Genomic DNA, 71804 nt, shown 5'->3' with positions numbered 1-71804 from the left:
ACAGATAATTAATCGATAACAGCTTAATAAGATTGAATTGCATAATTCAAAAAATAATACATAAAATAAAATAGCTAGGCCTACATAACTTCATAAAGAAATTTTCATTAAACTCCTCACGTTAGCCACACAAGGCATGTTTTTGTATAAAAATAATTTATAGGCCTACAAACAAATCGATGGCGTAGCAATGGGGTCTCCATTAGGCCCTACCATTGCTAATTTTTGCTTGCACATATTGAAACGAAAATTCTTGAAGAGTCTAAAGATTTCCATCCGAAACTTTATCTTAGGTATGTAGATGATATTTTTGCTATTTTTGATGATAAAGATTCGTGCTCAACTTTTCTAAATGTGCTAAATTCCCAACATAAAACCATAAAAGTCACAGTGGAAAAAGCTAGAGAAACTATACCATTCTTGGATGTGGAACTAAAGATTAACGAAAGTACTTTTGACACATAGGTTTGGCGAAAACCTAATAACACTGGATTACTATTAAATTTCAACGCAGTGTGTCCTTTGAAATGGAAATTTGGGTTGGTTATAGGTTTGCTTAATCGTGCTCGTTCTATCTGCTCAGACCAATACCACTACTTGAATAAAATCGCCAAAATTAAATCTATGTTATGTGCTAATGGATATTCCAGGCAATTTTTTGATAAGGTTTTACAACGTTTCAATTCAGTATGTTCACCAAATACTGACGTCATAAATTTCCAAAACTCTATAACCATACCTTTCCTAGGAAAGGAATCACTCGTATACGCTAAAAAACTATCTAAACTCTTTCAGTTTAAATTTGACATCGACAGTTTTCTCTGTACAAAACTTTTAAAATAAGTACATATTTTTCTTTGAAATCTCCCGTTCCGCAGTCTCTTCGTTCCAACATTGTCTACAAATTCGCTTGTTCGTGTGACACGAACGTGACATACCTACAGTACTATAGGTATGTGATGTCCACAAGGCACTTGGTTACTAGAGCAACAGAACACCTAAATTTAAAAGACATCAACAAACACAGTGCAATTAAAGATCACATTTAGGACTGCAGTATTTGTTCCGACATCCAATTTACATTGGATTCATTCAAAATAATTCGCAACTGTCAATCAGAGTTTGAAACTAAAATTCATGAGACACTCCAAATAAAGCAGCACAACCCCAGGCTCAACAAACAATTATTCGCTGGAGGGGCATCTTTTCTGTTGAATTTGTATTAGATTACGTTTGTTTTATGTTGCTCAGTGGTTTTTTTCTTGATTGCCTTTATGTTGTTCCGCTCACTATCTTGTCTCATGACCACACTCCCGCATAGTTTATGACAGATTGTTACCACCTTTTGTGTTTGTTCGTCAGTTGTTGCTTGTACGCAGATCAATGCAGTTTTATTTATTTTCAGTCATTTATTATTAACATTTCACGAATATTTGTTTTTGTTTAGATGAAATAAGGTATTTTCCTGACGAGGGCAGAAAGTTTTGCCGAAAACGTTTGAAGTTATGTAGCTATTTTATTTTATGTGTTATTTTTTGAATTATGCAATTCAATCTTATTAAGCTGTTATCGATTATCTGTCTATTGTATAAAAACTTTCAATCATTTGGTTTAACAGTAGAAAATTTCCGCTTGTACATAGAGTGTAGTTGGCTGTGAATTCTACCATCCGCTAAATGACGCTGACAAAAGTTATTTTGAATCTCTTGAACAGTTGCAAAAAGCAAAGCTTGAAAAATCGTTCCTTTATGTTCGATTAAGGTTTAGCATTATATTTTTATTCCGACTATCGAATCGACAAATAATAGTTGCTATAAATAACATCGCAAGGTTCCGGTAAAACGAAGAAGCGGCATAATGAGAACAAGCGTACTCGAGACTAACTATTTAGATTTAGAAAATACAAGAACTTCGGTCACAATACCAGAAGTCCAAACTCTAAAGTGCAGGAATTTCGGTTACAATGGGTTACCTTGTTATTTCTTGTTGATCATAAATCAGGTGTATGTTAATTGCTGTAAGAAATACATTTGTTAGAGTGAATAATGTGCAAGTCGTCGTGTCTACCTAGGTAGGCTATTTTGATATAGCATGAGTGGAAAAACTAATGTGGTCCCAGCAAACTTTCTGACATTTTCGACGCTCGTTTGGTAAGCTTTTACCTCGTCAAAGAACCAACTAGACAATCTTTTATTGCATCAGGTTACGGTGGCCTGATCAAGTTGCGCAGCGATTCTATTAGCACATTTTGTAAAGTGTCTTTCACTAACCTTAGTGTCATTGTGTTTTTTGACGCAAGAAGTTACTTGATTTTTTCTTGTCGTTTGTGACGTCATCTTTTCCGTTGTTCAACCGTAAATTGACCAGTCGTTTTATAGCCTATTTCCGTAGATAACGTTTGGTAAGTTGGTTTTATGAATTTTCAGCTTAACGTTGCTATAGTCTTGAAGACATCGAACATTATTTAGCCAAACGAAACAAATCTGTTCTATAAAAAACAGTTTTAACATCAAATTAAATTTTTAAATAGATTAGTTTCGAACAATGCTCTGTTTAAGTTTTTGAACAAACTGAGACTAGGAACTATTCCAGTAGACCACGGTAGACATTATCAAATGGAATAAAAATATAAAAATTAGAGAAAGCAGGTTGGCTTAATGTGGTGTAAAAGAGTGACTCTTTTTTGTTTGTCACGTCAGCTTTATGTTTTCCATTTCTGATTACAAGATTGAAATAATTCAACTAGACGTCACATACGAAGACTAATATTACTGATTCAGGAATTTGGTAGAGGCCTACTATTGTCTTCGTTACGAACGAAAGTTATGAATATTATTTTCCATCAAGATTTTTTTGTTCCAACAAAAAATGTTTTAAGTAATCTAATTTAGCACAATTTTTACTACAAAATTACTCTTCAAAGTTTACAGATAAGCTACGTAGGCTTCCCAATTTGTTGCAAAGGACATTTTGTCAATCGCAGAAAGCAGGGTAGCTTTTGCTAAAGCATTAAAAAGATCTCAAGGAAGCAAATGCAGGCTATGAGAGGAAAAATGACTATCTCCTACTTGTAGTTGTCTTTTCAAGATTTATATCCGCCACTCAGCAAGCAGTGACTTTCATAGATCTCAAAACTTTATAACTTTAGCTTACGTTTGGAACGTTGGATGTTCTTATTTGGTGATCAAGAAAACAAAATCCAGAAGTTGTCTTTTCACAGTGTTACTTGCTGGTCACAGCGGTAAACCATAATTTCTTCGTGGGAAAATTGTAACTTAAAGTTCCCGGATCCTTTCGTCTGCATATAATGACCGAAGAAACACACACTTGAACTTCTTTTCAAAAAGTGTATTTCTGTAAAAATTAGCCCACGGCTACCGAAAACGAGGGGGTGCAACGCGTACACCACTGAAAACTGTCACTACAGAACAGATTACTTGGATAAAAGACGGAACCTTTGTCCAGCTAGCAAGCACTAAGCCAACAGTTAAATGTGCGGCCAACTTTCAAACAATCATTTTACGAATGACCAGAATAGATAGCAATATCTCAAATTCACGTATGCAGTACTGTGACGCAATAAATGAAAGACAATTATGAAGTCATTCCAACAGGTGTTTAAAGCTGATGTAATATTTCCTGTTTAAACAGGCCCAAACAAGTCCAAACAAGTTTGACACAAGTCTATGAACGATGGTGCAATTTTGGCACATTTTCTAGCAACTTCCATGACGTAATATTCAGTAGACTTGAACGGTTTTATATGACGTTTGATTTGTACAGAGATTGGCCGTAACATAGCGGCCCCTAGTTATGACAGTCTAACATGGCATAACTAAAAAAGAATTGAAGGACAATCGTGAGCCAATGAATAAAACACACGATACACAAATTTTTTGAATCACTCACGTTTAAGTTAATACGCAAATACAAAGGGCATGCAAAGAATGAACAGCAATAAGAATAAACACGACGATACATGAAATTGGTACCATAGGTACACGCTAAATGACGCTATATACAATAGTTGCGATAATAACCGACTGTTCCGGGCTCAGACAAGTATCGGCCACCGCAGACAAAACCAGGCTCAAACCCTAACACTTAGGTGTTCTTTACGGGGGCGAGGCACGAAATATCCCTCAACACGTAGTCTACTTTCACTTTCCCCGTACTCTCATCATAGTTGCAGACGGCAACTTTGGCTCTACGAACCACAGGCTTCCCTTTCCTAATTTGTGGAACTACCTCATGCACCCTCCCAAGTTGATACTTCCCACGTTTACCAATGTCTTGGAGAGAACCTACCACTACAAGTTGACCAGGCTCCAAATTCTCGGCCATTTTTAGCCATTTTTTCCGGCCCTGAAAACCTGGCAAGTAAAAATCGATCCATTTATTCCAAAACTGCTGAGAAAGTGACAAATTGAATCGATAATCCCTTCTTAATTGGTCACGATCATGTGGTTGCCCAACAGCACAGTATGGGTCTAATTATGGGGTCAAAAGTGAGGCAGGGGTGATGACAGTAAAATCCCTAGGGTCGTCACTCAAAGGTACCAAAGGGCGTTCGTTCACGATCCGAACGGCACTGCCTGTGTACGTAAGCAGTTCAATAAAATTGGGCTTACGAATTGAAGAGTCCAAAATGTGAAAGAAGTATTTGGTCATATCGGCCACGAAACCAAATCTTTCAAGCCGAAATCTAGCTAAGACATCTGCCAGAGGGTTTAACAAGTCAGACAAGTCAAGACAAGAAGACATTAAATCATTAACACAAGTTCCTCGAAATTCAGACTTGCCATAGTAAACAATGCGCTTTTTTAATTGTGACGTCACAAAGTATGGTAAATACCATTCAAATCCCTTGACATTTCCTGCTTCACCCGCACGCTCAATATAGCCATTAGATTTAAGATCTTTCATGGTGTCAGTAAGGAAATCACGAAGTTCAGGTTGTTTTAAAGCTTTTTTTCTTAAAGCAGCAGCTCTATCTGACGCCAACACAAAATTGTTAGGTAGATCAATATCTTCCTTCAACGGAACAGGTATCTCAAATCGACCATCTTTCAACTCAATATTCGGTTCGACAAGTTCTCTAGCCAAAATATCATTGCGAGACAATTCACAGGTTTCATTTTGCAAAGTCAAATCCTGAATGACTTTATTCAAGTCTGCTATTTCCATATCGCGAGACTCAATTTTACGCTGAAAGCCAGAGATGACATCCGACTCTGAAGACGTCTGCACTCTGCACACTTTAGCAACGCTTTCAACTAAGGGTGACTTACCACCACAAGCCAACCAACCGAGAGGAGTGAGCAAAGCATGCGGTTCACTACGATTGTCACCAACACGCTCTTCTTTTGCACACATCAAATAAGCGTTGTCGTTGCCAATCAGTACATCTACAGTACTACAATCATTCAAATGAAACATATTCACGTCATGAAAATGACGGAAACCACTTAAATCTTGTTTATGGGGTAAAGTTTTAACATCGTCAGCCCAAGCTGGGTTAACCACCGAGGTTATATCACAAAACAGTTCATCAGTCTCTAACGACTGGATGTTGAGTTTAACAAGGTCAGCACAAGTAGGTTTCTGACCAGCCAGAGTATCCATTTTAAACGACGCTTTATCATACGGTTTAAGACCAAGTTCGCACACCAAGTCACTCGAAACAAAGGTCAACTGCGAACCAGGATCATGCTGACAATACACCAACTTCGATTTGCCAGTCATTGGATTCAAAACACGAGCAGCAGTAACGCGGTTAAAGGCTGCTTTAACATTTCCAATCTTAACATTACGCACAGGAACTCTGGCACCAGCCTCATCTTTACCGACCAAATCCAGAGAATCACGTGACGTCACATAAAAATCATGCAGAAGAAAATAGTGTTTCCTATCGTTGGTAGGTCCACACTTACGACAGTTATTTGCATGATTACAGTCTCTAACCATATGCTGGCGCAAACAATTCAAGCATTTGCCAGCTTTCACAATGACATCTCTCCGATCTTTAGGTGTCAAGCGCAAAAATTCTTTACAATTAGACAAAAAATGATATTCAACTTGACCACGTGACGAACAACAAAAACACGCCGGTATGTCACTATGTCTGGCCACACCGCCGCGCGGTGCGCCAACAGCAGTCGAGTACTGCGAACTCCCTGAAATCACATTATCATGGGGTTTTACCGACGTCTGCCTAACCGGACATGAAGGCAATTTTCCTTTGCCAAACTTTTTAAAATGCTGCGACTCACCAGAATCGCCCATTAGCATAATGCTAAAATCAGTCGACTTGCGCGTTTCCTCCCGTACTACAAAATCAAACAAACTCTGAAAAGTAGGTTCCTCAGTGCTACCATACTGATCACCTAAAAAGTCAAGATAACGCTGCTTAGCGTCAAACGGGAGTCGTTTAGCCAAATCCAAAACAAAACGTCCTTCTAATTTATCACGCTGACCATAAGCTTGCGCGTAAAGCAAACACTGCGACAATTCATCTTTAAACTCTTTCAAATCACTGGAAGAGATAGAAGTCAATTTGCTACCATAGCGATACTTTCTAATTTCTGGTTCTGCGAAAAGACCTCCACGAACTCCAAAACGTTGGGACAAGCGAGCTAACGACATTTCTATCCTGTCTTCCTCTGACAAGCCAGGAGTGTCAGAAACCAAATTAGCAATCGTTTGTGCAGCTGTTCTAACACAAGCTGCTTGCAACAAAGTCAAACGAGTTCCCTTAAAGGGCGAAGCTGCCATCAAGGCCATAACACGATTTTTAAAGAAGACAAATGGCATATTATTACCATCGTAACCAATCAAGGCCGCCTTATCGAAGAACGTCCTACTATTTTGGTATTCAAAAAAGCAATCCTGCTGTTGAGAACTCGATTTAGCGGGAGAAGACAAGCTATATCCCTTAAGGGGCTGAGTGGGCTCAGTCACATGCACAGCCCGATCACGATCCTCAAACACGTTAAAATCAGGAGACGCAATACGCCTCTCACAACCACCCAAATTACGTGTAGCTGGGCGATCAAAAACTAGCGGCGCTGAAAACTGTGAAGGGGGCAAAGCATTACTGCTAATGGCGGCCCCGTGACCTGTACGCTCTGGGGGAGGAGTTCGGTTGTAATTTGCAGACCTTGGCTCTACAGCCTTCGGAAGACCCTTAGCCGCGGCCCCGAGACCTCCTGAAACAGCTGGAAAACATGTGGATTGTACAGGTCCACTTACGGATTGAACAGGCGTCTGGAAAAGGTTAGGTAAATTAAACTGTGATTGATGTTCACTTCTGGAATGCCTAGAAGAGCCCTTCCTAGAGCTACGCCGGGAGCCCAACTCAGAACGATATTCAGCTAAAACTACCTCTTTACGTTGTTCGGCCCTCAACTGAGCGTCTTTGAGTGCGAACTCAGCAGCTCTAGCTTCGGCTCTCGCGGCGGCCTCAGCAGCTCTCGCTTCGCCCTCAGCTCTCGCGGCAGCCTCTGCTCGTGCGGCCTCAGCAGCTCTCGCGTCGGCCTCAGCTCTCGCGGCAGCCTCAGCTCGTATGGCTTCAGCTCTTGCGATGGCCTCAGCAGCTCTTGCTTCGGCCTCAGCTTGGATCTGGAGCTCCTCTCGTCTTAACTGTAGGTTAATTTGTGCAACTATCCGTGACGAGCTCTCAGACATCCTAGTGCTTACATTTGAGGCGCTATCCTCAGGATGTATGTCAGCATCCAACCTATCTGAGAACTCACTTTCTTTTTGTTCGAAGTTATTTTTTAACGAGTTAAATTCGGGATCTACCCTATCACGAAGTTCTGCCAAGATTGCAGAGTTAACAATTTTACTCAAAAGAGCATGGAAATGCCGTAATTCCTCTTCTAAAGTAGATAACTTAGATCTAAAAATTAACAGTTCCTGCTTATCACTCAAAGAACCTAGGGCTACAGAAAGTTTCCCAATTTGAGTCAAAATATCCCGTCTAAGATGCCGGGCCTCTCGAACTGACTTAGCCTCATCGTTAATGGGTCCCTCCCCAGAATGGCCTGCCCGACCGCAAAGAACATCATCAGGCTTAAACTCAGTCGAGTCGACGGCGGTCGAGTCCCTGTCACCACCGAGTGTAGACATATTAAATGTTAGGGCTAAATTTAACAATTAAAAAATTAAGTTACACAAACACACAAATTACAGTAGTTATAAAAAACTTAACTGCAAAGACCGTAAAAAATACAAAAAAGAATTTAAATGCACGATACCGTAGCTGTACGAGTATGTGAAGTCCAAACGTCCACAAAACTTGCTTGGATTTTTCCACTTGAATCTTCAAGCACAGATGGATTGCCTTTAATCTTCTTTCTTGCCAATGAATGTCAAAGTTATTTTTCTTCTGTACCAAACTGAGAAGAAATGTCTTTACTTTTTAGCTTAAAGTTCTTCAGTTGCCTACCGAGAAGAAATGTCTTTAATTTTCTTTGCTTCTTAAGACTACCAACCAATAAGATCTTCTTTTATTATTTCTTTGCTTCTAAGTGCTTCTTGGCCTACCAACTAACTAACTTCGTCTTTTATTTTTGCTTCTAAGTGCTTCTTGGCCTACCAACTAACTAACTCCGTCTTTTATTTTTTATGGTCACAGCGGTAAACCATAATTTCTTCGTGGGAAAATTGTAACTTAAAGTTCCCGGATCCTTTCGTCTGCATATAATGACCGAAGAAACACACACTTGAACTTCTTTTCAAAAAGTGTATTTCTGTAAAAATTAGCCCACGGCTACCGAAAACGAGGGGGTGCAACGCGTACACCACTGAAAACTGTCACTACAGAACAGATTACTTGGATAAAAGACGGAACCTTTGTCCAGCTAGCAAGCACTAAGCCAACAGTTAAATGTGCGGCCAACTTTCAAACAATCATTTTACGAATGACCAGAATAGATAGCAATATCTCAAATTCACGTATGCAGTACTGTGACGCAATAAATGAAAGACAATTATGAAGTCATTCCAACAGGTGTTTAAAGCTGATGAAATATTTCCTGTTTAAACAGGCCCAAACAAGTCCAAACAAGTTTGACACAAGTCTATGAACGATGGTGCAATTTTGGCACATTTTCTAGCAACTTCCATGACGTAATATTCAGTAGACTTGAACGGTTTTATATGACGTTTGATTTGTACAGAGATTGGCCGTAACACTTGCCATGTTGACTCTAAAAGAAAACTCCGCATAGAAAGGAGTCCTCAAACGAGTTCAAGAGCAATCTTTACACGGATCAAGAAAAAAAATCCACATTAGTGTGAAATGTTTAATAAGTAGGCTATTAGCAGGCCTGCTGATTTTGCTTACAAAGGAAAAGTAGCTTACACTACTGGTAAGCCACACAATATTCAATGAAAAATTTCAATGGCAATAAATTAGGATATAGATCGCAGGAGAATGATGACTTTTCCAATGTTTTGCTTTTAGAATTTCGAAAAATGTATTTACATTGATCTGTTTTAAAGTTTACAATAGTTTTTATTTCTGCACACTTTATGCAGCACCGGATCAATTGGACAGTTTTTGACAACAAATGAAACTATCGGGTCAAAGATAAATCCACAATTATTACAAAAAGTTGAATTTTCTAGCTTGTTGGAAAAGGTCTACAGCTTAACTTAGCAATAGATTTATAAAAGCAAAATTTTGACGCTGCAAAGCGCTGCATGACTTAACAAAGGAACTGAAACGATAATATCACGATAATGGAAGCACTGCTGCACATGTTCAAACTACCACATCGTGACGTGAGAGAATATTTATGGCAGTGTGAATGTGGTGTTTTTTTTTGCCTTGCGCGTCAGCGATAAGCTGCGACTTAAGCTGTCGCTTAAAAACCTTAATTAAGCCGTTACTGCTTTGATATTGCAGGTGCACTAGATGAACTATAGGAAGTATAAATAGCTTTTGCCTTGGAAATGTTGTTTAGCCTACTGAAAGCAACATTCTTGATATACTTGCAATTAATAATTTTCTCAGCAGTAAGGGTAACTGGAGATATAATAAATAGCAGGAAACAATCATATCCTATGACAAAAGACGCAATGTTGGTTATATCTTACATCGCGATAGCGCAACATTTCATTGCTGTTTCAAACGGACTGTTAATTAAATGACTGCCTGGCCTCGATTGCAACCAAGGATACCAAAATGTTGCAATAGAGCTCAACGAGTGTGTACAGTATAATGCTGGCAAACCTACATGTAATATTTTGCGTGTCTTTCAGTAGTAGCATGTCAGTTAGCACAAATACGAGGAGTAAATGTATATTACGCACTGCAAGTGGACATGTGAACCACTTTGTTGTGTCATTTTCGGAAACTTTAGGTTGATCTTTTGTTAAAATCGCTCAATAAGCATTAGAAAATAATGTAGTAATCCTATAAAAAAATGGCTTGCTCGTATATACAGCATACAATTTGAAGGTGACACAGGCTATTAGGTTCTGACGAGAGTAGCAAAGAGACCTATAAAAGTTGCTTTAATTCGCTTTGCTTGTTTTTTGGCTTGGCATTGGGCACTTTTTAAAGCGTTGATCGCATTTATTGTATGTACAGTTGTACACTGTACAGCATCTATAGAATGCTTGTAAACAACCAGTTACGACAGACAGTGACAGCGTTTTGCATCATATGGGAAAAAACTTTTTTTTTTTGCCAAAGTTGTCTCCTCAGGCACTTTGAGGAACGTAGGCTATAAACTAATCGGAAGGGAAAGTATAACAAGCTATTGCCTTAGCACATAGACTTAGTTTGTTGCCATCTGTTTGCTGGCCGTGGAAATGTGGCTTAATATTGTTGCGACATAGGTGCGAAATTACGGTGCTATGTGGTAAATAACGAAGTGTCGTGCAACCACAAAGCAGTGTTCTTTTCATTTGGATACCGCAGAGCACGCGACCTTTGCCGTGAAACATCCAAAAGTTAAGCTAGATTTAAGACACACAAAGGAATACAAACTTAGCTTTAGTGTATGTATTATTTCAAGTAAGGCTGTAATGACTTAGTTTTGGAGCGGTGAGGAACAATGAGTATTTCATACTTTTTTATGTATTTATTACTAACAGCTTTTGTAAAATGGAAAGATGTAGGCTATTATGTACATACTTTTTTTTTTATAAAATTTAAAAAACTTCAAAAAACATTTCTGTACAGTTTTAATTTAGGTCACAATTTTATTTGTAGCAACGAAGATCAGTAATGTGACTGGAGTAAAGACTAAAAGTGTATTAAAATTTGTATTTTTAAACTAAGTGAAATTGGACCGATGTGAGAAAATGCCTAAAGACAGTATTGAACGAGCGCCAGAAGAAGGAGATTACACATTTTTCTGTTTCACACCCAAGTTTTTGCAATGCTTCAACAATGCGAAAGGTTTTTTGGCTATGTATTGCATCTTCGCCATCATCGCAGGTAAGACGATTTAGTTTTGCCCTAAAAAAACTAGGCAGCAGTCAGCCTTTTCTACATCTATATTGAGGAAACATCTGCAAAGGTTGAACGAATGTACAAAAGACTAATGTGTTCTTATAATTTCAACTGGAAAGATAAACCTATTTGTACTTGAAAACGTCATTCTGCGTCAATTGTCAAACGATGACCGCGACTAGCGATCGAAAAGCTTTTATCAAAAACATCACAACACGACATATAACAACAGTATGCGAGAGTTTAAACTTGGGTGGTAAACAAAACATCGGGTTTAATGGCTTATTGAACTTACTGAATGCAGGAACTAAATCCACACATCCTTCATGGAAATTTTTTCTGCAAAGCAGGGAAGCCTAACTTTGACCTTGAAACTAAATCAGAATAAGAAACTGTGCGCACTAATGATGTTAAAATAGGTTGAGTTTCGCTTCTGGCAGCAGGATCGTTGTTTACTTCACAAATGTAGCGTAGACACAAACGGCCTGTTTTGCCCTGATGCTGCCATGGAAGCAGCTGAATGCTGAATTTGTGAAGTAATAAAAAATATCTGCACCATGGTGCTCATTTTTAGCTAGGTATTTTATTATAACATTTGCATTATGGCTATTCGAAGCGATTTATTATTTGGTCGATATGTTACAATATGAAACTATAATGCGGTTGAAACTATGATACTGAAATGAAATTGTTTGCAAGAAAAGTAAGTTTAAAACGCAACCAATGCAAAGAAATCCCAAGTAAAAAATTGTCGAAAATGTTTGCTTTGAATACTTCTAAATCTAAATAGGCTAATGGGTCAATTCTTAAACGAATATCGCTCAAGGACACTCACTTCCAATTTCGTTGAGTTCGCTGCTTTCGAAAACTTTGTTTCCTTTCGTTTCAAATTGAGGTTAATTTCGTTTTTATTTTTAAAAGAAATAAAACAAAATTCTTTACATAGACTTGAAACCAACCAACCAAGCTTAAAATTAACGCAATTAAAACTTAATTCGAAACGAAACTAACAAAATATCTTACGATCACTTGAAACAATATATTCCTGATTGAAAATGCCTTAATTTCCTAACACATTTGTTACGGCACGTCTTTCATTTTCAAAAATACTTAAAGACGTCAAATGCTTTGTTACACATTTCAGGTCAGGCTTTACGTGATTTGACATAGCTTGGGCCGATGTCTATGTCAAATATTAAAACGGAAGCTTGCTTGAAAACCACTAAAGCGGCTTTATGATGCAACTATGCAAATCTTTTTGATTGAGTAATCAACTTTTTCAAAAGCGCACCGTCAAAGACTGTTGCATATATTTTAAACCAAGTTATAGTTCATCATTAAATCATTTTAACATAACATCTGTAACCAAGTCATACCATAATACGTTTGATAAATGAAACAATCAGCATGTGCTGCAAATTATGAATTATGAGCAAAGCACAGAATTATGATATGGATAGGTTAGAGCCTAGGATTTTTGGTGACCTAAGTACAGACCTACATGTATACAGTCAGTGATGGGCATCATCGGCGATAATTTATCGGCGATAATTATCGGCGATAAATTTTTATCGCTTATCGTTATCGCTCAATTATTTTTTCAGTTATCGTTTATCGTTATCGCCAAAGGCAATATTTGATTATCGCCGATAATTAATCGCCGATAAATTTTATTTTGGATCAATACACAAGTGGAAAGACCATGAAAAGTAATGTTTTTACTAGCCACCTAGTTAATGAAACTAAAATTAAAACCAGTTCTTTTTCAGTGCCTGAAGTGTGTGTGCACAGGTCGTTGTCAGGGGAGGGGGCACGCCCCCCTGCAGCAACGGCCCTGACAACACAATAATTTTTAGAGTTGCAAATTGCAATGCAATGAAATGCATGCAACAAGTCTCTTATTGTTGTTTTGCTGCAATCAGCAATCGCGAGGAAATTTTACAATTAAAATGTAAGCGCACAGGCGGTACAGATTCCTTTGAAGCGAAGCGAAAGAAATTGGCAAGTGGTCACAAACTTACGTCACAAACTCAGTTTAAAAGACAAAATTCATACACAATAACAACACAAGATCGGTTATAGACTGTAAGATTGATCTTTTCTAGCTTGGCGATATAGGCTAACTTTAATCCAAAAATAATAACCAAATGCGTAAGTGCCATTTAACTTAAAAAGTTAACCCATTTGTGCCGAAAGTGAAAGTAGGGCCTACTCAAAAAAAAATTCGGAAAACTTAAATATTGCATAATTACGACCTAAAAAATATATCACAATTATTTTTTTCCTAATTGTGTTTGTACTTTTTGAGAAAAAAGCCGTCCTATAAGACGCTAGGAAAATCCGTTATCAAATTTCACAAGTTTCTTGTGCGTAATGCTTAAGCGTTATTACATTTTACTTATCGCTCAAAGTGATAAATGGGAAATGTCTTGTTCATGTCTTGTCATGTCATTATTGTCATCAAGCATTTTATTGAAATGAAAGTTCAAAAAATATGAAGATGAAAAGTAGCAAAGTAACACAACATCACTGAAACAAGTCATTGCGGAATATGATATTGCTTGAAGCATTTGACATGCAGACCGACATCACAGTTTTTGCATCTTGTAGTAGTTTTTGCATGATAATAGGCGCATCGAGTTGCGTGGTAAAGTTATGCTAAATACAGTTGGTCACAGCGGTAAACCATAATTTCTTCGTGGGAAAATTGTAACTTAAAGTTCCCGGATCCTTTCGTCTGCATATAATGACCGAAGAAACACACACTGGAACTTCTTTTCAAACAGTGTATTTCTGTAAAAATTAGCCCACGGCTACCAAAAACGAGGGGGTGCAACGCGTACACCACTTAAACTGTCACTACACAACAGATTACTTGGATAAAAGACGGAACTTTTGTCCAGCTAGCAAGCACTAAGCCAACAGTTAAATGTGCGGCCAACTTTCAAACAATCATTTTACAAATGACCAGAATAGATATCAATATCTCAAATTCACGTAGAAAGTAACTGTGACGCAATAAATGAAAGACAATTATGAAGTCATTCCAACAGGTGTTTAAGCTGATGTAATATTTCCTGTTTAAACAGGCCCAAACAGGTCCAAACAGGTCTTATGAACGATGGTGCAATTTTGGCACATGCTTTAGGAATTTCCATGACGTAATATTCAGTAGACGAACGGTTTTTATATGACGTTTGATTTGGTGAAAATTGTCGGGAACAACAGTATAACCTTTTTCATTTACCTATGCAACATAGCCTACCTCAATCATATATTTTTATTCCCACTAATACATTGCCTATATATTGTAATTCTTATCTTAACAACTCAGCGTTCTGCCATTGCTTTAATGGTGGTGTTCACAAAGAAAACAAAAAAAAATTATCTGAAATTATCAGTAATTTACGATAATTATGTTATTGTTCTTAAACAAACACGACTAATTTAACAAGCTTGATGGATTTCACAGTATGCACATTTTTACTACCAATAACACTTAAGATTACTGATAAATTTTCAAGCATTTTGCGTTTTTTGGATTTTTTTCAATTATTGCTGACTTTGCTGTACGGTAGCCTAAACAGCCCTTTAAGCAGAAAGCAAAATACAAATAAGTTTGGAATTATTTATGGTATTTTGATAAAAGCATCCAACTGGTATCTGAAGGTATAATTATAAGCACGGCGGTTACCTCAGTGGTTTGATTCTGGATCAAGAGGTTGAAGATTCGATACCTACTGCCGCTGTTGCGATTCTATTCATGCATAACTACAAAACTTTTGTCCCTTTACAGTATATTATGTTCGAATTTTCGTCATGTTGATGAAAACAGTTCGTGCTGCAAGGGATGGGACAGCGCTAATCAAGAAAAAAAAATTATCGTTATCGGACATTATCGGCGATAATTTATCGTTTATCGTTATCGCTTAACTTTTTTTTGATTTATCGTTTATCGTTATCGCTTTAGGCATTTTTCGTTTATCGATTATCGTTATCGCTTAACTGAAAAATGAGTTATCGCGCCCAACACTGTATACAGTACATTAGCCTACAACTAAACCAACGTACAAAAAAAATGAATGTAAAAACCTTCTGGATGCGGGTACCTGCTACGATGCAAAGGCCAACTTCTCTATTGTAAGTTTAATACAAAAAAACATGACTTCATTTTGACTTAACCTGCACGGTACCTCAATAATATGGTCAGTGAATTTATTAAGACAAGGCTTTTCTATAACAAGACCAAGACAGTTTATTGAAGGACATTTTAACGAAACGATAGTATGACGAAAATTATTTTCCTTCAAAATTTACCTAAACGAAGTACTGTATTATCAAAGACGAGCTTACTGTTGTGAAGAAAGAGTATAGTTTCGTGTCATTTTGTTCTTATAGAATGTTAATGAAATGGCGTTTGTATCAATGCTCTTTTCCTTTCAGTAGATTGTCGTGTGAACTGTCTTTGCCCCATGTTTTTCTCTCTAGAATATCCTGTTATCTTTACTTGCTCTTCTGCTCCAGGGACGTAGCCACGGGGTCTTGGGAGAGCAATCGCCCCCAAAATTGTTATCTTAGCCCGTGAGAAATGAGTTTTTGATGCTATTACAACGTTTCAATTACATTGCACTGCATGTCAAATGACGCATCACAAATGCTTGACTGCATTCAGTGGCTATATTTTTAAACAAATTTTTTATTTCAAATATAATGTTTCCCCCTCAACAGTTGATTTTTCTCCTCTAAAATTTTATCTTTAACTACGTTACTGTTTTTCTCTAATACTACAAAAGACAATATGTATTTAAAAGGTGATTATTTTGCAGGGTCGATGATCGGCGGAATCACTAACACTAACATTTCAGCCCTTGAGAGACGGTTTGGACTGGATAGCTCCGAATCAGCCTTTGTGGTTGTATCCTATGACATCGCTTTTTGCCTCATCACTGTATTTGTGACTTATTTTGGTGCCAAATCCCACGTACCTCGTCTTGTTGCCTTAGGAGCTGCCTCGTTTGGATTAGGAGCTTTGGTGTACGCTTTACCCCATTTTACATCACCACTCTATGACTTCGGTGTTTCAGTTTCAGGTCCTATATAGTATGCATAGTAGCGTAATAGGCTGTAGATGTAGCTTAGGCTAATTAGCTCATTGCTTGAAAACATTTAAACAGCTTACCAAAATACCGTGTGTTTTTGCTGCTTTTGCTTAGATGCTTATTTCACAAACATAAACGATGCATCATTGCTCTATAGTAGGTTGGGTTAGCAATCTCACTAAATGTATTTGTTGATGCACTTTCTGTGATAGCCTAAGTCTAGTTACAAGCTTTGAAGAGCAAATCACTCGTTCCAATTCCAGCAGACTTGGCTAGCTACAATATGAAGAAATTTGTTTGTATTATATTTTGCACAGAAATTAAATTTAGTAAAAAAGTAGTGACGAGTTTATTCAAAAGATTTCGTGATAAAGTTCAATAGAACTTTTATTGTCAAAACTGACATAGATGTTGATTTTGGAATTCTTCAGACGTCTGTACAAGTGACAGGAAAGACTGTACTTTGGCGGAGGAAAATTTGCACTACAATTTATATATTTTGTTGCTTGGCCAACTGCTGATGGGGTTTGGGGCAACACCTCTTTATACTCTCGGGATAACGTTTATCGAAGGCAGTGTTTCGAAGAACCAGGCACCTATTTACATTGGTATGTTGAAAATTTTTTGTAGATTCGGGCATGCTTCTAACCAGTTGCGTCAAATATTCGAGAACAAACTTCAATAAATAGCGTATTGAGCAATTTGTTTCTAATCTGTTTATTGATGATGCCAAAATCAACTTGATAGCCTACACATGGATGTTCTGATTAAACGACTTGCAGATATTTAAATTAGGCTTGTCATGTTTTTTAACTTATGCATCTTAAAGTGTTTTTGATTCACCCGTTTGTATTAACGATGCTAATACCATTATTATACTGTTGCAGCTTTCCAAACTGAGATAACTGACAGGGCACAATTTGTTCCTTGGTCCGCTGCTATTATGTTGTATTTTTTTTCAGGTTTAGCAAATGCCTGTGCTCTTTTTGGTCCAGTGATTGGATTTACTTGCGGAGGGGCTCTTTTATCTAATTTCTATGTAGACTTCGACAAGGTCGATGTTAGCAGGTGCATTATAGCTTTATACAGTATAATAGCCTGTAATCTTGCTATGAAAACAATCAACATATTTGTAATGTTGAGGTTGCTGAATCTCTTAAAACTTTTCAAAGATAGGTTGTCGTTTGGTACAGAAAGTTAAATGTTCACTTCATGGCAAAACCAACATGTCTTCAGGTAAAAAAAATTTCTAAAATTGTACAAGAAACACTTGATACAATTTATGACTAACTGTGTGATCTCTTCTTGCTAGAAGGTACCACGACTACCTTGAAAGCAAAAGTATACATTTTACAGCTGGCTGAAGGTAGAAAAGCAATCTACTTCTCTAGACCAACACTTATTCTACATCACTCTCTCATAAAAACTATGCGTCCGCCCGTTAGCTCAGTGGTTATGCGTCTAACGCAAGATCACCCGGGGCTGGCTCGTTTCTCGGGGTGTGCGTTTGCGCAACGCATGCTATATGCATTTGATGTTTATTACGCAGACCTCTACAGTATAATGTTTTAGTATATGTCATATTTAGCATTGGACTTGACTCAACCGATTCGGGATGGGTTGGTGCGTGGTGGGTTGGACCTTTAGTCATGATGGCGTTTTGTTGGAGCACAATTCTACCCTTTTTCGGGTTTCCTAAGCAATTGCCAGGTACCATAATTTTTACAAGAACAATTATGATACATTAGAATCAAATGCAACTACTGTACTGTATACGAAGTGGGTTATATTATAGTCCTAAACCAATTATATGTAACATGCAGTTGTATTTTTCATCCACCGATAGTGTATTTCGACGTTTTTGAAAATTAATAGTAAAATTGTACATTCTGCAGTAGGCTATATTTCCTATGCCTTTTTGATGTTTACAAAGTGACAAATATGATTCGTTTTCAAGGAACGGCCCAAAACAGGGCAGAGCGGATTTCCGAGGCTCATGTGTCAGGTGACATGGAAACAGTGAAGACTCTTGGGGAACATAATACACTTCAAAATTTTCCAGCCGCTGTCGTAACTTTGATGAAGAATCCAGTCTTTGTTCTGATGCTATTTGCCGGTTGCTTGTCAGGTGGCACTGTAGCCGGAGCAACCTCATTTTTAGCGAAGTATGTTGAAAACGAGTTTAACGAGACAGCTGGGCAAGCAGCAATAATTGCAGGTAGGCTTGGTTTGCAAATTGTGAACTTTGATATTTCAACTATTGCCTGCTGACGTAGGCTACAGCGTCTGGTGGATGCACCGTAAATGGATTTTTTAGCTTAGCTCCATACAACGTAGACGGTGACCTGAAGTTTTATTCATTGACAAGTATTTGACTAAACATGATTTCCTTACCAACGATATTGTTTGTAATTTCAGTATAGGCCAAGTGATGAATGTGCATTGAATATGTGGCTCTTGCATGACGTCAAATTTTTCCTATTGTTGTCTGTGTGTATCAACACATTTTTTTAACTCTTTCTATTATAAAATAGAGCATTTTCATGTAAGCCTAATGATGAAATATTTATGGATAAAAGCTTATGATACACTGGAATGTTTTTCTCCAACTTTAGTATGTTAATGGTCTTGCTCATGTTCTCAATCACAAAAACAAAACTTTAATTTCGTTTACTAAGCATAAGCTGCAATTATAACTTATTTAAACAAGCTACGTGCTTTATATACATTGACCGCCAAAGTTGTAGTGCTGATTAAAATCTTTGGTTTTTAGGTGCTGTGCTTGTTCCTGCTGCTGCTGGTGGTCATTTGGTTGGAGGAATTGTTATATCAAAGTACAAATGGAAAACTTTTCAAATAATGATATACAGCATGGTGTGCTGCTTTATCGTTGCAGCTTTGACGCCTGGTTTGTTACTGAACTGCGACAACGCCAAAGTAGCCGGAATAATATCGCATTATAGGTAGCTCATGAGTTTGTAGGACTCAAATCTATAACACAAACTTTTTAGGTCAAAGCTTAAATCGTTTGAGATGTAATAGCCAGTGTAGCAATAAGATCATTTAGTTTATATACGTAACGAAAAAAGTAGATTTGTTTTACTTTCCAGATTAAAAGTACAAAAATCAAGAAAACATGGTGATGAATCTTGATACAATTCTTTTCTATTTCAGAACCGGAGAGAGCTTAGGAAACGAGAGAAGTTTGATATCTCCATGCAACGTTAATTGTAGCTGTCAAGAGGAATTCTATGTCCCTTCTTGCGGAGCTGACCAGTTAACATATTTTTCGCCGTGTCACGCAGGTTGCTTAACTGCCCGTGAGGACAAAAGCAATCCTGGCGAGAAGGTATGTTGGCCTGCCATATCAATAGCTAAAAGTCGGTTTATTTAACGTTAAATAACGTTATTTCACATAAAAATGATCAAGTTACACACTTTTTCACAAAAAGGAACTTTGAAGCTCATTCTCGTGACTGTTGAATCATGGCTTGTACGGTCATGGTTGAATTTGTTATTTTAAAAACAGTCTTACTAAACCTTGTTGTATCATCACGTGTATTTAGCGATGCGCTCGATATAGGTTACTAGTTCGTGAGGCTGTTCAAGGAAAGTGTCCCTGTTTTTCCAAAATAACTTTTTGATGAAGGGTTTTGTTTAATTTTGTTTCGAACGTCGCTTCATTGCGCTTGCAACGAAAATAAAACAAGCGAAATTAAGCAGAAATTGCCCCAAAGCTGGTCGTCTTATGTGCCACGTTCTGCAAAAAATTACTAAATGGTTAGACTTACGAATGTTCAAGACAAAACATTTTAAAACTTTTCTGAAAAAATAAAGTTAACGTACTTTTCCTTTTGTCTTCATTTCGTTCTGTTGCACTTGGAATTTACTTTTTGGTTGAAGTGTGGTTTTCGTTTTATTTCAAAACCTCTTTTGTAGAACAAAATGCCATTACATTCTGTTTTATCAAAGCCAATTGTTTCTAAAGAATTCTACCAGTGAGTGCTAAACGTTTTGATGGCTGGACTACTGAGGTTAAACACCTGTAATATCATCTCTCAAATCAAGCCAATGAGTATGTTTTAACTTGCAACACGTTAAGAAATATTAGGCTACCATAGCTTTTGCGGGTGTATCGGATAAGCCAAAGTCAACATTTTTCAAACGTTTATTGACAAAGGTTTGATTAAAAGTTTATCCTACGTTTTAAGCTACTCATATTATCTCATTACTTGGCGATTGTTTAAAAGTTTTACTTTAGAAGGCCATGTGCATAACGAATCGACAGTGACTGAAGTCACTCCTGACAGAAACAAGAGCACCATACTCCACCAAATAATTTGCCTAATTTGCTAGTTTGAGTCTCACTTGCAGCTTGAATGTTGGCCTATTAGCTTGGCGCTGGTGTTATTTCATGCAGCCTAACTCTGTCAAATCAGCCGTTTGTGTACATTACAATTCTTACGGCAATACCATCTACATTGCCATGTATCCCCACTAAAAGTGTTTGGAAGACAAAAGTGTTATATTTTACAATGGAAGTAAATCATATTTTAATTTGCGAAGTTTCAAAAACTTTTCCATTTTCTTTTGTAATTTTTAACTAACATGTAGCAAAATTAGCTAAAGTTATTAGTTTTGTTGTTGGTTGTTTCCAGTGGTGTCATGATTTATGACATCACACGGCGATTTACATCCAAACTTAGCCGTTTGCAACACATACGTTTTCCGCTCGTGATAAATCTGTTTTTTTGACTTGGTGGAAATTTCGAATGATTAATAAAACAGCTCAACAGGAGAATAACACAGCCATAGTTCCTCATTTTCAACGAACGAGTTTGGCTTCAAATTCTTTTTTAAGCATGTGAAAATCAGGTTATGACAATCATACTGTAATTGCAAGTATACTGTATATTAACAGTGTATATAGCGTAGTCACGTTATTTAATACAAAATCGGATAGTTTAGTGATTGAATTTACAACAATATGAAGAGTTGCTATTTCCGATCACGTCACGTGGTTTCAAGGCTTTATTTTACAGTGTGTCATTATGACTAAGCAAAATAACCCAAATATTAAAATAAACTTTTGTAGCAATTCTCAACATCGTTTATCATTGATCGTAGTAGTATAGCATCGAATTTATTACATTGTTATAAAATGCCTAAGGGCAGACTTATTAGGAAGCCATACCAGCAAGCACTTTTGATCGTTTGCACTTTGATTTAACGTTGACAGTCATTGAACCAACAGCTGGGCACTGATTTGTTGCAGCGGGCATTCCTCGTGGCTGCCTTCAAGCTTTTTCACAATTTTTTTTAAGCCTAATGCGGTAGAAGAATTTCATCAATTCTGATATCCGTCAAGCTTGCAGGAATTTTTTAAGCAAACCTCAATGACGTCACTCTTTTCTCTGTAAAGTTAGACAACATCCTTATTATACAGTTGGACCAAAATAATTCTACTTTGAAAACAGATTGCCAACTAATCAATATATAACGATTGACGATCACTGCAACAACTGTTGTACAACTAATTCAACAAATCATTAGTGACTTACGTACCAAAAGCAAAGATTTTGTGCTCTAAAAGTGATGCTAAATTTATGGAATCTAGAAAGCAGCTATTTATGGCTCCAATCTTAAATGACAACTGAGTAGCTACGCTGTGACATTAACCTTTGTTCTACTTTCATAGATATATGATGATTGTGAATGTATCAAAGAAAATTTGGGTCCAAATGCCAACATTAGTTCCTATATCCAACCGGGGTTTTGTTCCCAGCCATGTTCCAATTTAAAGATTTTTCTTCCAATCATATTCCTGGTAGCTTTCTTCGTATTTCAGTCGCACACCGCTGCGACAGTAATTACTTTCAGGTTAGTTTATGGCTTGGTGCACGGCGTAGGCTATACTTATTTTTCGTTACGTACTGTACCATTGGCCTATTTTTAATACTGTTTCGGCTTTCAGTTATAAACGTAACTCATTGTGCTTAAAGCTGCACGGCTTCGGTTGAGAACCCTGCTTTGACGTAACCGCGGTCCATTACACGTGAAATAGTGGGCAGAGAATTCAGTAGTTTTGTTTGCAGTGTGTTTTTCTTTGTGCGTAGCCTACTTGTTCCAAGACAACCCAACCATTGTATCACTGCTATATTGCTAGCCCACAAGGATTACCTCAGAAAGATCGTCTCATGACTTCTGAATACATTGAATACATGACTTCTGAATTTGAAATAGAAACATTGTAAATACCGAAGTCACATTCTATTTTTCCAGAGTCGTTCCAGAACCACTTCGGGCCTTTGCGGTGGGGCTGGCGTGGTTGTTCTTTCGTGCCTTAGGAACCATTCCCGGTCCAATTCTATTCGGGAAGTTCATTGATGACACTTGTATTTTGTGGCAAACTCGTCGCTGTGACGGCAGCAATGGTTCCTGTTGGATTTACGATAGCGACAGCATGGCTATCACTTTTTTAATTCTTGGTAAGTATGTGCTTCGTATTACATTATGTAGGAATAAATGTAAATCGTGATTATTTAGTCTAAATGCTTTTTTCATAAAAAAAAAAGCTCTTATTGCTGGTATTGTTGTAGCAATGTCGACTGGCATAGTACGTTTGCAATCAAATTACTTGAAGAATATTTTGTGGCAAATTAAAATTCGAATTTTAGTTTATTCGTTTCCTGCATCAAATGAGGATTCTTATTCGTCTGTAGATCAACTTGTTCTTGGCTTGATAGAATGCAATAAAGAGAAGGTTTTGACTTGAAGTATTTCTGTCAAAAAAATTATTATTTCAGTTTTATTCACTTTTTTTCAGCATTAGTTGGAAACTTGCTTGCGGGCATCGCATATGGATTGATGCTATTTGTATACAACCCGCCAGATGACAGTAAAGATTTCAAAAAATCAAAAACGAAGGAACTGCAACAGTGCGACAACGAAGCCTTTACTGACATTGAAGCAGCAGAACACTAACCTTGCACCTCAAAGCATAGCAGTTTTTATTTTTTACCCGAGTCTAACGTTGTAATCCATATTGCGTTGATACAAAAGCAGCCTCCCAGACATCTAAACTCATCATATTTATATTGATCTAACGTCTGCATACGTTAGAATCAGTGTAAAATGACCGGTTTTGCTGTCTGGGTTATGTGTTGTACTTCTGTCAGGTATCAATTGCAGACTGCATAAGCAACACTGTGGACAAGTGAATACATTTTTGTACTAACCGACATTTGGTGATGTTTAACCGACATAAAGTCAATGGTAACCGATGGAATAGACACCTGTGCAGGATAGAACAGTTTTCAGCTTGAATTATGTCCAAGAAGAAGATGTTCTCTATTAAATAGCTTGGTGCTAGCTGGAGCTAATCCATATTAGATGAGAGTCAAAAAGAAACGAAGTTCTTTGCAAAAAAAAATAATTCAAAACAAAACGAAATTAAAAAAAAGAATTTTGAGAGAAAAAGAAGAAAAGTATTTGAAATAGCTTTAAAATATTGCAAGAATGGATAGGCTACTAAACACTTGTAGAACTAAGATGGAGTAGCCTAATTAAAAAATGCACAATCTACATCCGACTTCCTCATACTCCAAGGTGCTGAACGCAGAAAATGAAAACCTAAAGCAATTAAAAATCAACTTTTTTCACTGCATTGAAAATGTTCCTTAGATAGAAACAGTTGGCCTTTGTCTGCAGTTAGTATTTATTAATGTCTTATTAAGCATTTTTTCCAGATCATGAAACCAGTATTAAAGTGATGTAATTTTTACTTTGTGTGCAGCTGCATGTTCTTGAGACGTTGCTGATCTATTTGTTTTAACTTGTTGAACCTATTTAAATCAGTTTGTATTCTTTGAGGATTCTGCTCTTGTTTCATTGGACAATCTGACAGATGCTTGTAGATGCAACCCCCTTTTTTTCAAGAATCAAAGGCGCCTGGAGATGATCTTCAGTGAGGTTAGCTTACGCCAGGTAGTTTAAACATTTTGGAACAAATCGAAGGGAAGGTGAAGAAGCCAAATCTTTGTCCTCACCTTTGTGCTGTTGTATTAAGGCAGGGCCGTTGAGAGAATAATTTTGTCCCGGTACCAACAAGATGGTCGGGGTCCATATCAAAACACTTCTAAAAAAGCATTCTATATCAAAAGAATACGCGGTGATTTCTTCATGTTCCCAGCCCCATTGAAAGATTACGGTTCCCTAATATTATCCTGGCCCCGGATCCAAAAGTACTTTCTGGACCTCTGTCAACGGTACTTATCGGAGGCGCCAGAATGCGTTCCAAATGAGCTGGATTACGTCTGATGGTGGTTTGAAGATATACCGTAGATTAAAAGCAAGAAAGCCAATCTTTGCGTCCACTTTACTGAATGCTACAAAGGTGTCTTGCCAAAGACAGGGCAGCATACTTTTGAGTGACGTCGAACCTTTCGCGCTATACTCGTGCCCTAATCTCTTGCTATGCAACCCACCCATCCTGCTGTTGCACATGATATAAGAATTTTAAGTAGCCTATGCTAGGAATGCTCAAAAACAATAAGTGATTCCAATTGGATTTAATGGACATTAAAGACGTTTCCAGTTTTGATTGCAAATTCAAGGACAATCCTTGGCGCTTGAAGACGTCTGGCAGTTCTACTGTTTATCCAGGATTTCTCAACTTTTTTGAGTCAATAGACCACAAGGCCAAACCATCGACTTGTAGGCTACTAAAAAAGTACTAAAACAAGCATCAGCATCATCAAACAGTCACGCTCACTGGATGCAGTCAAGTAAAACTAAATAATTCAACCGAAAATACGATCACACAGTCTCCGTCACTTTCAACATGATAAAGCTTGCAAAGATTTTTGCAAATCTTTTCAAACAGATTGAAAAGTTTTTGCCAACTTATAGTTTATAGGTCGATTCCAATAATCCAGTTGAGTAAATCAGCAAACATTTCGCAAATACTTTGGAGGCTACAGTGCACACAATAACACTGCAACTATGGTATACGTCATACGATGCAAATTAAAATTTCAGTAAGCAAACTTAAACATTTTTAAAATTGTATGAAAACCGAGCAGATTTCTCAACTGTGACATTCAAGTATAGCCATGGGAAAATAAGATCGTTGCCGGTTAAGCAAATTTGCAAATGTAGTCAAACCACCAAGCTGAGACAACAAAAAGTGGTTGCGCGACTCAAAAATGTATTTTGCAGAAAACTACTTATAATAAATCTGTTAAATCGACACAAGTTTCAAACGGTTCCAGATAAAGATACAACGCCGTACACTAAGAGGTTGTTCTTTTTCAGTTTACCATGACGTTTTGCATTTTGTTTTCAATACTATGGATATAGCTACCGTACCGTAATGTCCGTAAATAAAACGTAGCCTACTTTTTTATCTGAATTGAGGAAATGTGAAAATTTGTAAAATCATTTAGGCCAGGGCTTCCCAAACTTTTTTGCTCGCGACCCCTTTTAATCTCCTAAAATTTTTCGCGACCCCTTGCTATTAAAATGACGAACAATGCGAAATATACATTTGTGATATTTATTGAAAAGCTTAGATTAAACGAACCCAAAACAATTTACCGGAACTCAGTTCAGTTTGTTTTTATTCATTTCTGACCATCACAACGAAGCCTATGGGTAGCCTACTGGAAACAAAACAAAAAAGCAAACACATTTATTCAGTGTGATGGGTGTGACAGTTTTCTGCCACAAAGCAAGTCCAGTCGTGGGTCAGTGCTTGTTAATGCAGGTTTCAAGGCGGTTTCGATGTGGCTTACAATGCTTAGGCTGGAACGGTACGCGAAGTGAGAACATTTCAGACAAATCATTTTGAAATTTTGGTTTCCAGATGTTCACTTTCTCACTTCACGATGCAGTAAAAGAGTTTTTAAATCCGATTCCATTTCATCTCATTAATTTTCAAAAATACGGGCAGCTTATTGAGTGCGCGACTCTTAAGAAAGTTAATAACTGTCACAGCATCTCGAACAGAAGTGTTAATATGCAGTACCTTGTGCGAATTGGTATACTTTCTGCGACCCCTGAAGTTCGTTACGCGACCCCTAGGGGGGTCGCGACCCCCAGTTTGGGAAGCCCTGATTTAGGCTGCAAGACTCAGATCGAATAAAAATGGAAGACGTCATATTCGAGTTTCACCCATCAGTGGTGCATATCCATGTGTCTTGAGCGGGAATCAAACTTCCAATTTGATCGGAATTGTGGAGGTCTACTTGAGTGAGAATCGAACCTCCGTCGAGATTGTACCACGGTGTCCAGTATGTTGTTCTTAACCACTCGACCACATCTCAAGACTATGAAGCTGATGTCTTATTCCGCAGTCTTATTCCGGATCCGAAAAAAAACAGGTAGGCTACCCCCTCTAGCATTGAACGCAATGAGACTGCAGTTAACAACAGCTTACAACAACAGTAATTGTCTTGAGATGTGACCGAGTGGAGAACAACATACTGGGCACCGTAGTATACAATCTCGACGGAGGTTTGATTCAAGACCCTTCAAGTGGCAAACCTCTGCAATTCCCATCAAAATTGGGAGTTCGATTTCCTCTCAAGGCACATGAATATGCACCACTGATGATCCCAAACAAGGGTGAAACTCGAGTATGGCGTCTTCCAATTTGTTCGATCTGGGTCTTAATGACTTTTTTATCATTACCGGAATTATTAATATTGATTATTATCAGATTGAATCGAAATGTGCGCTTTTAACTTTAGGCGTACCGGTAGTTCGATTACAAAATGCAGATTTTGTAGTTGGCACTTCTTATCTTAAAATGCAGTGGGGTGGTGACTGACTGCCTACCTTTTTGTTGTTTTTCGCTGTCATACCGATTGTGCTTTGACATAGTGAAGATGTCTACTATCTACTAACAAGCATTTAGTTTTAAAATCTCAATTGTTATTGTCATGACGATATACATAGGGACAAATAAATTGACTCGCTTTATTAGATCTGGTAGTTCTATTGAAAGTGTTGTGATTGTTTCGAATGTTTTAATCCTATGATGGACATTACAATTTGCTAATCGTAACTTATGTAGCCTACACTAGTCTTGTTAAACAGCATTTTTAACAAGCAGAAATTTCACACTGTCGATCTTGATGACCGGGCAGCAACTTTCCAAAAGATACCATAAAATATGCCCTACTATAAAATTTGATTAATCAGAGTCGCGCTGATCAGTAAGGTAGGCATTGTATCAGTCATTACTTTAAACTTTGTTTGGTAATTACAGAAGAAAAAACAGCAGTAGCAGTGGTGTGACTACCATCGTCTTACCCCTCTGGGCCCAGTCAGCCGATGCCAAACCGATGACTTAATTTAGCTAGGATTTGCGTTTTTCCTTTGTTCTTGCGACATAGGGGATTTTTTTTATGGTACCCTTTGGAAAGTTGCAACCGGGCCTGCGTCAATGGTTCATAGCCTCTAATGTACAAGTTCACAACTATGCAACACTGTCATGATTACGTTTCCAAAAAGGCTTTCTCACAATGAGAATAATGATGTCCATACTCAATTAATCAATCTAAAAGCTATCATCAAGTTTCTGCAAATCTTTCGTCCTTTCTTTCTAATCCTACATCCAGTAGAAGTAGATAAAAGAAAACATGCATAGGTGATACTCGGCAAGCGCTTTCGATGCCTTTTTTAAACGAGGAAATGATTGATCGGCTGCATATCAAGACATCAAGACGATTTGTTTTATTTTATGCAGAGTGTATTGAGTCAAAATCGCATATTTTTGTCTGTTATCACGGATTTGTTCATGTGTACCTGGTCGCCATGCTACCAAATTAATCATGTGCCTGGGCTGCGAATTAGAATTTCAAATCGAAAAATACTTCGCTGTTTGAAATTGCTATGAGTTTCCACGTTTGATTCGGAAAACTCCAAAATTAGCTCAGTATAAAATTTAAATTTATGGAAACTCATGAAACTATAAAATACAAAAATTGAAATCTCAAAATAAATTTCGAATATGTTGTAAACATAAACTTGAATGAAACCCAATCCAGCTCCTGGTTCTTGTGGGCAACATCCCTTTTGCTGGATTAACATCGTTGATTCAAAGTTGCATCACACGGTTAAATACCGTTCTCTCATACAGGCTTGTTGTAGACTACAGTAGATTTAGAACTACAAATTTATTTAAAAAAGCCAAATATCATTATTTATTTGTCGATGGCAAAATGATCGACTTGTTTCTAGCTTGAGTTTTGTGTTTTTAGGTTTTAAACTTCTGTTATTAATTAATTGTTTCAATTTGTTGTTTGACTTCTCCAGGTGACTGTTTTGGTTGGCTTGGAAAATTTAATTTCTTTTCCCTGTATCGTGCCAAAAACCAGACAATCGAAAAACGTTGTGAGATTTTTTCGGTATTTTTTGAAGCTGCTGCTGGAAGTATCAGCTCCCAGAAACAAATCTTTTAAAAAACACACATTCCTCAGCAGTTGTGCGCGTTATGCTTGGTATCACACCGAAGTGCAACATTTACAGCATTTCCTATTCTTCTTGTTTCTTTGTCACAAAGTAAATCTGAAGAAGGATCAAGTTTGTGACTTAATCATAGATGCTTGGCTGGAGATGTCGACAATTTTTAGACCAAGACAAAGAAATTAGAATTGTCACCTTTCATTAATTCACACTATTTTATTATGCGATTTATAGTGATCAGCCTCGTTTTCACGATACTTCGTGACATCTTCTGTTTGACTCAAAGGACATAGCAAATTTATGAATACAAATAAAAATGGAACTAATTTAACAACACAGTTATTACATACTGTTAATTTAACTTTATTTGGCAAGCATGACAAAAATACAACTTCGTAACCAATATATTGCATACACTGCTACGCCTGTTGACAGCATAAACCTATCCATAAAAAAACATCTTGGCCTTTGAGTCATAGCATTGGCTTTCACAATAAGATGTCATATGACCGTGAAAGCCATTGTGCGAATACTGAACTTAGCCTACTTTGCAAGTTGCTAAGCATTGATTGAATGGCTGATCGTGCGAACGACTGTTAGCACAGTTACGCACAACTTCGCCAAAAAAACTAGTTGCGCTGTGTTTTTGTCACCAAAGGTGATTGATACGTTTCGCCTGCAAACTGCAAGTGTTAGCTGCAAGAAGAAAGATGGAAATTTAACAACAATTACAAATGCCCGATTGAACAATTGAACATTGTATGCTTCCTAATCCAAACTGACATCATCTCAAATCAACTTTTCCACTTGCAACTTGCTCTTTATACAGCCAGGCACGAAGAGTGTATGTTTCACATTAATTTTTCTGTGTTCTATCCACTTTTAATAAAAACAAGTATTCAACGTATCTATAGGCGTTTAGTAATGCAGCATTGTTTGCATCAGATGGGTTATGCAGGCAGTTTTGTGCATGAAACAAATAAACAACAACTTAAGAAGTTATCTATAAAAAGAGTCGTTTCCACAAGCATCATAAAATAATATTTGATCTCAAAAGACACTTCGAAGAGAACCGTTATGTACAAAACACTTTTAAAATACTGACAACATTGACAACTATCTACAGCAGGGGTCACCAAACTACGGTCGTAGACCAAATGCGGCTCTGAGGTTGGTCCAACCGGCCCTTCTTACTGTGTAAAAAATAAAGGCGATTATAGCACTGAATAAAAATCCCTTTCAAAGTTATGTGAAGTTTTTAGCCTAAGTGTTTAATTTGTCATGCCCCGATAGCGCATTTGGTTAGCGCGTGCCTTCTGGAACGAAGAAGCTTCAAGATCAAGCGGCGCAGGTTCGACTCTCGTGGTGTGCGCTTGAGCAACGCACGTTAAAGGACTGCTCTCCATTCAGCGGCATCTAATGGATGGAATAATTTCCCGGCAACAAGACTTCAATAATCGGAAGCTTCACTTTGTCAATCTCGGTGACCTAGCCTGCGTCAGTGATGCAAAGCCTCCACAAGTATGCGAAACTGCCAGGATTAAGTTCTCAAAGAAACTTTTCCAGACTGTGGATAAAGATTCAATCAATCATTTCTTGTCCTTCTATGACAAGCTTTGGCGTGATGTCGGGGTTCTGTAAAAATAAAACTTTGAACATAGCCATTTTTAAAAGAATGAGTAGCCAACATGTGATTTTGAAAATTTGTGATCAATTAATAAGTCTTTTCTCCACAACCCATTCGCTTGCAATAACCTTGTCAATTGTTGCTTACAGCTGGTTAAATCACACCCACTCTTGTGACACACCACCACAAGTTGTAGACTGTATCAAACAAAGTGGTTATCCGGCACACGAGCTCGTTTTTCACAGCCATCTTGCCCTTTCTCAAGCACGTTTGGTAACCTCTGATCTACAATATGAACCTCGAAAATATAAAATAGCAAAGCACATCAGTTGAAGATACAGCGTCAACATAATATACCAGGTGTTAATTTTGTCATTTAAACATTATACAGCTAGGAGGTAGCTCTCGGTAAAATCCGACCTAGCTCGTTTCGTCAAACAATGTCGGTTTAGCGATGTTATCCGATTTCCGGAATAGAGTAAAACGTTGAAGAATGCATTTGATTTGCAAACACGTTGACAGTTGAAACAAAGTTACTAACTTGCATGTCAATCTGCAATCAAAGTTTTTCCTCGTTGCAATACCATATTGATGTAGGCTTAGTTCAGCTGATATCATCGGTATAGGCTTGGTTTTCAGATGCTGATTTTGGAAGATCTTTTTCACCACTACCTTCCTTAACACTATTCCTTTGTTCCGAATGGATTAAAGTTGAAGATGCAGGCTTATATGCAATAGCCGATAGCATGTAAACCACCCCGGAAAGAGTGTTGCCAACACCAGCTGGAAGGAAGTAGTTATTGGATCAAATTTATTACAATGCTGTTTAAATTCATTGGTTGCAGATGTTAGATTAATCTAAACATTTGAGAAACGTTTAAAGGTGCAAAAAAAGATTGCCAAGTCCAGACAAAGTTTTGTTGTATGATTTAGGTTAAATTGCTGAAGCCGTCGTATTTGAAAAAGAGAACTGGTAACGGTTTTACAGAAAACAGATCAAAAGATAACAATTTTGACTCAGTAAACTCTTAAAAGATCAGTCATGACGTTTGAACTTCATACCAAGTATGCAGAAGCAGAAGCAACGCTATTTACGGTCTACCTGGCAAGATAGCTCAGTTGGTTAGAGCGTGACAAGCGGCGCTTGTTCGACTCTCGGGATGTGCGCTTGAGCAAAGCATTTTAAGGATTGCTTTCCATTTAGCGGCACTTAATAGATGGAATAATTTCTCGGCAATAACACTTCAACAATGGGAAATTTTTCACTCTGTCAAACTCGATAACGACCCTTCGTAAGAAGCCTCTACAAATATACGAAGCTACCAAGAATAACCTATCAAGGCTTGGTCAGTCCGAGGATAAAGATTTAAAACCAACCTACCGTACCATTTACCGCTTTATCTTTTCCATAGTCTATTAGCCTACTACCAGTGCAGGCTATAATTATGCATTTGTTCGTTTTAGAAGGAAAGGTTCTTAACTAAGGAGAATGAGTAAACAATTGCTTACTTATAACAAGAAATGCTATAGCCATGTCTTTGCTTTGATAAATCCAACATGAACCTCTGCTATTGCCGCATTGTCTAGTTTGCCACAAAATGCAAGTTCTGTCTATAAAAGCTCCGTACAAAATTGGTCCTGGAATCGTACCCAAGAGACGAAAAAATATGAACTGCACTCCAACTGCAAACGACCTCATGGACTCTGGAACCACTCTAAAATATATAAAGAAGTTCTTTTGTTTACCTTGCAAGTGGCTAGTCTATGGCTGGTGTATATGCGTTATTGTTAGATAATTGTTTCAGAATGGTTATATTCTTGCAATTATATCAAACGTGATCTTACTTTACGTTAGAAAAACAAAAATACCATGAAAAAGAAAATGTTCACCCGACCTAAAGCTCGCAAGTAGAGCAGGTGTGAATGAAGAAAACGTTAAAAAAACACTGAAAAACGCCAAAGCCAACGCCGGGTTTTTGCCTGAACACACAGAAGGACATCTTCCAATTGTCAAGGTGGTGTTGGTGTTGGTGCAATGACACGGTTCGAATATCTGAAATAAATATATTTCATAACTGCGGTAAAGTTTTTTTTTAGACACATTGACAGGAAAGCAATCAATTGCTGACTGCTGTACTGTGTGTCACATCATGTCATCGTGTCAGCCAGAAAATTAGACCTTTTTCTATTTCAAGGTCTAGAAACATTAAATCAGTGTAAACCAGAGGTGACGAACCTGCGGCCCCTCAAAGAATTTTGTGTGGCCCGCTTAGTCAAGCAAAAAACTTTCCAATAATCCCACTAAACAAAAAAATTCAATGCTTCAATGTTACTTTTTTAATATTTTATGCTTCAATGTCCGCTCAATGTTTATGCTTTCACGTCCGCCCCAATAGCTCAGTTGGTTAGAGCGTCACTTCTGGAACGAAGAAGCTTCAAGATCAAGCGTCGCTGGTTCGACTCTCGGGGTGTGCGCTTGAGCAACGCACGTTGAGGACTGCTCTCCAATCCATTCAGCGGCATCTAATAGATGGAATAATTCCCCGGCAACAAGACTTCAACAATCGGAAACTTCACTCTGTCAATCTCGGTGACCGGGCTTGCGTCAGTAATTCAAAGCCTCTACACAAGTATGCGAAACTGCTAGGATTAAGCTCTGCAAGAAGCTTTCCCAGTCCGAGGATTAATATGCAAACAATCAATCAATGCTGCATTAGATAGCTTCAGCTGTATGATTTGCATGGGCTTCTGTTTGTTTTTTAAAAAAGAAATTTCATTAACTGATTTGTTGTTTCGGAACATAATGGTCGAAACATTTAGTCAACTTGAGCAAAAAAAATAGAGCCAAAAAAAGAAGAAATCATGCTCACATGAAAGCAAACGCTTCGAAAATTAAACTGTCTTCATTATCAGTGCAAGTACTGTTGCTCTATCCTTTTTACCAAAGTTGATTTGTTTTTATTTTTTACTGTGATATGTTTCGATTCTGCGTAAGATAATTTCAACTGTGTGGGTTTTATTACTTTCATCTGCCGTTTGTTACTTTTCATGAATAATATCTTGAGTCGCTTCTAAAAGATTTCATAGTAGGTTACGATTAAAACGTTGTGTGACCCGATAACTCATGTGTAATTGACAAAGTGGCCCGCGACCGCAAAAAGGTTCGTCACCCCTGGTGTAAACAAAAAACTGTTTTGCATCTACCATTGTATGGTAAGCAAAGTGGTTTTTTAATTGTTTATCAAAGTTCATTATGTTTATTAGTTGATTGACCGTCAGCTTCCACATACAAAAACCTGTCAAAGCAAAATTATGCCATAAAGCCAGAAGAAACTTAAAGCGAAGATAACAGCAGTGCTGCGAGGCTGTGTGATTGCAAATTTGCTGTTGAAACCTCTATGTCTATTGTAGTTAACATTCATTTCAATAAAATAATTCAATAGAAAATTTTGGTGGCTTTGTACTTTTTCATGATTAAGACAAGCAAAATTGTATTCAGCAGCATTATCCAACAATTAAAAGCAACTCTTCAAAACAATTGACTCAATACTGCCCACAATATGAATACCAAACAGGTTTGAATCATGTAATAAAGACAGGAGCCATTCTTGCCATAAATTTGCCACAAGAGCCATTCTTGCCCTAGTAAGCTGTCAGAACAGACCGGGCTAATCTTGATTTAAGTGCACAGATGGCTAACAGTGGCACAACGCCCAATCGAGTAGGTCCAGGCACTAATTATATATCCACTCAAACGCTTTTACAGCTTCATGTAATAAATGCTATCACAAAAATAACAGAATTTTCAATTCAGCTACAACTTCACGAAGCCAAAGATACTACAATAGAGCTATTATTAAAATTATTTGTAACTTGTAAGTAAAAGTTTTAACATCAGCTCAGCAAATTATTTCTGCTGGACAATTACCTGTATGCTTGTGGATTGGAATTCGTATGTATTTATATACTGTCATTGTTATAGCACTTTACAAAAGCTTACAAATGGACTAGTGTTGTTGCGAACTCCAACGCACGCGGCGTGGCATGGTGAAAAATACTCGATTCCTTCCGAAGAACAGGACGCGACATAAAACTCCTCTTGGCAAGCACATCCAGCATTGCACGTCGCTGTTAGATTTTTGGATGTAACGGTTGGGCTGAGCCTGAGAAAAGAAAACTGTTAATCAACGAAGGGATAGAAAATTAATTTTTAAGCATAAAAACAAGCATTTTGGTTAAAGCTTGCTAAATGTAAAATTTGTTGATTTTGAAATCGATTGACTTAATAATTGACTTTTTTTCTTCGGAAATCACCAGGGCTGGGTTTCTTATCATCTGCAAGTGGTGATAATTATACGTCCATACAAATGTAATTAATAAATTGTTGTTTTTATTATTATTATAATAATTCATTTACATCAGACAAGCTTGTCCTCATTCAACAACAAAAAGGATATGCAGTCATTATACAACACTGACATGCAAACAATAAATTAAAACAATGACTTGCAGATGATATACAAAAATAAATAAAATAGTCTACATAGGCCTACATAAGTTCGTTTTTATTCCAAGAATAAATTATAGCAAATGCAAACAAAGTGCTCAATGCAGCTAGCAGAGCTAATACAATTATAAAAATACTAATTTGGCTAAGTTATGCGCTACATAACGCTTCATGCTAGTTGGTCTAGCAATCATTATTAGCCTCAACACTTATTCAAATAGAATAAGTTATTGTAATTAAGTTGGTTTTATTTATATAAAACTCTTGAATACATCAAATCTTAAATAGGAAACCCTATTCAGCATGTTTTACTAAACTGCTGTATCAGCTTTGACTAAACAATAAAAGGTAAACATAAATACGTTATCGTTCTAATAATTCATTTTCAATAATATAAAAATGTGATCGATCGTGTAAAGATATTAGATGATTTTTGCAACAGGCTGTCAAAAATTTTTTGGGAAGTTACTTTCAAAAATATTTTACCTGTAAGGAAAAGTAATCCCAGAGACCGGTCTATTGTCGCAGTAGAGTAAAAACTGTGGACAAAGCACTCCACCCAAAAGCATACAAGCACCGGCGAATCGTAACATTCCTTTTGTTTCCCACTTGAAGATGTAGACAACAACACCTCCGACCAGATTTCCAATCACTCCAGCCGGAACAATTACGGATCCTGAGGCACAAATGACTGAGTCACCAACTCACAACTGAGTTATGTGTATTTTGTTTTTACAACAACTAACAATCACGCTTTTAAAAAAGTTTGTTTTTAAAGAAATGGCTTGTTGCGTTGCAACGAATGAAAGTATGCTTGAGGGTGCTTTATTACGGCAGAGATTCTTAAATGTTAACCAGGGATGCATGCACCACTAAAGGGTGCGAGACCTAGAGGGTGATGCTGAATAATTAGAGTTAGGCTACTAACACAAGGACATAAGAAGCTATGCCTATGCCTGTTTATTGGGTTTTTAACTAAATTTCTGAATTGTAGGTGACTATTACTTTTCAGCCATTCTAGGAGGAGATGCGAAAACTTGTTGGTGATGTCAATGTGGTACCAACAAGAGAAAAGGTTAAATAAGAACCAGTGGGCTTTGGAAGTCTTTACTTTCGGTTGTAAAGTTGCTATTTGGTGACGACTACTAGCCTACCGTGTATGTGGTAAAAATGAAAACGAGAATATATTTTATCAAGTATGTAGTCGAAATGAATTGCTAAAATGCAAGATTTTGTAAACGAGCTTGGACCCTGATTTAATTTGTAATTGTAAGAGCTGCAATCAAAGCAATGCGATCACACCCTTATTCAAGTAGTCGTACAAATTAAGAATTTGAGCAAAATTGCTAAATATGTCAGCAAGAACAATATCAAAAGTGCATTGATAGTAAAATACATTTTTGAAGTAGTTTATTTGTTGTTTGATTATAAAAGAGGTTTATTCTGATTTTTATTCTTATTCTGATACAATAAGAAATGCACTACAGTAAACACTGGCAAATTTTATAGCTTACGTTGAACTGCAAATATGCATGCTCTATTGCCCTACTTTACCTTCACAATAAAAAGTTTATTCAAAGTAATCGACTTAGATCTGAATTATTTAAACTACTTTTAGATTTAATTATTGTTTTCTGTTTTGGCATTGGAAACCTGTTTAGGTTTTTCAAAACCTGCAGATTTCTTTTTAGAAAAAAAAATAGATGTTTTTGTCGTTTATCTTAACGATTCTACATCCAGAGACAGTTATTGTTGGACTTTTTACCTACAGGCATCTCATTCACTCATTGTGCACAGATAAGGGAATTGTAGGGCGTAGGCCTACATGTTGCTTTTACAAGAATAGTAAAATCATGCTTAGCGTAAATTGCTGTGCATTTGTGCATACCATATCAAACTAAATAGAGTTTCGTTCGCCGGCGAACGTCTGCTTTCACAATCGTTCAGCCTTTCGTAAAAAACATTTTGTAAAATGTCGATATTTTCCTTATCATACTACGCTGCTTTTCCTATGTCTCATCCTCTGACTCCGCATGAAACCACAGAATAATTTTCACAACTGATTTTGTAAATTTTTGAATGTTTTGAATTTTCTGTTCGTTCCGCATAAGATTTATTTTGCACACCAAGGATGCGGTGAACAGAACAATTTGTGTAACCGTGATAGACTATATTTAGGTTATACTGATTCAAAATTAAAAACACCGCAAATAAAGTAATATCAACTCTTCAACAGTGCTGTATTAAACAAAAGTGATTCTTACCTAGAAGCAAAGCAGCATCGCCAAGAGACTCATGAAAGTTGTTTTCTAAATATTTAGTCATGAAAGCAGATACTCCGTTTATAATCAAAGCTTGTAAGCATCCAGCAATGCTGGCCAACAAGAAGGTGGGATTTTTCAACAAAGTTCCAAGAGCTCTCGGAAAGTCTTTTACCAAATTGCAAAATCCTTGTCCGACAACGGCATCGGTGCCTCCACTTTTGTGCACTTCGGACACTCGTCGTGCTCTATTCCGGACTGTGCCTAATTTGAAAAGGCACAGCAGCGTTTATTTATTTTACAGGTTTCTGAGTCATATCATTTTATTAAAGCTTTGAGTCTAATGATAAAATTTTAACTTTTTTTAAAAGGCTACACATGAAATCAAAGCTTATAAATGTAGCACAAACACAACCTGACCTGGCAAGTGCTTTGGGAATCCAAACAATGGAATGACAAGCAGCCAGCAGAAAACCATCATTACAATAGGAATAAGCCACCAAGCTCCCACCCAGCGGGGATCAAGAAAAGTGAGGTTGCTGCCAAAAGCATGTCATTTTAAAAAGTTCAATCTTAGATTTATTTTTCGAATAACCTTTTCTGTTTGCTTTAACATTGGCCTACGGCACGATCACTTATAACAACATTTTTAGAAAACTTGAACCAGTATTTTAATTTGATCTAGGTTGTGTTTTTTCCTTAACAGTTATGAGTATTTAATTGTGCCGATGTTGTATATCTGAGTAAAAGTGTATAAGTAGGTAGCTTATGTTTTTACGTAGTTGTTTTATCGAAGTCCACGTAATAGTCTTTCAGCAAAATTCCTCCACCAAGAAATCCAATTGTGGGACCCAAAATTGTAGATGCATTTGCGATGCCTAAAAAAGGTGCAAATGCAGAAAATACGAAGAATAACTTTTTTGTTGCGCGTCGTCATGTATCAGTGACTCCTCAGAGTTAATTGTCACGGTAGAAACTATACAAAGGGCTGTCGACGTCGATGTTTGTTGCACACGTAATTACAAAAATTTCTCTCAAGTTTTAAGTAGCCTTCTTTATTGCTGCAATAACTATAATATCGATACATTTACCTAAATACAGAGAAGCTGATTTTTTAGGTACGCTGTCTTCCATGTAAGCCAAGCCGAGAGTGTACAATGGGCAAAGTCCAAACCCCATGAATAAGGTTGACAGAATGAAAATGGGAAAAGTGTAATATACATTTTCTTCTGAAGAACAATCAGGCTTGAAATTAGGATTGCAAGGAACTGCAATGAAAGAAATTCATTAATACAAATGTCAAGTGCTGCGAAAAAAGTTCTGTTTATCACCAGCGTTAACCAATAAAAGGCGTATTTGGTAAAAAAAAAATGAAAAACCTGTTGCAGGTTTTTACGATTGTAGGCGTGTAGGTGGTCTGTTCTGCGACTACACTTACCTGATAGGATGCTTCCTCCAGTGGCATATAAACCAGTGACAAAATGAGGCAACACATACAGAAGGCAGCCCAGTCCAAACGTAGCAGCTCCGGCAGCTACGATACGTGGACGATGAGATCTGGCACCGAAATAAGGCACAAAAAGAGTCAGGATACAAAATCCGATGTCATAACCGACCACTATAATTGCTGATTCCGAACTGCTTAATTGAAATCGTCGTTCAATTGCGCTGACGTTGATGTTGAGTATTCCTCCACTTATGGTGCCTAAACAATATATTGTTTTCAATGATTATTATTGGAAGCTACAATAGCGTTTCTATTATCTTTTTTATGTTTTGCTGTGTATTTTACTACTACAAGCTAGGGTATTTTACTTATTGCTCTTTTCATTTCTTGTTGGTTTTCCAAAGATTAATTCCATACCACCAATTATTTTATTCAGTATTAAAAGTTGGGAATATGTAGAGAGTAAGCAATGTTTTTGTTATTTTGTCATTTTTTCCCGTTCATTGACATCATGGAATATCGATATTATTGCACCGAGTAGGCCTACTACCTTTTTCGTCCCAGACGCGTTCATTACAAAATTACTACATTACATACATACAAGCGATGTTTTAACTATCAGCTTAATTGCAACAAATTCTGTTGGCAATTCGTTTCGGCTTTGTCACTGATAGGCTACTGATGAAACTATGTCGTTGGTTTCTGCACTTTATTGATGCATTTGTGCATAAGATATTAAACGCACAGACACGTTTACCATTTAAAAGAGGTAGGCTATACTTCTTGCAAAGATCATTTGCTTGTAAGTTCCAACGACCTTGACCAAATTAGAATAATACTTTTAAATTACAGAAAATGGTCAATTTATTTCTCATTACGTAAAGCAATCGCAAAATTTTATCTCATTTAGTAATCTTGAAGACTCTATTAATAAAGCATGAAAGCGTTTGAGAAAATCGAGTAACACCAGCAATCAAGTAATCAAAAATAGGCAAATAGCATCCTGTTCATAACAATCATAATTTTGTCGTCGCAGCCACCTCCGTTTCTCTCAATGATAGAAGTTCGACACAGCTATGACCAGGGCCTCCAAGAGCCCTGCCGGGCCCCGGTGCATATGTTGCTGCCGGGCCCATGTCGCGTGATATCTCACCAATCACAAGCAAAATTTGCGGTGCGCGTTCTTACAAAGGATAAATTAGGTTAAAGTATTAACACTCCATTATTTCACAAACAATGCACTATTGTAAATATACATGTAACTTTAAATTCACAGATACACACTATTTATACACAAAGATAAAATGCTGTAAAATGCTAAAACACTACATAGTGTAAATATAGCCTCAATAGCGTTGTCAGATATGGAATTCTGCCCTAATTTGAGGAAAAGTTTATAGCTGTTGAAAACAAAAACTTGTATTTTGGATATTTTTTTTAGTCCTGGGCAAAGATCATAACCCTAACCTTTCCTAACTCTAACCCTTCTTCACTCTGGCAACACCTGATTGTAACCATGGCAACAAGTGGGTAAAATCAGCCATTTCGAAGATAAAAATTGCAATACTATCCGACATGGCTGACATAGGATTGCATATGTGTGCTTACAGCTTTACATTTTAATATACAATACCATTTCTAACCTTGAAATCTGCAGAGACTAGGGCAGCAAACTTAGGATGAATGCATTGCTACCGGTATTGTTCATGACATTAAGAAATACCAACTTCAATATAAGAAATACCAACTTCATAAGTTATAAGAAATACCAACTTCAAAATATTAAAAAGTTTTTATGCAAAGTTGACCTTAACACGCAAATTTAAACATTTTAATGGCCCCCCCCTAAACGCAAAAAAATGAAAATATTGTTCTAAAAAAGGGCATACCCATGAGAGGGCCCATTCAAAATACAAAACTAATATTCATATAAAAAGCAATATTTTATGCAAAATCGACCTGAGCACGCAAATTTAAACAGTTTCTCGGGCCCCCTAAACTCAAAAAATTAAAAATTCTGTAATTTAAAAAAAAGGGCATAGCCTAGGCTACCCATAAGGAGGCCCCATTCGACATACGGAACTAATATAAAAATAATATTTTATGCAAAATTGTTGAAATCAATCTTTTTATCGAGTGAATTTAGACATTTTGTCGGGCCCCCTTGAACTCACCGGGCCCCGGTGCAATGCACCAGTTGTCCCCCCCTCTTGTGGGCCCTGGCTATGACTATTGTAAACCGCAGTAAAATACTAAACCAACCAGATTTTGACTTATACAAAACAAAGTTTAAAATGTAGGCTAGTTGGTTCAGAAAGAATACTAATTTAAGAAAATACGCAGGAAAGTGAGACAGAAAGTTTTGAAATGTTATTTTGAGCTTTCAGATAAAATGCTGCGATGCCAAAGTGCAGCATACAATGGTCTGTCTATTTATGGAAACAACCGCCATAGGCCTACTTACTCAACTCTTGAAAAAGATGTGTGGACTGTAACAGCTGAGCGAACACAAGTGTTTATCGTGGAAGGCGAGATTAAGTTCTTGTTCAAATGGCACTAAGCGTTATGTTAGTCACCGTAATTCCCACAAAATAAAATCGAAACAATAAGAAAGTAAAGCGATACACTAGTGCACTAAAATGGTCTGTTTGTACAGCCTCAAAACGAACAAACACCCGCAATATCTGTATTGATAATACATACTATTGGTATGAAGACAGATACAGTACGACGAAAGACATGCAAGTTACTTATACGTCTTAGAAGTCTATACGCACCAGTGAATTGAACTGCACTTATGGTTCTTGTAAAGAACAAACAATGAAAAAAAGTGATTTGGTAATAGTCCTGGGTCTTGATTAGAACACACACTCATCCAAATCAGGATGTAGTTACAAGGGGCCAGAATTTTATGTTGTTATTTCAAAACAATGTTTTCAACACAAACTCCACTTTTCTTGGAACTTTTTTGACCCTTAAAAATATCAGCTTCAAAAACATGGTATTTTCTCTTGTAGGCCTACACTTGCCTGCGTAATTACATTAGGCTACTAGTCCTGGTTAAAGTTTGATGTAAAAACAGTCACACGTACAGTAAGTTTACGACCAATTGACTGGTAGCTGGCATTAAACAAAGCACATGCAAAAGTGCTTACACAAAAGGTGTGTGTCATTTTGATATATTGTATTTTGTTTAGCCGTGAGTCTTCCCAAAAAAATACTTTGGATTAGAGTATTGTATAAATATCACTCTCGGTTAAAATTGTGCAACTCCCACGCGTTATCCTCTTGCACTTTTGTTACTATTTCGGAGGGAGAGGCTAATCTACGGTTTAAATTAAAAGATGATTTAAAACTTTTATTGCAATTCTGCTAATAAACGCATTACTCATTTAGACACGAAACTCAACTCACAAAACCCTGCTTCTTAAAACTTGCAATTTAGGATTCTACAGACTATACCTATGCAGTTGCAATGTTGGGCAAGGTGCTTATCTTTCAAAACATTGAATTTAGCAACCTTACATTACATGATGTCGCTCTATTTGTTGTGTTACGGTAGGCCTACATAATTAATTTCCAGCATTTCTTATCTCAGAGTAAATTTGTTTTTTTCTTTCCTTTTTTTCGTGTAACGCTCAGAGCTCAAGGTCGATACCCTGGGAGTTACACCTTGCAGGTTTATATTTTTGTTCTATACAAGATGGAATTTGTTACCTGACTCATCATTTGAGCATCCGCGTCTGGGAGCCGTCTAAACACCCAAACACTCAGCAGAACCACCATGTGACACACCATGACACACACGTCTGTAGACATTGAATCAATGTACAAACTGACGAATTTTGCTGTCTGGGAACTAGCATTCGAAGAAGTAAATCCTTACCAATGATGTCTACAACCCATTGATACCAATGTAAAAATCAGATCCCAATAGTAAATGCTTAGCGTTTTAAAAGGTAGTCCGTATTCGTAGTTTGCAAAATAGGAAAATGAAAGTGATATGTCAAAGAAAACTATAGTACGGAACTTCACTTACCTGAAGCAATGCCAAACAAAACTATAGTACGGAACTTCACTTACCTGAAGCAATGCCAAACAAGCAATAAGCAATCAAAAATCCAACGGGATTATTGCAGCATTGCAGGCAAGATGGTTTTAGGCGGAAGAATCCGTACCGCTTCTCTGTTACGTCAGTTGGCATTTTTTGAAAGCTTCTGTCTTTGTTGGGTTTTATAGCAGTAACAAATGCGATAACAAATGCAGATTTCAAACCAGCTATTTAAACATCTTGTAAGAAAAGATAAAAAACACTCAACGTTGAAGAAACACCAAGCATGCAGTTAATGGAACCCTATACCACAGCACTATAATAAACGATAAGCCTATGTCTCAGCGGGTTAGCTATACTGTATAAGTTATGCCATGAGACACTAGATTGTCAAAGTTTGTTAATTTTTTGCCACTGTTACTGTTTACAAAATCGATCTTGAATTTTTTTTTGTAGAAGTAAAGTACAAGCTATTAAAAAGGGGATGAATGTAAGCAGCTGCAGCTTGCCATTCAACTGTCACAATCTGAGCTATCACACTATCACAGGAGATGCTTATTTGCATGACAAGTTGCCCATGCGTCTGAGTTATCTTATCAAGCACTAATCTCTTATCGGGCACTAATTGGCAAGTAGCGGATCCATGGAGACACTTAGACACCTTCCCCCTCAAACGAAAATACATGCAGTTGTAAAAAATATCTCATTATTCAGAGTACGAAATTGTGTTGCATTATAACTCAGAGATTCTCAAGTAGTGCATTGCAACCCAAATTTGGGTCGCGAAATCTTCCGTTCTGAGTTGCAAAAGAATTTAAACTTATCATAAGTACAATCACTGTGTCTGCAAAACTGCAGAAACATTGTGAAACAAGTCATTTTCACTTCATAATGTTTCACGCTGGCTTCATAAATACTTTCTCAAAGACACAACATCACAACAACACCAAATATTACCACCTTTCACAGTATCATAGGCTACTCAGTACTCAGCATATACAACCAGATTTGGTCCAAGCGTTGGATAACTTGTCAAGTGATCGCAACTTAAAGATTGCCTTTCAACACAAGAGAACTTTGCATTACAGCAGCAAAGGAATATCCTCGGTTATCAGCGTCTACAGTGAATGCACTTTTACCACTCGAAACTATCTATCTTCAGTATGTGAAAAGACGTTTTTCTGCATTACCTTTACCATGCTTTAAAAAATCAAACACAATCAAGACGAAAAATATAAGAAAATCTGCAGGTTGCCGTCTCTCAGATTAACCTTGTAATTGATTTGTTGTGTTCACAACACTCGTCTAATAAAATATTTAATTCTCATTGAGAAAAATAAGTAGAATCATTTACTTTTTGATGTGCTAAGTTTTATAATATTTTGTTCAAAGTGATTTCTACTGTCAATAGTAGTTTAAAAATTAATATTTCGTTTTAAGTATTTACAACAAATTTATGTGTTCCCGAAATATTTGGGGTGCAAAGATTTAGAACTATACTTTAGGGTCGCCCAAAGAAGTATTTGAGGACCCCAATTATACTTAATGAAAGGCTGCAGAGATCTTCCTCAAATTTTAAGTCCCTTGAAATAGTTCTACTGTCTTGAAACAAAATGTTCCGAAAGTATAAATGTTAGCTTCCAACAGAATAAATTGACTGATTACAATACGACAAACGAGAAGACAAGTTACATTGCACAACCACAAATACGCCGGTTGACATCCAAAATTGAGTGATTGCTTGTTACCTTTTTGAAGCAGTGGATTGATTTGAATTATGCTTATTATGAACTAGTCTTCATGCTGAAATTTTTGTTTAACCAGTTATAGACTATTGGCTGCCTTCTTAAAAACAAAAACATAAATTTTGGTTCAATTATACGCTTTTGGGTTAGACATATCTGAACTTGACTGAGGCACCTCGATGACTAAATGAGAATCTTTAAGAAAACCTACAGTATCCTATACTTCTTTCATGTTCTGTTTCCTTGTTTAAAAAAATTGTCAACTGCATAATGTTTTGCAAACTTAACATTGCTAACTTGTCTAACACTTTACTTGTTTTGACGTTGCAATTACGTTATTTAAAAGAGAATGCATTTTTTTGCTTTTCTCTACTTAGGGCAGACACCGAGCCAACCAGGTGATACAGGACACAAGCGCATCGGAAACATCTTTACTCATGCGAAACGTAAAAGTCATAGCATGCAATTCTTTGCTAGTTTGACGAAAGCATTATTTTGGTGCCAAATAAACTCAGTTTTGTTAAATTTAATTTCAGAATGGGAGTAGACGCTTTATGTAAACTCCTGGTTCAAAAAAGATCGGCAAATACATTTGAATCTAATCAAACAGGCTATCGAAAAAAGTCGAATGTGAAACAAAGGACAATTTTTTTACTAATTGCCTATGCCTTTTGTAACTTAACATCAAATCTTGTTTAGAACACAATCTTCGGATCCAGTCATCGTGATAAAATCAACATTATAACATTATGAATAAACCACATATCCATACATACCAGAGTTGTGCATGAGCCGAAATTTTGGAGTATTTAGGAGCCGAGTCTCGAGTTTCGGTCGAAGCCGGAGTCTGATTTTTTCCAGTCGATACTTTTAGCGTACAAATAATCTGTTATGGATTGTGGTTTATCGTTCGTGCTCGGAGTCGGAATGGAGTTTGCAAAAGTTGCAGTTATGAGTTAATATCCCCAAATATTTGGAGCAAGAGTGGAGTTTGAAGTCGCAGATTTCGGAGCCGGAATGGAGTAGGAGTCGAAAAAACTTGACTCATACACCTCTTATATTTACGTAGTAGTGTAAAAGATAAACTAAATGAGTAATGAATGTAATAGAATGAGTTTCGCTTTTAGCAGCATAATCGTTGTTTATTTTACAAATGTAGTCGTCATTGCACCTGACCAGGGAACTGTGTTCTGAAAGCTAGTGACAAACCGCTACTAGCCTACCATAGCAAACTCGCAGCATCAGGCTAAAACTAATCATCAGGAGCAGAACCATACTGTAACTCGGAAGGAATGGGTGCAGCTCAATCGCTTGCAAACTGGGGTAGGCCGTTTCAATGGCAACATGTTCGATTGGGGCCTCGCCGACTCACTATCTTGTGCATGTGGCTCAGATTTTCAGACTGCATACCACATTCTCTACCAATGTCCTATACACCGACCCAAGGGTAGACATGTGGACCTAACAACGCTCGATAACACACAATCCATTGGCTGCTGCGCCTGGATATACTGTAACAAGGTGACATGCAGCGGCGTCAAACGCAAGAAGAAGAAGGCTAAAAAAGATCTTTGAATATACATACATTTTTGAAATAATATGAATATATACTGTAGGCCTACTGTATGTCCAAGCTGTCTATCATACAAAGATGTGTAATCGCTTTTTCAGCAAGTGCAGAACATTTTTGACATTCAGGATATGAATTAAAACAACTTTTGAGCAATCTCTTTGACATGGTAAACGATACTTTTTCAAGCGGCAACTGCAAAGAGGAGTCTAATGATTTTCCATAATTAGCATGCAAATTTCTGTTGTAATATTCAGTGAAAATCCAGATGAGTCGTTTTACAACTTATTTAAATACCGACTAAGAGTGTTCAATGAGCATCTGGCCTTCCACTGTACGTTGTTTTATTTGTAACCGTAAACTTTATCACAAGATTTTATTACAGTGAGAATGACAGAAAACATTTTCAGAGGCGCTGGATCCTTTAGTTAGTTCTTAGTTTTTGTTTAGTAGAAAAAAAAGTCCTACCTCGTTACAACCACAAGGCCTAGAAACTCTGAAAAAGCTGTTTACGGCTTACCATTGTCGACTGACGATATATAAAATTTTATTTAGCTAGGCTACAAAATTTTGTCAATAACCCAAATAGGTTAGCTATCGTTAAAACAAGTTTCAAGAGTTTCTAATTGATAAAAGTGGTCACATTTTTGGCAGAAGCTACCATTTTCTTCAGTTTTATATTGTGCATTTTTAAACTGTTTTTGTTTCTGTTTGAATTTTTTTGTGGCACTTTAAACTTAAAACCTGTTTATTTTTTTTACTCAAGAGCGTCTTTTAGCGTCAGTCCTATCACATTTTTTGTTCAAGAAATATATGCTTGCATGCTCGTGTGACATGCAGTTCCAATGGTTTCTTAGATTCAAACTTACTAATCAATTTATCATGCTTCAGTATGCATGACTGGGTGTTTTTAATAATTTGTGACGTAAATTACGCTGGAAAGTCTTCTTTAGCTGATTTGATGACCAAAATGGTCTTCTCTCGTCCTGGCTAATCAGATTCAATTGGTCAACACTGAGCATAGTTGTGTGTTTCTTTATGTTTGTGTAGGCTAATAGCTTAAAGTGCTACTGCACGATGAGTTTGACCGCACTTTATCTGAAAGAGCATGTTTCAGTCTATAAATACCAACCTCGCCCTTACTTTTTAAGGCTATAATTATCTCAATAAAAATTATCAAAACTATGGTTTTCCACGCGCTTGTATTTTTGGCCACGTTCCGCCTGCATTGCGCAACACGCGGATTATGACGTCAGTTGGAGTCAGTCAGATCGAAGCGACAAATGGTTTTACAAGTCTTTTACTAGTTTTAGTTTAGCTTTAGCTAGTTGTGTTTGTCCTAGACCTAGAGGAAGGAAGTTTTTTTTCGCTGCTTCGATCTTGTTGCACGTGCTTTTTATGTGAAGACAGGTAGTATAGGCTCTTTGCAATCTCGAGTTTGAAAAAAATAAGCCAAGTTTGTTGACTTATCCATTGAAATTGTTGGTGAAGGGACAGACCAAAGCTGTCATAGGCCATGCAAGGTAAGGTACATCTTAACCAATGTTATGTGACATTCTTGTAAGCTTCAAGTCTTTAGTTCAAATATATAAAACTTTTAAAACAAAACATTTCTCTTGCAACTTCGTTTCTTAGATTATTGTAGTTCTGAGCCAAACATTTAAAATGGTGAAAATTTGCTCTATCTATCACACAAAATTTGTTTCTGGTGCAAAGGTGACATTTTTTGCCTTCCCTAACGATTAACGTTTGCGAATTAACTGGCTCATCAAGTCCGCAAATGGAATGGACCCTTCCCTACCAGTGTTATCTGCTCAAATCACTTTCTTGAGCAGGATTTTAAAAATAATTTTGAAGTTAATATGGGATTTTGCAAACGTTACATTCTGAAGAAATCTGCTGTTCCCACCATAAAATGTACTTCTGCTACCGGTACGGTACGTCTGATGCTACTGCATCTAAGCTGGATAGAGATCATCGAATGCAAAAGCGGACAATAGTGAAGGTTTGTAGTTACACAATAGAAGCTATAGGCTGCACATCCTATGTAATGTTTTTAGGCCTACTTGTTTTAAATTTTATGAACATACAATGTGCCATCTGCTCAAAACGATTAAGTAGTTATGTTTGTTTGTTTATCTTTATCCTGCATTGCAGGAAACCGGACTTGAGCGCTATGCATCGGTGTACGCCTTCCGACATACACCTTACCCACGCTGCAGCCGACGGCAATGTCTGTTTCCGGTTGTCTACTCTGCTTATAGCTTAAATTTGGTACTACCCATTACTCGAAATCGATCACTGGGTAGAGGCAATTGTCGTAAAGTTTCTTGCCCAGACAAACAACAGCAGTGCGGGTGGCTGGAGTCGAACATGCAGGCTCTCGACTGCGAGCCCAACGCGCTAACCACTCGGCCACTGCAGCCGAGTACCTGTACCACTGTTATAGTCTAATTACGGTACCGGTAATTAGACTATAACAGTGGTAATACCGGTACTTGGTGATACCGGTGTTACCGTACAGTGGTAATACCGGTATAACAGTAGTAATACCGGTAATTAGACTGTAACAGTAATACCGGTACCACTGTTATAGTCTAATTACAACAGATCACAACCTTGCAAAACAGCAAGGTTGCAAAACTTACTGTGTTGCTTACGGTACTTACTTTGACATAACACCTTTTATCTCTCAATTGGGATTAACAACTTTTGGCTCAGAATATGTGGCTTAGCAATTTTTTATACAAATTTGATGTCCAGATTGTTTTCTTTCCTAACTTTTACAGAATGTAGCTAGTGGGATTCATAATCTGATCATAATTCAATGTTGCCCAAACTACAATTGTGCTACCCAGGTCTTCATATGTGTTCAGGAGGTGTGTGAGACATACAGTAATCTGATATTGATTGTCAATTTTTTGTAGGCCATGAATGATGAAATGGGTGCGGGTTCGACCAAGAAAAGTAAAACCACTGCATCTCAACAAGCTGTGCCGACTGCTGCTGAAGATTCCATTGACGTTGCTATGCATGATGAGATGACAGTATGTAGCCTTGCATTGTTGTATTGATGAACCAACATAATTAATATAGGCTACAGGTTCAATTTAATGTGCTGCTTGTATTCAGTTACGGGTGATGTCCTCCTCTTTTATCTCTGGTGGTGGCCGAGGGGTTTATCGTTCTATCATATTTCATACTTTTTTTGTAAATTACCCAGTAGTCAAAATCACCGCATAATGCTGTTGCATTAATCTCTTATGTACAATTCAAGTGCATCTAATACTGGCATGGTACCAATTTCAAAACGTTATAATCTTCAATGGTTGTTAATAAAGCAAAGTGTACTTTACAATGCATATTAGGTATTGGAGGTTGCGGGATGCGGATGTTGACAAACAAATGGTTAGCTGCGAGTTTTCAAGTGAGTCATTCGGATGTTTCCACCCCGTGTGAAACAGCATCTTTCCAATCCAAGGCTTGTCAGGTTTCATTAAAACAGGAGCAGACTACAAAGCGATCTGTTGGTGAGTCACCTATCAATAAGTGCTTACCTGCTATCTTTTTTTTAAAGTTTGATTGATTCTGCAGTCAATGTAAAAATGTTTCTTTTTGCTTATTTACAACTACTCATAACAGTCTATTGTGCCACTACTACAGCATTAGTTCTCAACAGGTACCCAAACGTGGTTTGGACGAAATACCGTGGGCACGAACACTGAAACAATGTTGCTTTCCAGTCCGGTTAAGCCAGTTGTATCTTCTACCCCACTTAAAAATAGAGATGCATCTGCTCATTCTTCATTTTTCTATCTATCATCTGAATATGAACTATCCGAGAAGTCGTGGGACACAACAATTGAAGGGCAGCAATATTTGAAATAAAATAGTCAAAAAGATTGGTGGAGTATTGTAGAGTTACCTTAGTAGTGTAACAATTGCATGTTATAACCGGCATATCTAGTATGCTCTTAAAACATATCCATTTGCATATGGGTGGAACCAGTATATGACGTATATTCCTTCATCACCTTGTAGGCTATTAGGTTTACATTTCTATTGACATCTCTTTTTCTTATGAGTGAGTTCACTTGAGCTTGTTTACTGTTCATTGTTCAACAGCCTTTCAAGAGCTGGTTGCGTAATTGTTCCATTCATTATTAAACGACTTGCTGTTACATTTCCCAGGCAATTCAGGCTGGTCGCCTATAGGCAGGTGCTGGAGTGGCTGTTGGATGGAGAAGTTCTGGGCAAGTCCAACAGAGTCGTGCTGCCATCCTGCATTGTGTCATTTATCCACAGAAAGTATCCCATTGATGATGGAGACGATGCTGGGTTCCAAAGACCAGTGTTAACATTTTAGTCTTGGTTTAGCCTGGTTTATTGCAACCGTTTCGTTTATTTTTCGATTTGGTGTTTTTTGGTTTGGTTTGTTTTCGATTTGTGTGTCGCAATGCGATTTGTCATCAGTATTGTATGTTGGTTTATCCTTTTACTTTATTTCTGCTTCAATTTGGTGTATTCTAGTCTTTTTTTAGCTTCATCTAGATTATTTTAAAGAATGGAGATGTCAACACCGCCGAAGACAGTCCCAATGAATGCTAAAGCGTTATCGCATGATAGTCGACTGTATTATGTCCTGCAATACCGTACAATACAACATATTTTCGATATAACCAAGTTTGGCTGTTGTAATCTACGAAACTAGCCTTCGGCGATGGGCTTCGCAAACCATTCCTGGCACACAAGCATGAACAACTAAATTTGTATAATGCTGGCTGAAAGATGCGTCTTCACTATGGATGCCTCATAAATTTGCGCATTCAGTAGCAACCAAGCCTATCTCGGCTAGTTTGGTCTCGACTCCAACTGACGTCATATCGCTAGGTGGCGTTGGCGAGTTTGCTACTTCCAGGTAGCGTGAGAGAGAAGCGCTAGAGAGCGTGAGAAAAGGGTCGGTTTCTCGACTGTGGGCCTCAATTGTAAGGAAGTGAGTTATTCAACAGGTTCCAGATGTCTTGGCAATGGATTCTAGCCTATGTTAATTCAATCGTGCAGTTGCACTTTAAGCTTACTGTGTTCTATTCTAGAACCCGATTGACAATTAAAATTATTTCTCTTTCTCCATTATCATATCCGCATTGCAAACGGTAGCACCATGATTTAGAATATTAGCAAAATTTTTTGCAGCATTGCAATTTTTTTTTCAAGTGTAACTCGTGGAGATTTTCCATACGGCTTTTTGTGCATTTGAAAAAGGTCTTTACGATCTGGCTTATTGTATTTTTTGTGTCAGTGACTGCTTTTTTTAGCGGTTTTAATGCAAATAAAATTTTAAGCAGTGAAACCAACCAGCCAATGAACTACCAAGCCGTTTGCATGCGTTGTTGTCAAAAACTTGGACCTTTGGGTAGATAATAATAATTCTAGTAGCCTATAAATGATGCAGATTCTGAAGTCTTAACTGTATATTACAACACGTTGTTTTGTGATGTTAACCACTAATACCAGGTCTCCTCACGTCCTGTATGTTGAACCTCAGCACTTTCTGATTCTGTTGCAGTTACAACACTAATTCGATGGCAACCTGAGAGTTAACATGTCACAGATATTGTGCCTTCACAAACTTTTAATCTAAAATGTGTTGAATAAACCTCAAACAAAAATTTAAAAGCATCTTGAAAGAAATTGGGAAACACTGTAAATAAACGGTAACAGTAGGCCTGTAACAATACAAATAAAGATATAAATAAAAATGTCCTCACGAATTGATTGTCACAATAACGTGTTAAAGATACGTAGGCTACAAAAAACAAGGAGAAGCTGCTTGAATCAACCTCATAGCCAAGAAATGTCGAACTACTCTTCGTTGTTGAGCTCTTTTGTATAGTTATGCAAATGCAACAGAAAAGCGTCATTATTAGTACGTCTAAGCATTTTTCAAAAGGAATAAAAGGATAAAACCATTGACCTTCTAAAGCGTAGAGAAAATCAATATATATTTTCAAGTTGGCATAAAACAGGCGGACAAAAGCCTCTGGATGTCACAATTACCACAATATTGAAACAACAAACCATGAAAAAGTAGCGAAGATTTAATTGACAAATTCAGTCTCGAATAACGATCTGCAATCGTGTAAAAAGTTCTTTTTAGCTGGGGTTAGAGAGCATTTAACCAGAGATGCTGCTGCTATTAGCAGAACTTAGTTTTGTAATGCAGTGACTCTACATCTCGTATGTTTTTGGATCACGCGTTTTGAAATTTTTGAAATTTGTTTTTCAAAAAGTAGGTTTAGGACAAAATGATATTATGGGCCGAATTTCAAGTTATAAACTCAAATTTATAAGTGATTTGATAAAAGTTTTATCTCTTGATTATGAAATTGCAAGACGCGTCCAATGAATAAAACACGATGCATTCCTTATTAATGTTTCTTCAGCTAATTACTGTACTTAAAAGAAAGTATGTTTTAAGTTAAGTAGCCTATGTCAAGTGAGAAACACGCTTTCCTTCTCTTTTTTTTTTATAAACGATTAAATATCGTGAATAGCTTGTGAGGAAAATAAGGGGTTGCGATACGTATTTAAAACACCCCATTCTGCAGACAATGCAGTAGCTTTTTGTCAATTTATTATTTACTTCAAATGAAAACAACAAAAGCCTCTTACAAAATGGAAGACATTTAATCGATTTTCCAATTGAAAGGGGAGTTTCCATCATACACAAAAATGCAGTAAGAAATATATGTTAGAAACGATTCCCCGCCCATTTAATATTATTGTTGTATCTCTGCTCCATTCTATTTTCATGCTTGAGTGACCCGGCCATGCATTAACAATTTTTGCTAGTTGATCTTTCTTTTTACGTTTTGGCATGGACTGGAGTGGTCATTGTTTTATAAATCTGGAGAACTGGAGATTTGGAGTGACTAGGGAATATGTAAGAATTCGGTAAGCAACTGTTTGTTTTGTTTTATTATTGTCGTTTTCAATACACCATTTCTTCTAATAAGTAAGGCCTGCACTTTATCCAGTCTAGGCAGAAAACGTTTTAGACATCATTTATAAAACATACCTTTGCTTGGTGCAAGGTTATGCCTGTCTAGTTAACTCTAGCTAGTTGTGTAATTTGTTTGTTATCCTAGGGTAGTCTTTTCAGGTCTGCCAAGGATTCATTTATGGTATGTGCCTTTGTCTAGCTCACTTTAGCTAGTTGTGTAATTTGTTTTGTTATCCTAGGGTAGTCTTTTCAGGTCTGCCAAGGATTAACTTTTTGGTTTGTGCCTTTGAGCCTGCCATGCTGTAAAGTTTCTTTGAACTTTGTAACTAGTTGTTTGTTATCCTAGGGTAGTCTTTTCAGGTCTGCCAAGGATTCATTTTTTGGTTTGTGCCTTTGAGCCTGCCATGCTGTAAAGTTTCTTTGAACTTTGTAACTAGTTGTTTGTTATCCTAGGGTAGTCTTTTCAGGTCTGCCAAGGATTCATTTTTTGGTTTGTGCCTTTGAGCCTGCCATGTTGTAAACTTTGTTTAAATTTTGTAAATAGATCTTCACTTTGGGCAGTCTTGTCAGGTCTGCCAAAGATTGAAGCTTCTAAGCCTGTACTCTGTCAGGCCATTGTTCTAGTCAGGTAGAACTGGTTACCGTTAAACCCTGTAATTTTAGTAGGTTGCTTACTGACATTCTCCGTAACATCGTGAAGGTCAATTGTCACCTCACCAAAGGTAAGTACCATACAGATTTTGTTTTTTGTAGCTTGTATATTGCTGTGTGTTAATTATGGCTCGTAAAAAGCCCAAGCAAACTCCAAGACGGAGTAAGCCAAATGGTTATGCTAGTGGCTCAACAGAGCAGCATGAGGCCGCCTCTAATATTAGTGGTCAACATGACAGTAGCGAAGAGCTGCCAGGTCTTGTTGTGTTAGAACAAGAGCTGGTTGAAATCGAGCTTGGCATAACTTCCATCGACATGGAGCTATGCTCAAGTGATGATTTCCTGAGCTCTTCTGAAGTTTTGGAGGTAAAGAAAAGATGCCTTGAACTTCAAAGGAAGCTCTCCCTTAAACGTTTAGATTTACTCAAATGCAAACCACAGCAATCAGGCTCAATAGAATCTAGGATGAACCGTATGGGGGAAAGCATTTATGGTTTGCTTGAAGCATGCTCTACCCTCATTCGAAGCTGTCGAGAGCAATCCAAGCAAGTGTCACATCAAACATCATCGGTAGTTATGGATGCAGGCAGTGACACAGGCAAAGCTGCTGAGTCTAGCAGTCACGTGACACCCCGTGAGAGTGGTGTAAAGATACCACCTGTAAAAGCAGAACAGGGTATCCTTCAGGGCAGCAGTAGTGCTAGTAATATTCTTAATCCTTGCGCATCTCCCTTTCGCACTGAAGCTAATAATAGTAGTGAATTTCCCATCGTCGTGCCTCAACCCCAGCTCAGTGCAGGGTTTCAAAATGTTCATGGTCCTCGGTTGTCGCTGGAGAAGTTTGACGGCAATGTTTTAAAGTTCTTTAACTTTAAAAGGCGTTTTGAACGATACATTGAGTCAAACTATCTAAGCTTTGAAGATCGCATCGCCTTTTTGGAGGACAATTGTGTAGGCCAGGCCTTGGAAGTAATATCTGGCCTGAGTTGCTTGCAAAATAGTGAAAGAGCATATGGAATGGCATGGGATAGATTAAGAAAAAGGTTTGGCAACCCTGGAAAACTCATGGCCAAAGTGAAGGAAGATTTGCTGCAAGGACCCCCTATTTCAGAGTGGGATGCGCCAGGCCTCACAAAGCTCTGTGACAAGATGTATAAGTGTGAAGTCAGTTTCGATGGCTGGGGTAAGTCTCACCTTTTAAACAGTGACGAGGTGCTTCAACGGCTGTTCCTGCGACTTCCTTATAAGTTAAAGGAGCAGTTTGTTCATGTTAATCACTTAGGATCGGACTGTGCCACGTTTGGTGATTTAAGAGTCTTGGTCGAGGATGCAGCCTCTCGAGCCGACAGCCAATATGGCCATCTTATGCAACCAGGCAAAGATGTTAAGAGAGCTCCACAACCATCGCTGGCTCGATCTAATCCGCAAGGTGGCTACAAGCGTGCTTCGGTTTGCACAACCCAAGAGCAGATTTCCCCATCTGCCAACCATAAGCGAGAGTCCTGTTGTTTGTGTGCAGAGTCGCATGCCCTATGGAAGTGTGAGATGTTTAAACAAAAGCCTGTTACAGAAAGAAGAACTCTGGTGCAAAAGCATAGACTGTGTTTCTGTTGCTTGAGAGCAGGCCACAGAGTGGTTGATTGCAGATTTAAGAAATCTTGTGCAACGTGTGGATCGAGGCATAATTCACTTCTGCATGTAAACCGTGTGGAAGAGGAAAGCCCCTCTGCTCTGAAGAAGGGCATCTCAGCAACAACGTCCGCAACTGTGCCAGCAACATCTGGGACAACAATTTTTAAGGTTTTGCCAGTTAAGGTATGGGCTGGGGACCCCTCCAACTATACCTATACTTATGCTTTTATCGATGAAGGTTCTAGCGTCAGTCTATGCTCCTCAAGCCTCGTATCTCGCTTAGGGGTTGCTGCGACAAAAAGCAATGTGGAGTTGCTGACCACCAATGCTGTCTCCTTTCATGACAAGAAAATTGATTTTTTGGCTGTGCAGGGAATGGAAGAGCAGGCTGTGTTTTCCGTTGCAGATGCTCTGGTGATGGACCAGATTGTGGATGTCAGCCACAGTATTCCCACCGAAGCACTTAGTAGTGCATATAGTCATTTGGAGGACTTAAAGTTCCCTGAACTAAAAGATAGGAAGGTTGAGTTGTTATTGGGTAGCGATCTTCACCAGGCTTATCTTTTGCAGGAAGTTCGTACTGGCGCACCAGGAGAACCATGTGGACTGCACACTCTTCTGGGTTGGACCATTTATGGGAAAGATGGTGGCGATAGGCAACTCAACTCACCAGTAATGGTAAACTTTCTTAGCGTAAAGGAGTCTTGCGATAGAATGTTAAATGTATTGTTGCAGGATTTTAATGACATCGATGAGCCACAGGTACCCTGTCCTTCAATCGAGGATAAACGTGCGCTGCAGATCATGCAGGACACGGTGAAGAAGGTGGATGGACACTATTCTGTAGGGCTGTTGTGGAAGGATGAGGACCCAGACCTGTGCAATAATCGCTCTATGGCACTCAAGCGCTTAGAGGGAATGAAGCGCCGATTTATTGCTGACCCGGAGTTATTCAATGAGTATCGTGGTAAAATGCAGGAATATGTTAAATGTGGCTATGCTGTGCCACTTGAAACTGGTGTGGTAGACACACCAGGGAAGACGTGCTATGTGCCCCATCACTGCACGACCAATGCGGCCAAGTTTAGAGTCGTTTTCGACTGCAGCGCGAAGTTTAAAGGCGTGTCATTAAATGACAAGCTGCTTCATGGCCCAGATCTCACCAATAACCTTGTAGGAACATTGTTTCGCTTCAGGCAACATCCGATCGCTGTTGTGGGCGATATTAAGGCCATGTTTTCCCAAGTACGCGTAGACGAAGGGGACAGGGATGCCTTTCGATTCTTATGGTATCCGGACGACGATCTCAAGCGGGAACCTATCGACTACCGCATGCAAACACATGTGTTTGGAGCAAAGTCGTCGCCATGCTGTGCTGCCTTCGCGCTTCGGATGACTGCCAAAGACAATGAAACAGGTGCCGATCAAAACACTGTTAACTCAGTTTTAAAAAATGTTTATGTTGACGATATTTGTCATTCATGTGAATCGCCGGACCAGGCTATCGAACTAATACAACAACTGCGTGAACTATTACAAAGTGGCGGCTTCCATTTAACTAAATTCCTGTCTAACAGTGCAGAGGTCTTGAGTTCTGTGTTGCAGGAAGACTTGGCGTCGAAGGTCGATTTGCCTCAGTGCCAGCTTCCAACGCAGAAAAACCTTGGTGTTGTGTGGAATGCTGCGAGCGATTGCATGGAGGTGAGGGTGAGTATCCAACAAAAGCCTAACACCCGGAGAGGCGTTCTCTCCATGATTTCGCAAACATACGACCCACTAGGTCTAATACAACCCTTCATTTTACCTGCTAGGCAACTCCTGCAGCAGGCATGTGACGCTCAACTTGATTGGGATGAACCCCTTAATGGCCTTGGGCCAGTAAACATTAATTGGGAAGCTTGGTTAAAGGCCCTTCCAGAGCTTGAATGTGTTTCCATCGCTAGAAGCCTGACTCTTTTTGGTAAATGTGCTATCCGCTTTGAATTGCATGGTTTTTGTGATGCCAGTACCAGTGGCTATGGGGTCGTGTTTTATGTTAAAGTGTTTTATGATGATTCTGTAGTAATTTGTAATTTTCTATTTGGCAAGGCTCGAGTGGCTCCATTAAAGCCTGTTAGCGTACCTCGCCTGGAGCTCACTGCTGCTGTGCTCGCTGCCAAAGTCTGCAATTTTATCCTGACGGAGTGTGATTTTAAATTCAATTGTGTTGTCTTATGGACAGACTCAACTGTTGTGCTGCGTTACATTAATAATACTTCGACTCGTTTCCACACCTTTGTGGCTAATAGGCTGAGCACTATTCACATGCTTACCAGTGTCAATCAATGGCATTATGTACCGACTACTTTAAACCCCGCTGACCTCGCGTCTCGGGGAGTTTGGCCTGATAAAGTTAATACCGCTAAGCTTTGGTTTAATGGTCCTAAGTTTTTGCATGATGTCACGAGCAATTGGCCAAACCAGCCCGACTTTGTTGGCGGAATTTCGTCAGACGATCCAGAGGTTAAAAGCATTGAACATTGCTCAGCTCAGCAACACGCGATTACGGACTCAGACTCTCTCTGTCGGTTGTTTACCCGCTACTCGCATTTCCACGATCTGCAAAGAACGGTTGCATGGTTGCTTCGCTTCAAATTGTACCTGAAAAGGAAATGCCGAGATGACTCCTTGGCTGTTAAGACAGATTCGCTCAGTGTCGAGGAGATGGACGAAGCTGAACTTGCCATTGTCACAGCCGCCCAGCATCAAGCATACCCGACGGTGTTCGCAGTTCTCCATAACCACCCAGGATTTGACGCCCCGGTGGAACTCGTGTCCGACCTGCAGTTGAAGAAGCATGTGGCTTTGAAGGAGCTACAGTCCCTAAACCCCTATGTTGTTAACGAAACGTTAAGAGTTGGTGGGCGATTGCAACAATCTTCTCTGTCAAGCGGAAGAAGGCATCCGATCATTCTCCCATATCAGCACCCAATCACCGATCTAGTGATCATGAGGTATCACGAACGAGAAGGACACATGGGATGCTCACAAGTCCTCACCGCCATTGCTTCCCGTTATTGGATTGTCAAAGGGCGATCAGCTGTCAAAAGGGTCTTGCATTCCTGTATGAACTGTCGTTTTTGGAAAGCTACCGCCGGAAAACAGCAGATGGGCAACTTACCTGCTCCACGCGTAAACAAATCCATTCCTTTTCAAGCTGCTGGCACTGACCTTCTTGGTCCATTGATGGTAAAGAGCGGCCGCAGCAGTGTTAAGCGATATGTTTGTATTTTTAATTGTTTGGCGACCCGTGCTGTGCACTTTGAGGTCGTGCAATCCCTGGAGGCAAGTGCATTCATTCAAGCCTACCGAAGATTCTGCAGCCGTAGAAACGTTTGTCCTACTGATCTGTACAGTGACAACGGAGGAAACTTTGTTGCTGCAGACCGCGAACTTCGGCAAGGACTCAAGAACCTCCATCAAAAGAAAGTCACCGATGCCTTACTTCGGCATGAAACGAACTGGCACTTCAACCCTCCGCGTGCTTCACATCAAGGCGGCTTCTACGAAATATTTTTTCGTTTATTAAGAAAATTGATGCGGTCGCTGGTAGGAAACGCTACGTTGGATGAGTTCGACCTTCTAACGCTGGTAGCAGAGATTGAAAGAATTTTAAACGATCGTCCCATCACTTCGCTCCCATCGTCACCAGATGATCTGCAAGCCCTGACTCCAAGTATGATACTCACCGGGTCAGCTTGTGACACCCTATCGCCAGATGTTTTTATGAAGGCTGACGGTTATCGACGCTCTTGGAGAAAGACCCAATACCTCACAAACAAGTTTTGGGAACAATGGCTGTTGCAATATCTCCCTCTGTTGCAGCCCCGACAAAAGTGGTTTGGCACATCTCCAAGCTTGAAACCAGGCGATTTGGTACTGGTAACGGACGAGGCAACTAAACGTGGGCACTGGCCCAAGGCTATTGTAAAGGAAGTTATGCCGGACACTAATAAACTTGTCAGACGCGTGCGAGTAAAGGTTGCTGACGGTACAGAGTTTGTTCGCGACATCAGAAAGATCTGCCTGCTAGAGGGCAGTATGGACTTTTAAAATGACAATTTTGTTTTCTAGGCTGGCTGGTTGGCACGATTGCACAACTGACATTGCTCATGCTGCTTAGGTTTCATATTTGAATTGTATTGCGTGTTTGTGTTTATTTTACTATTATTATTCTTGTGCTCCTCACTACCGCAGCTAGCGCGGCGTCGTCGATGCATTTGCATCCAGCAGTTCTGCCATAACTGTGTTATTGACTCCCATTAATAGTGTTGTTTCTATTTGCATCCTGCAGTTATTTACACTGTAGCAGTCTAGCTCTGTTTTTGGTCTGACTATTTCACACACCTGTCTCACTACTAATGCTTTTGCTATGTGCGATATTATTTTTCGTGTTTTGTCAATTCATTGCTTAATTATCACGACTCGACTTAACAGTCGCGTGTTTTTTCTGGTAGCCTACTTTTGCTCTGACGTTAATGTCACTTGCGCTGGTCATAGCATTGTGCAGTATTAGGTTGTATGTGTGCTTTTGTTTATGCCATATCCCCACTTCTGCCACTGGTACCATGTATGCTATCATTTGTTTTTCGTGTATCCGTTTATGCTGACTTCCAGTTGTCGGTAGACTTATGTTTTTGTGCTTAATTTTAGCAATCGCTAAGCATGTTGGTCAAAAGGGTTTTTTAACTCCTCTTGGGCGTGTCTTCGATGTCCTTCTGTAGGCTACTGTTATGCATGTTCTATTAAGTTTGTGTGTAATGCAAGCCAGCCTTTGTGTTGCAATTGTGATCCTTGCTAACCGCGAATATTTTTGATTCTGGTCGATATTTGCATAATTCATGTTCATTGTCGTTTATTTGGCCACCTTGTGGCAATTAGTTGGTTTGTATTTTGCTTCGTTGTAATCGTTTTACAGTGGTAAAACCCTCATTTGTTAAACTCTGGTTTTGGGGGTGGGTATGTTAGAAACGATTCCCCGCCCATTTAATATTATTGTTGTATCTCTGCTCCATTCTATTTTCATGCTTGAGTGACCCGGCCATGCATTAACAATTTTTGCTAGTTGATCTTTCTTTTTACGTTTTGGCATGGACTGGAGTGGTCATTGTTTTATAAATCTGGAGAACTGGAGATTTGGAGTGACTAGGGAATATGTAAGAATTCGGTAAGCAACTGTTTGTTTTGTTTTATTATTGTCGTTTTCAATACACCATTTCTTCTAATAAGTAAGGCCTGCACTTTATCCAGTCTAGGCAGAAAACGTTTTAGACAATATACTTTCAGAGACTGAAGCCAATCAACAAGTAATATGGGATAAGTTATTGTACGAGAAAGAGGCATATTGTGCTTGACCAAAATATCTTCATTTTTTTATCTCCTTGAAACATAATTTCCTGCAGTATCGCAGATTCAGCACACCTTGTTGAGCAATGTTGCCAGATAAAATTTTGTGATCCCAGGTTGATATATATCTTCAATTTATTTGTTAGCAACACTTTGTTGAAGTTTTGCAAATGCTAGACAAGAAGCAGGGGTTGTTTGGCTTTGAATCTACGTTGCGCATAATTATTCTCAATCTTTGTTCTTTTCCAGTTTTTTGCTGATAGGATCATTTAAATCTTTTCCTGCAGATGATCCCGGTCGGGAAGAGTCCAGTACGCCAGAAATTGAAGACGAACTGCTGCGGTCATGATGAGATTTTCTCCAATGTACATCTCCGGACAGTCTTAACCGGTTCCGACTGGTACGGCGCATGGATGGAGAATTTTTCATGCTGTGAGTTGTGTTTGTACAACGCTGTTCAATATATCTGGTAACTGCAACATCATTGTCTCAATGGAAGCTAATCGCGTCGATATTTCGCGAACCTGCTGGTCAACGGCTTCCTCTCTAGTTGATATCTCTGTCAACGTATCGGTCACTTTTATTTGCATCTGGAAAAATTCAAATTTACAACAATATTGTCAAAACAACACTTGGCCCAGTAAAAAATAGCAAAGATACAATGTTAACAGTAAAGATAATTACGTTGGGATTGAACTCCAGAGGATCTTCTGATCATGAATATTAGAAATTTTACATTTTTCTGTCTCCGATCTCGAGATTATTGGCCTAAAGACAGCTGAAATTGCAATTCGTTTGCAACCCAAACAGTAACAACCCATCAAGGCAACAAACCAATAGTCCTTCCGAACCAAAGCAAAAAAATCAATAACCTACCTTCGCAAAATCAACCAATGTATTGGCCTGGTCATTCAATTTACGTTGCTCCATTTTGAAGCTCCGTAATCTAAAAATAGTTACAATAAAACAAATATATTTTCAGTCTTTCTTTATAATATGATCAATGGGCGCCTCCTGTTGCGTTTTGAAAAGAATAAAAGCCGGCTCAACGCCTATGCTTGTTTCTATTGTTTCTATCACATTTTAGCCTAAACAATTTGCTGTTTCATTAAAACGCGTGTTATTGATTATTTCCGCCACAGTTGAAACCTGAGTTTTCCTTCTTTAAGCACACTTTTTTCAGTTTTTGAAACGTGTGGCGTCGTTGAAACAGCGCAAAAAAGCAACTTCTGCTTGCTGGGTCAACTGTTTGAGTCAATAAAACCTTAATTTGACTAAAAAAGTCCTTTCAAATGGAATAATTATTAAGTGATTTTTATTATAGGCTATTTGTAGTCATTTCATTGACACATTAAGCAGTTTATAAATATCAATGTAAGGAGTTTTAAGAACGGTGCCGTTGGAAACAGATTTTCGCGTGTCCGGAGCAGGATGTTCCTCTTCAGACTTCACACCTTTAAATTTTTAAAAGATTTGGTGAAAAGATTTTGAAGTTGATGAAGATGATCACCCACCCTTGCACATCGACACTAACTTGCTTGCTGATCCACACTTGGCAAAAGCAACTAGCCCAAGATTGAGCTTAAACAAGTGCCGACTACCATGAATCGACGCAGCAATATTTCAATATTTAGTATTTTCTTGGAATAATATCTAAACAACTTTGCCTACTACTTAATAACCTATAAAAATTAGTCACCGCAAACTTGGCATTTTTGTTTATAGGTGAAAAACTGTTGTCTTGAGACTTGATGACATAGCGCAGCTCACATGCTTTAATACTAAACGACCTTTCATTTTGATACTGAAAGTCTGTCCATTGTCTGCCAAGCTTTCCTGCGTCAGGAAAATGCCATTTTTATCAGAAGCAGGTTATCATGTCATTTTTGTGAAGATTATTTGGCTGAAAAGCGTTAAGAAACGTGACAAGAAAAGATTCAACAAATTTTGAATCCGACAATTGTTTGCCTTTTAGGATGACAAGGAACAGACCTTTTAATATTATCAGTTTTACGTTTGACAATTTAAGAAAAGATAAAAGTAAAGCTTGCGATACTAGTTTTAGTCCTTTCCAGCAAAAACAAAAGCACAATTTTGTCATTATCTCGGATTGCTTGGAAGACGAAACGAACTGATAACATTTTTACTTGTAGCTGTACTTTTAGAAGCTGTCACTTTCAAACTATCAGTATCATGGCACTTTCATTATGGAGTTCAACACATCAAATCAATCCATTTGGTTTATTGAGATAAAATAAGGTTGTACTGTCATTTTACTTGTGTCATAGACAGTGACCAAAATTTATGCTGAAAAATCTTGAGTTACAAAAGTAATCTCTGCCTTATAAGTTGCACTTAAACGTCGCTTGCATATTTATGAAAAAGCTTTAGATAGAACCCGTGGTTAAAAACTAAAACACGATTTAGTGACTTGCAAGAGTAACAAATAACCTAATAATAATTTACTTGATTAAACAAAAATGATATTACTGCTACAAGAATGACGTAGACTTGTAACTAGAGTTAATTGAGTCTTTGAACTTAACAACTTATTCAAGCTGGTCTTTGCAGTGCCTCCACGATGTAGCAATGCTGGTCTACAACGCGTTGGAATACAGTGCATGGAAATTAGTTAATCTATTTTTTTTTCTACAATATACCTTGGTTGCTTGGTTTGGTAAGTTTTTGAATCTTTATCCTCGGACTGACAAAGCCTTGATAGGTTATTCCTGGTAGTTTCGCATACTTGTAGAGGCTCTTGACGCAGGGCCGGTTAATGAGATTGACAGAATAAAGTTTCCGATTGTTGAAGTGTTGTTGCCTGAGAATTATTCCATCCTATAGGTCCTGCTGAATGGAAAACAGTTCTTAGAATGCGTTGCTCAAGCTCACACCCCGAGAGTCGAACCAGCATCGCTTGATCTTGAAGTTTTTTTGTTCACGAAGTCACGAGCTAACCAACTGAGAGCTATCGGGGCGCATCTTATGTGGAGTTATTACACCAAAAATAAACTTGATTATACTTACTGGTATATAGCTGTCAAAAACTTCCTTTGATGCTTTCTCACTTTTGTTGAATCATGTTTATCGGAAAGTTTCGTGAACTTGTAGATTAGCCATGTTTCTCTTAGCACGTTAGCAGCCGCATTCTTAACCTGCAACAAATCAATTGTAAGTCAAATGGTTGACGATTTTTTTCAAAATACCGGTACAGTATAAACAATAGGTTTTAAATATTTTTTGTAAACAAACGTTAAACAGCTTTTAAAGTCGGAAAATGATGTACCATCACAAAATCCATCATTTCGATAAAGGAACCATACAACGCACAGCATAAACGCATGCAGATGTACTAAACATGATCATTACCCGTTTAGAAAGTTGCGTGTCCATCATGAAGTTATGCACATGCTTCTCTGCCTTTGTTAGCTCTAATTTTCGTGCCACGACAGCCACTACTAGGGCTGTGCATCCAGCACCCTGAAAAAGTGCAAGATACAAATATGTTTTCATGAATTAACGCAGCCTGACTTCACTTTAACTGGACCGAGAGTAGAGCAAACTTTACATTTCAGAAGTGTTTAAATAAAAGTTACATTGAAAGCAAAAAACTGTGGGCTGACTAATTAGGTGAGCATTACGTCTATTAGGAGTATAAACTTACGAAATTATATGTAATAATCTCTGTTGGTCACCTTTATCTCTCTAAACATTGAAACCACGTACTAATGAAACAAATTAAACAAAACCGTGACGTTGGCACCCAAAATCAAACAAGCACATTGACAAAAAGTTACATTACATTAATATTTTTGTTATAAAGGTTGAGACTTAAAGTTACATCACAGAATAACATAATACGCCTTACCATCACTCCCGTCAGAATGCCCGCACTTTTGCCGCAGAATGTATTTGGTACCATATCGCCGTATCCAATCGTAAGGAAGGTCACAGCAATGAACCACATGGCGTTGAGAAAATTGCTATTAACGTTGTCAGCGTCATGGTATCTGGATGAAAAATGTCATTTGAAAGTAAATCGGGCTAAAATATTTTGTTTCAAAAAAGAGTCAGCTTGACAAAATTAAAGCAGCTGATACTTCGCCATCCATGTTTTGGGTTAGGCCTAGCCTACTTGTGCAAAATGATAGTTCTCTCCTCAGATATAGGCTACATCAGACAATTATATAGTACGATGATTTGTGATATAGCCTACAGCCTTCATCAACTTACAAAATACAAGGTTTAATAATGGAATACACTTTCACGTGGAAATGTTTAATAGCTTTTGTACATGTATTATTTTATGAAAAAAGTATCACACTTTATAAACTTAAACTAATATACTTTAGAACAGTTTTGCAACATTTTCTATTAGATTTAAAGGATGAGACGTTCGTATGGTGCAAAATAAGCTAAACCACATATGTTGCATAGCCAAGGGGTGAGAGCTCTAGTACAACACTTGAAAAGACGCCGGTTCGACACCACTCCAAAGCATGTGATTGTGTCTTTGGTAGGACACTTAAAGGCATGCCTTAAAGTGGAGTTCTTCTTCTTCTTCTTGCGTTTGAGGCATCGCAGGTCACGTTGTTATATCCAAGCACAGCAGCCAATGGATTGTGTGTTCATCAAGCAGGATGAGTTCCTCTCATTGGACACCGTACCGAGTGTTATCCTTTTACCGCCCCGGGTGCCCTGTGAGTTGCGGTCTCTGGTTGTTGCCATTCGCTTCACACACGTGAATTACGGGGACTCATCACAAGGAGGTTAGAAACATGAGTCCTCTAAAGGTGGACGAAGGAAGGCAAGGTGGACTTAAAGATTCCTCGCCTTCCCGTACACTTATTATTTAACCGCCGAAAGTAAGCCAGGATATGACAATAATAATAAACAGCTAAACAATCAAAAGCCTATTTTACAGTGGAAGAATGTATCATGCTCTAAATCAAATGCTTGGTGAACAGTATCGTGTACGGAGAGTTTAGTACCTATACCGGCATTTTTCATTTTTCACTAATGGCATTTTTCAATTAGCCTAGTCACTTTTAAAAGTTTAGAAATGACAGGCCTGATAATCCTTTGAAACGGATTTGTGGCTACAAAAGTTGAGAGCCATCCATTGCATTAAAGCAATGTTTCTCAACCGGGGGTCCGCAGACCCCAAAGGGTCCGCAAAGCGATTTCAGGGGGTCCGTGAAAGTTTCCTAGTTTGCAGCATGATTAATAAATTACGAAATTTAAAAATTGGTTGGTTGTGCTTTATTCGTGTTTTACCGTGATTTTCAAACTGTAATTCCCAACGAACGTGCGGTGTCCTATGAACTTTCAAAGGACATTGCACAAAGGTATTGGTTTTCTAACTAAAAAAATGTTATATAAATGAATTAATTTTTAAATAAGGCTATGTTCAACTTAATTCTTTTGAGACAGCAGTCTATTAATCAATGCCTAACTTAGAAATGCAAATTCTATTCTATTAATTTTTGATAATATTTATAGAAAAACGTCAAATCAACATATAGATTACTTATTTTTGATGCGGTGAGCCAACATAATGCTCATAACATTATTTCGTCAATGACGTCAATCGGCATAAAAGTGAGTCGCGAGTTCAGCAAATTCTTCTAAGTGTGTCGTTTCGAAACTTATAAAACATTTGATTCCATTATAAAAGCGACATAGCCTACTAAGATTTCAGATAAAAAAAAAAGGGTCCGCGACCGCTTCGAAGGTACCAAAAGGGGTCCGCCAAAACAAAAAGGTTGAGAACTACTGCATTAGAGTTAGACAATAAATTTTTATGCAAAGTTTAGTCGGTGTTGTTCAGAGTTCAGGTATCGTCAAAATGTGTGAATTTCCCGCAGTCTAAGAACAATGTTGCGCCAAAGAAAGAGTAGAAGATTTTACATCTCCTAAATAATTTATTTAAACAAACAGAACCGAAAATGACAATTATAAACATTCTATTTTTTTTTCATTGGCTTGCGTTATGCAACAGCTTAAATTAAGCTGGATAGAGTAAAATAAACCTTCAGATTATTTACAGCAAACGCTACAGACTTGAAAGGCATGCGTAAGCTTGATGAATTCTTAATAGTAAGCTGGCCAATCAAGAGCACGCGGCTTTGTCTCTGGAAAGATACGTACAGTGGGCTAATGGCATTCTTGTAGGTGGACATTAGCGTCCTTGCCTTCTAGTCCACTGACCAGCTCAGTGGCCGAGTGGTTTCGCCTTCGGCTTTGGTGCTGGTAGATCTGAGATCGATTCCAGGTCGGGTCAAACCGAAGACTTTAAAAACGGTACCGATTGCGTTCTATCCTGCATAGCGCAGTGAAAATGAGTCGGGTGATAATGTGATAACATCGTAACGTGATATAAATTAAAAATGAGCCCTGTCGCTAAAAGACCTTAGCTGTTGTAGAGCGACAGTAAATAAAACCATAACATTATTATTATTATTATTCTAGTCCACTGAATCTAAATTTTCACCAATAGGCAATAGCCTAAATTCGACAAAATAAAATTGACACTTCTTTCGACTTTGGTATTTTGACCTTCGTGTTAACGAATGGGGCTTTTCACCTTCGGTTTTTCGAATCCATGAATAAATTACGATGTTTTTGACAATTCTTGACTCACTCAGACCTTCACAATCAAAAACGTTGATTGACAAAATCACTGGTTACTCAAAAGTTCACTACCATTATGACTGTTGTTTTATTTGCGTATCCTGTAAGTCAAAACTGCATAACGACTTTGCTTAATTCAATTTCAAGTGGTTGCCAAACAAGCGGTGATATGAGACCATATTCTACTCAAGTTCTGCAACCGCAAAACACCAAGATTGGTTGCTATGTAGGCTACTTCTAACATTATTTGGAAAAAGTCTGCAATAGCATCAGGACGTAAATTGAAGACGTAAAGGACGCAAGGACGTAAATTGGGTCTTTGGGTAAACAAAATGACGTTTTAAAACAGTTTGAGTTGAGAATGGCAACTTCACTATCAACTTTAATAATTGTCTTCAAACTTTCTGAAACAGGTTCTGCATTTCCGTTTTCATATGTATTTTATGTTTTTGTATTGCTTTTTGACTTTAATTCTTATCTGAAAGGTCGTGCATCAGCATAATAGTTTGTAAGGTCACTCTTGTTGTAAGGTATGCGATAAAGGTAAATTTTAAAGCATGTTACACAACGTATAGTTTTTCACTTGACACATACTTTCTGTGGTATTTCCTGCTGTGACCTAGTGAAAGACTGTAATAATCACCATGTTTTTTATACCTTTCTGAAAAACAGAAGAACTTCTTCACATAAAAATATAGAAATTCAAAAATACCCGTTCCTCAAGTGAAGCTACGTACGAAGGCCATAGAAATGCTTTACAAGGAGTAGGCTACATGAAACTCATTTGTATAACTTATGCATTCTCTTAGAAATCACAACAACGTGCTAGTTCTCTTGCAGTTAATTCTGTGTTTCTATGTAGGCCTACTATTGCTGACAATAGAAGTTCTTTGTTTAAAACTCTTCAGAAAATTAGCAGCGTTGTTCTACCAGAAAAATCGATGCAAACTTAGTATAGGATGGGCGGTAGCATTAAATATTCATTGTTTGGTTTGCAAAGTTGCAAATTACATGGAATAGAAACTTTTTCAAGACAATTTTTAACATGAAAAAACTATTTCAATACACATTAATTACGACTTAGAAGAGGAATCACTATCACCTATTGAGACGAGGAATCACCTATTGAGACGAGTATCACTCACTCAGGTATCACTGTCTTAATTAGCACGAACCTAGGGTTAGTCATTCGGATGTATCATATCTTCTACTATATACACAATTACACATCCTTAATTTGTAGGTGTGTGTTGTCCTGTCGACCAACTGACCGGGTACCGTAGGCGGTGCACGGTCGATTGGTCGACAGACATTTGGTCGACAGGACAATTGGTCGACAAGACAGTTGGTCGACAGGACGTTAGGTCGACAGGTTAGGGTTAAGTGCGTAGGGTTAGGGTTAGAGTTAGGTTAGAGTTAAGGTTAGTTAACTAACCCTAACCCTAAAATGAATCGTTCTGTCGACCTAACGTCCTGTCGACCAACTGTCTTGTCGACCAATTGTCTGTCGACCAATTGTCCTGTCGACCAACTGACCGGGTACCAAACAAACCGCTTTGGCAAGAAAATAAATCGGTACTGACCTTTCGCATGCTCGAAAAGTCCAAGCTGTAATTATCCATAACGAAATACTAAATACCAAAAGAACATTTCCCGGACAAATTGTCATCAGCGTTTTCATAACGAATCTGAAATTAATTCAAAAGCTATTTTATTCTCAGAAAATAAAACCTACAGTTGTTCATTATGTCGGTGCATTCTTTCTTCGACAGAATAAACTAAGATTTTCTTAATCTTTACAATAATATAAACCTAAACCTATCAAACTGAAAGAGAAAATACGCATGAAGTCGTAACATGAACAAAACTACTGGTGAATAGTGGAATAAAATTGTAACGAGTTTCTTTCAAAAATAGAAGGGTTACAACCTTTGCGGTGGCTAACTTATCGTAAAGGTAAAGGGGGTCCCATACTTGATTCAAGTGTCGGGTATGAGAAGATATGGTTCTCGTTGTACTAAACCTTCGGCACTAAGGAGAGTAGGGTGGTCGGTTCCTCTCTCTCGGCCGCCTTTACTTCAGCAACTACGTCTACCCAATTTATTACACCCTAGGTAGAGGTGAGCGATGTTTTCAACAGCCAGCTGAAGCCGGGAGTTGAACCAGGTTTGCATAATTTGAAAGCCAACGCCTTATCCGTTGCGCCATCCCCCCGCCCAACTTATCGTAAGTGAAGGATATTAACTGGTATTTTAATGCTTCTTCAGTGGGCTTTTGTCATAAACCAGGCTGCAATCTTTACTGAAAGGATATTGTAGTCTTCATCAATCTTGCATTGCTACTTTTTTCTTAGTTTAAAAAAACATGAATGGATCAACTTGAGCTTTAGAAGCAACGTAGTCGTTCAGTTTAAAATTTAGATCTCCTCAAAATTTTCTCAAATACTTTAAAAGTTGTTGTTGATTTATGTTCATGGTGCACATTTTGAAACGTACCTTGTATTGAAATTGATCTTGTTCAGAGCTCCTATGCTCCTTGAAGAGGCATCAGTAAACAGACGGCTATGAAGAAGCATTACTCTTGCAATTAGATAAAGACGAAGAAACATCGGAATTGAAAACAAAATGTCAACATCAGCCATAGTAGTCGTCGTCACACCCGAAAATGCCTAAAAAATTATGAACACAACCAAGTGTTGTAGTAATGTACAACAGTTAAGAACACAATAAGGATCAGCAAACAAGACTTTCAAAGTTTTCTTCAAACTGAAAATTGTCATACGAACGACTTATCTCGTTGCTGCACTGACCCATTATATAATTTAGTCAAATAGCAAGCAGACAATAATAAAATAAATGAACTTAAAATAATGTTTAAAATTCGAATTTCTTGTCGTGGTGTTTGTAAACATGTAACTTGTAACTTACAAACCTGCCTGGCTGTCCACTGAAACGTGTAGAAACCTGGAAACGGATGAATACCACAGATCAAAATTTCGAGAAGAATGTAAAACACTCTCCTGTGGTTCATCGCAATCCTCCAGTCCTCCGCGCCGTTGTCAATCATGAAGAGCTGCAAAGTAGATGAACATGAAGCATATCCCATCAACCAGGGATATAAAACCGATCAATTTTTGTCGAGTTTAAATCCAAGTTTTTTTTATATTATTTTCTGCGAGTTTTGTGACTTCTTGTTTGTTTCAACTTTGTATTCAGCAAAATATAAATCTTTCTGGAATTTCGTGGTGACGCATCAATCTTGAACTTTTTTCTTACTTCTAATTTTCAATATTTCTGGTTACATTCTGCCTTAAATATGTTTCAAATCAGACAGCAAATTAGCCGTTGTCTACATTGATTCAACGTCTGTAGACTTGAGCTAATGTACAAAAACGCCTGATTTCTTGTGAAAGTATGTTTCTTTTCAAAATTTCTAAATCAGCAAACTCTAGCTCAATTGAGTTTCTTTCCAGGTCGTTGTAAATTCCCAGTCTTGGATCAGCAGCCCGCATGCATACAACATGCATGGAAGTCATCAAGTAGCTGTGTCTGTGTATACGTTACATTCTTATCAACATTAATTTAATACGACGAGGACATTTCGCGGATCATGTTGGGTTGTGATGACAAATCTTTCGTTAAAAAACAAGCTGTTGTGAAATAAAAGCCAACAGCAGTTTGCAAAATATTATTTTAAAAAAACAGCGTTGTTTTGTTGGTACACGGTTGGCAAAAATGTAGGTAATAATCATGATAATTCATAAATTTAGGCAACTAATTAAATGTAAATCATGGTTTTTAAAATTTGCGTCGCGACGTCTTGGTGCGTCGTTCAAAATTTCCAAAGGTATCATGAAGTAATTTTGGTTTCAAGTTAGTATAATTCCGTAGCTGGCATTAAAGACTAAGAAAACTATTGCGCTAATTGTATTACTTTTATTATAAACAACTTAACAATATAAATAATCACAATGTTCTATTACCACACAAACTAGCACGTTAAGCACAGCCATGAAAAGTGTGCTTCGTTTGCAAACAATCAAACTTTGTTGTTTTATTGATTTTTTGTATAAGATGATTTTTCTTTGAATATTCTTTTATAAATGTTTTCTACTAGTTGAAAGAGCAGCAAGATTCCTTTAAAAGGTGGCCCACTAAAATTAATGGCATTGACACCGTGTACAAGCCTTTAGAGTTGAAGATCCGGGCTACGGTTCAACCCACGCAAGTGTGGCACCCTATCCTATGGAAAA

General features: G+C 37.9%; 4 protein-coding genes across 5 annotated transcripts; 3 read left to right on the top strand and 1 right to left on the bottom strand.

Moving 5' to 3' along the window:
* The first annotated feature begins 11237 nt into the window (after positions 1-11237).
* Positions 11238-23810, top strand: LOC145775787 (solute carrier organic anion transporter family member 4C1-like). The gene is made up of 11 exons (XM_082587155.1): positions 11238-11455; positions 16297-16560; positions 17001-17177; positions 17532-17637; positions 18158-18279; positions 18527-18787; positions 19343-19532; positions 19744-19918; positions 22268-22449; positions 22852-23057; positions 23396-23810. The coding sequence occupies exons 1-11, from the start codon at positions 11320-11322 to the stop codon at positions 23551-23553; spliced, it is 1977 nt and encodes a 658-aa protein (XP_082443281.1). The 5' UTR covers positions 11238-11319; the 3' UTR covers positions 23554-23810.
* A 5459-nt stretch (positions 23811-29269) lies between these two features.
* On the bottom strand, positions 29270-43154 carry LOC145775102 (solute carrier organic anion transporter family member 4C1-like). The gene is made up of 11 exons (XM_082586301.1): positions 42966-43154; positions 38874-39140; positions 38527-38703; positions 38214-38313; positions 37856-37974; positions 37439-37699; positions 35661-35850; positions 34668-34830; positions 32563-32720; positions 32177-32382; positions 29270-31450 (listed from the first exon to the last, which is right to left on the bottom strand). Exons 1-11 carry the CDS (start codon positions 43084-43086, stop codon positions 31272-31274), a joined length of 1941 nt encoding a protein of 646 aa, XP_082442427.1. The 5' UTR covers positions 43087-43154; the 3' UTR covers positions 29270-31271.
* Positions 43155-47612: 4458 nt separating this feature from the next.
* LOC145775103 (uncharacterized) lies at positions 47613-50921 on the top strand. 2 transcript variants are annotated; one of them, XM_082586303.1, is made up of 5 exons: positions 47613-47771; positions 49176-49295; positions 49617-49778; positions 49928-50117; positions 50440-50921. In XM_082586303.1, exons 3-5 carry the CDS (start codon positions 49634-49636, stop codon positions 50612-50614), a joined length of 510 nt encoding a protein of 169 aa, XP_082442429.1. In that variant the 5' UTR covers positions 47613-47771; positions 49176-49295; positions 49617-49633; the 3' UTR covers positions 50615-50921. The 2 variants fall into 2 exon arrangements, with proteins under 2 accessions (XP_082442429.1, XP_082442428.1); XM_082586302.1 differs by having other exon boundaries at positions 47613-48253.
* A 3107-nt stretch (positions 50922-54028) lies between these two features.
* Positions 54029-61268, top strand: LOC145776072 (uncharacterized). The gene is made up of 3 exons (XM_082587477.1): positions 54029-57494; positions 57756-59612; positions 61207-61268. The coding sequence occupies exons 1-3, from the start codon at positions 54029-54031 to the stop codon at positions 61266-61268; spliced, it is 5385 nt and encodes a 1794-aa protein (XP_082443603.1).
* The last annotated feature ends 10536 nt before the right edge of the window (positions 61269-71804 follow it).

The sequence above is a fragment of the Aplidium turbinatum genome, chromosome 8, assembly GCF_918807975.1.
Source record: "Aplidium turbinatum chromosome 8, kaAplTurb1.1, whole genome shotgun sequence".
NCBI lineage: Eukaryota > Metazoa > Chordata > Ascidiacea > Aplousobranchia > Polyclinidae > Aplidium > Aplidium turbinatum.
This window is presented reverse-complemented; position numbering and strand designations above follow the sequence as displayed.

What these genes read in the sequence shown, in the direction of transcription:
- LOC145775787 (XM_082587155.1), top strand. Translation starts at nt 11,320, where the DNA reads ATGCCTAAAGACAGTATTGAACGAGCGCCAGAAGAAGGAGATTACACA. An exon ending in CATCTTCGCCATCATCGCAG is followed by an intron (nt 11,456 to 16,296) that starts GTAAGACGATTT and finishes ATTATTTTGCAG; the next exon opens with GGTCGATGATCGGCGGAATC. An exon ending in CTTCGGTGTTTCAGTTTCAG is followed by an intron (nt 16,561 to 17,000) that starts GTCCTATATAGT and finishes GGAATTCTTCAG; the next exon opens with ACGTCTGTACAAGTGACAGG.
- LOC145775102 (XM_082586301.1), bottom strand. Translation starts at nt 43,086, where the DNA reads ATGCCAACTGACGTAACAGAGAAGCGGTACGGATTCTTCCGCCTAAAA. An exon ending in CTTGTTTGGCATTGCTTCAG is followed by an intron (nt 39,141 to 42,965) that starts GTAAGTGAAGTT and finishes TATATTGTTTAG; the next exon opens with GCACCATAAGTGGAGGAATA. An exon ending in ATTCCCAAAGCACTTGCCAG is followed by an intron (nt 37,700 to 37,855) that starts GTCAGGTTGTGT and finishes TTTTCAAATTAG; the next exon opens with GCACAGTCCGGAATAGAGCA.
- LOC145775103 (XM_082586303.1), top strand. Translation starts at nt 49,634, where the DNA reads ATGCGGATGTTGACAAACAAATGGTTAGCTGCGAGTTTTCAAGTGAGT. An exon ending in GACTACAAAGCGATCTGTTG is followed by an intron (nt 49,779 to 49,927) that starts GTGAGTCACCTA and finishes AGTTCTCAACAG; the next exon opens with GTACCCAAACGTGGTTTGGA. An exon ending in TGGGACACAACAATTGAAGG is followed by an intron (nt 50,118 to 50,439) that starts GCAGCAATATTT and finishes TACATTTCCCAG; the next exon opens with GCAATTCAGGCTGGTCGCCT.
- LOC145776072 (XM_082587477.1), top strand. Translation starts at nt 54,029, where the DNA reads ATGGCTCGTAAAAAGCCCAAGCAAACTCCAAGACGGAGTAAGCCAAAT. An exon ending in TAGAAGCCTGACTCTTTTTG is followed by an intron (nt 57,495 to 57,755) that starts GTAAATGTGCTA and finishes TCTTATGGACAG; the next exon opens with ACTCAACTGTTGTGCTGCGT. An exon ending in GATCTGCCTGCTAGAGGGCA is followed by an intron (nt 59,613 to 61,206) that starts GTATGGACTTTT and finishes CTTTTCCTGCAG; the next exon opens with ATGATCCCGGTCGGGAAGAG.